The following is a 72,089-nucleotide window of genomic DNA, read 5'->3' as shown; positions in this document are numbered from 1 at the left end:
ACTCCCAAGGGTTGTTCTCTGACCCCTGTAATACGCATGCACTCACATACATAAGTGAGTGAATAAACAAATAAGTCTAATTTTTTTAACTTCACATAGGTGCTAGAGAGATGTCTCAGTGAATAAAGGTATCTGCTGCCAACCTGACAATCTAAGTTCCAGCCCCAAGACCTACTCCGTAGAAGTCAAGAACCAACTCAGCCCCTCGTCCTTTGACCTCCAACATGTCCCTCCACATGCACACACAAAATCATTAAATAAAAAGCAGTTTTCAACATTCGAATAGTGTTGTTAGAGAGTGATTACCTAGCATGCATGTGGTTGTGGTTTTGATCCCAGCAACACGTACGGTGGTACACGTCTGTAATCCCAGCAAGAGGAGCAGAACTTCAAGGTCAACCTTGGCTACTTGGATAGTCTGAGGCCGGACTGGATCACTTGAAACCTTGTCAAAAAAAATTCATATAGTATTGAAAGACAGATTCATTTCTATGTCTTTTTTTTTTGCTTGTTTGTTTTGGTTTTGGTTTTTTCGAGACAGGGTTTCTCTGTAGCTTTGGAACCTGTCCTGGAACTAGCTCTTGTAGACCAGGCTGCCCTTGAACTCACAGAGATCCGCCTGCCTCTGCCTCCCGAGTGCTGGGATTAAAAGCATGAGCCACCACAGCTAAAACCATCATTTTCCCCTGGCCTGGTACCCTTTATAAAGAATAAACAATGCTGGTTATGGGAAACAATATAAAGAAAGTATCTGTCTTTAGGTTTTCTACCCTTTCCTTTCAGCATCACTGTTTTAGCATCGTTTAGCCAGCCCCAAGGTCCTATGGTCACACATGCATTGTCAGTATACTTAGTCAGCTCAGGGTCCTCCAGATCAATTATGTCATTGTGTAATCTATGGGCCAATTATGTCACTACATAATCTATGTGCAAACGATAAACCCCTTTAAAAGTGAGCTCTGCCCCTCAACTCCCCTCTCTTTCCTCCTCCTCTTCCCCCTTCCCCTCTTCCTCTCCCCCTCCGTTTTCCCCTTCTCCTCTCCCTCTCTCCTCACCAAGGCAGGACTCCATGAAACACCCCCTTTTCACAGCCTATCAGTAAACTTCAGTCCTGGGTTTGCTGTATGGTGTAGTTCGTCCTCGCTGCGACTAAACTGCAACAACCACCCTCCTCGGTTTTGCTCTTTTCTTCTGAGAATGGAACCTCTTGCGGGCTTCTGTGATTCACAGGATCTACCCCAAACCATGTGATTGAAGATACTAAACGCTCCTCATTTCACAGAGTTTTTGCGGGCCAGGAATTTGGAGGTTGTTGCTTCTGCCTGGGACTAAAACGTCTGCTAGAATCTGAGATCACAGTGGTACACCCTTATGATCCCAATACACAGGGTCTGGAGTAAGGGGATTACTTCAAGTCTGAGGTGAGTCTTGGTTTTATAATGAGTTCAAAGCTAGCTTGAGTTACATAGCAAGACCCTGCCTCAATTGTTTAATTAAAATTATACATCTATAATTTTATTTTTATATATAATATAATATAATATATGTGTGTGTGCGCACACATGTTGGAGTTAAAAATCATCTGATGGCTTCCTTGGGGCTGGAAAATTCACTTTCAACATGGGCTATTAATATATTGGTCGCTTACATAGAAAATGCATAGGTCACTCACACATGAATTGTACACATAATGCTGGTTGTAAGTGGCCTCAGTTACATCACCAGAAGAAACTCTCCATGGAGCTGTGTGTGTCTCCATATAACATGGCACCTCTCTTCCCCAGAAGGTCTGAGACTAAGGCCTTTCTAGAGTGAGGAACACAGTGTCTTCTATGACCTAGCCATGGAAGTCACTCCCAAAATGCCTTCTTGTTTGCACAATAACACAATTATTGCATGTTATTATGTTATATATGGGAAGAAGACACTACAGAGAGTGGCTATGAGGAATCAGAAACTAGGGGAGCAATCATGGAAGTGACCATTGACCCCAACTAATTGAGTCCATCTACCCTAGCCCGATGACTTTGTCCCAGCTCTTCTCTCTAGAAGGCATCCTTCCAAGCTAAGCAATTTTTGTGAATATATTGTCTTCTCTTTAATCTTTGCTGAGTGTAGCTTTGCTAACCTGATAAGTTGGTTCTTACCCATAGGTTCAGAGCATTTTGCAGGGGAGACAGTAACACATTCCCTTCCATCACAGAAAACCCAATGATTTAACCAAGCACAAACTCTGGAAGAGAAAATAAACACGGGGAATACTGCAAACATGTGGGGGGGGAGGGCGGGGGAATGTCCTGCCTGGGAAAATCTCACTACGTCAGCATATACCTACTTTAGCAACTCCTGAGACTGGATTTCTGGAAGAGAAAATGGGGCAATGGGATAATTCTAATCACGGCAAGTTTTCTCCCCAGCTCTCTGTATCCCATGCACATTTGTGTCTCTATAGAGCCTGACAGAGAATAAACATCCTGGAAATAGCCGTGGGACATAAGGGGAAAAGTCCTGACCGACCTGATTCCTGGCTACATGATGATGCGCACACCTGCTTTCCGGAAACTCAGGAGGGGCAGCTTTGTAAGAAATGGAGGAGAGATGGGGTTGTCCCGTGCAGGAAATGGAGGAGAGATGGGGTTGTCCCGTACAGGAAACGGAAGTGCAGCACAGTTACTATAAAAGGAAAAGAGTTCGGAGCAGAACTCTGGAGGGGGAGGGGAGGACAGGGATCAATGCCTTCATTTTCGTTCTATCTTTGCAATTAAAAATAAAGGAATTGCAAACAGTAAGTGTAGCCACTAACAATAATAATTCCATTGATTGAGCATCTACATAACTTGGGCCATGCATTATCAAACGTATTTTAGCAAGTCTGCAGGAAAGAGAAATTAGGACTCTCCTTCAAACAAAATAACATGAGGCAAGCGGTAAGATAGAGAAGATGACCAGAGATTCAAACCCAGCTTCACAGCACAAAACTTCCCCTCTACTCTGAACTAATCGTTCACCTTTAGTTATACAGCATAATGGGTAGAGCACATTGGCTATCTCAGCACTAAGGATGCTGACCAAAGACGAGTGTGACTTTGAGCCAGCCTGGGCTACATAGTGACCAGACTTTGTCTCAAAAAAATAATAATAAATAAAATAAACTTAGGTTCATTAGCTGTTACCATGGAAACTGTAGATTGCTTTTTGTAAGATAGCGGTTCTCGACATTCCAAAGGCTGCGACCCTTTAATACAGTTCCTCATGGAACTGTCATGTTGTGGTGACCCTTAACCATAAAATTTATTTTGTTGCTACTTCATAACTGCAATTTTGCTACTATTATGAACTAGTGGTGCAATCACGCAGTACTTAGATGAATTGTGATGTAAATATCTGTGCTGTCCAGTGATCTTGGGTGACCCCTGTGTAGAGGTTGTTTAGCTCCCAAAAAGTTGCAGCCCACAGGTTGACAACCACGGATGTGAGGACTGCATGAGTCCCTGTGCATAAACATCACCATATTGGCTCAATGCAACTGCTGCTTTGATCCAAGGTCTGATCTGCCATAGCCAGGGACTTTGTATGATTCATCCCTGACCACATAAATTTTTTGGGACGCTTGGAAAACACATTACTGGGTTAAGGCTCACCGCAACACTGAAGTCTGTGAATTGAAATGTATAAAATTTGATTTCAACAAGAAAGTAGGGGAAAGAAAAATAAAGTACACTACTTAAATATGTAAATTAAATTTCTTTCTCTGAGTATGTACACACACTCAAAGTCACCTATTTTTGATTCTATAGTAATCTCCATGTTTGTATGAGAACTCAAAACTCTAACAAAGAATTTTAATAACCAAGATGGTAAGAAGAAGACATTCGCTCCAAGCACATCACCAATCCACTTGCAACTATTCAATTTTCAGTAAGACACAGTCACCTTTTATATTTTGAAACTTCATAATGGGGTGATAGTGGCGCACACCTTTACTCCCCGCACTTGGAAGGCAGAGGAAGGCAGATCTCTGTGAGTTTGCGGCCAGCCTGGTCTACAGAGTGAGTTCCAGGGCAGTCAGGGCTACACAGAGCAAAAGAATGAGAAGAAAGAAGAGGAAGGAAGGAAGGAAGGAAGGAAGGAAGGAAGGAAGGAAGGAAGGAAGGAAGGAAAAACTCAGAATGAACTTTTGAAAGCATTTTGATTCTTTGCATGAAATGGAGAATTTGTCTCAAATGTCAACATATTTAGAATTTTAGTATCTTCTACGAATCAATTTTTGAGAAGATGTAAAGAAAACCTACATGTTGGTTATTTTATCGCAATGCTTCTCGGTTCTGATCCTGCATTTAAATCAGCTGGGGGGATTCTTGGTTAAGACACCAGATTCTGGATCTCTCTGGGGAGTTCTGAGTCAGCGGATCTAGGGAGGAAGCTAAAAGAGTCAGGTGAAGGTGAAAGAATGGTCCATGGAATGTACCTGGAGAACCACCTTAGTAAGACTGACTGTGTCTCCAGACTAGCTATGGCAACAAGAGACAACATCGCACGAATTAAAAAGTTGTACTGTTGTGTAGTAGTTTCTGCTGTGGTTAAAAATCACCCTCCTTGGAGTGAAGGGAGCTTATTAAGACATGGGATGTTAGAAAGAAAACAAAGATGTTAAAGAGGAAATAAAACATTCCATCCTACAAGGAAGTTTGTTAAGACACAGGATAGATTAGAGTAAGGGGAAGTCAAATACTCTACTTCCTGGGGGGAAGCTATTTAAGCTTAGGAAGCCAACAACTCAGAGATTCAGGAAGTACCTGAAATTGAGATTCACTAGACCCTTCCATGCCTAACTGTATAAAAGCAATAAAGACTGATGGAAACCACTGTCAGACACTGAACTGCTAGAAGTGTTCTTCTAGGTTCTAGGTGCCTAGAAAGAATATTCTTTGACCTGTTGAGATGTGTGTAGGTTGTACGGTATGCTCCAGGTTTCCAACTGTCACGAACTGCCACTCATGCTGGGATGGACTTTCGGTAATTCACCTGTCTTTGAGTCATTTCTGTTCCTGTAAGTAGCTCCTCCCCCATATTCCTATAAGTAACCCCACAACCTAGCTCACCAAGTGGGGCCATACTTTGATTTGTCATTGGCTCCCCACATAGAGCGAGCAGGTATTTGCTCATACCTCCTCATGAGTACTGTCACACCACATGCACACAGCAGCATAAGACTGTACACCGGTTCTGAGGGGTGAGTAGGAACTCTAAGGAAAGAGTGATTCCATGGGCAGAGGGAATCATAAAGGTGGTGAGAGAGGCTGCCTCTCAGTGAGTAGATGGAAGAAGACCAAAAGTGTCTCACTGGGAAATATCTATTTTGCTTCACTTACTGACCAAGCCACTCTAAAGATGCCTCTTCCTCTGGCCAGCTATGACTGAAATGTATGAGAAGGTAAAAATGGGGTCAAGGAGATCAGAGATCCCTGAAATGTAGTCCAAAGGATCTGTGGATTTTGATAACTGTCAGCAAAGGTTCTGCAGAGAAAAGGGAATGGTTTCGACTTAGTAGGTGTTTTAATACAAATTCAAAGGCATCAACACACACACTTGACAGACAGACAGAAGATTGCAGTTGATGCCAAATGCTAAGACTGGGTTGCAGTGATGAAAGCCTTGGGAGGAAGACACAGCCAAAGCCAGAGAGGGAGACAAGCGGAAAGCAGGTGGAAACCTGGTGACTTTACTTGCAATGAAGGTCAATGCCAAGGGAGGGTGGGGTGCATCAAACTTCACTGAGGCTTTAGAGCTGGGACCAGAGGTGGAATGGAACACATTGCACTTGGTTAGACCATGCTCGAGTATTTCCCTGACAGCACAGAATCAGAGGGCACTGATTTGGGGGCGGAAAGAGTCAAGCTCGGCAGTTCTTAAACTTTCCCTAATCTTCCAGGGTCAGGATTCCAATTCTGAATCCTATTTGTGTCCAAACCCACTTGAACTCTCTAAGAAGTGATTTCCTGTTTTAAAGAAGGGGGGGGGGAATGTGTATTTTTCAAGTTATTCAAAAGGTTTAAATACTTCTTAGACATCAAACAACTCTTAAGAAATAATATTTTGATGATTTAAGTAAAATTAATCAAAAACACATGGATTGAATTTCCTTTCAAATAAGCACAGCGTTTAGAAAGCAGGGGTAAGCGTGCCTCTGGAACTGAACTTGCTCTTTTGTCGAACCCAAAATGGCTGAAAACCTTTCAGACATTCGTAACACAACTAGACATGCCCTGCCTTGGCTGTTGTGCTGTTGAATTCCAGAAACTTTCCTGCCGCTTCACCTCTACGGACAATGAATCATGACGTGGCTTTCTTTCAGACTGCTTTGACAGGTGTATCTGCACAATAAGGTAATGCAGTTGAACCCATCACGGGCTCTGGTGAGCGTTCCAGTAGGCATCCAAGAATGCCCGCTGTCTGCAGCCGCCTGCGATAGTGGCTTTCATATTTGATGAGAGAGTGTTCTCAGCAAATCCTCTTCCTCCCAGAAGAACTACGGAGATGTTGGCTAGCTTGTCAGCCATAATGCGGTTAGCATCCTGGCCACCCAGCTACAAGCAGTCTCTGTCCCTGCCCTTTTTCCGTCCCTCCCTTCCCGGGCCACCCTACACACACACACACACACACACACACACACACACACACACACACACACGGCGGGGGCGGGGGGGGGAGGTGAAGCTTCACGGCATCTCTGTCACTCTACCTTGTACTCTCCGACTTTCCTTCTACACAAACCCCTTCACCCTCATTTAAACCACAGCATCCCGTATTGTATTTTATCTTCCTCTACTCAAAATCTCCACCTCCCTGATTCTTTCACTACGCTGGTTCAAATCCAGCTCACCCTTTGCAAAACATAAGGAGCAATGGTCTACCCATTAGATAAACAAGTCCATATTTTCTTCATACCCTAGGAGTCGAAGGACAGCGCCCTTGTTTTTGGAGGAAGGAGCGTTCTCCTCTGGAATCTTGGATGTCAGTAGCCAAAGCCAGCATTGATTTCTCACTTGTTATTGTCGGGTTTTGTTTTTCTGTTTTTTTTTTTGTTGTTGTTTTTTTTGTTTTCCCATTACACTACAGAGTCTCCTGGACACACCTGCTTTTTACAAGTAACTGCATGACTCTCAGGTGACTGTCCTTTCTTTAAAACACAAAGGGACTGGTTCCCAGACTGATTGCTCATTCTGTGTTCTCAATTTTCTGCAAAATGGCCCCGTCTAAACTGTTTGTGGTCATTCTTCCTTGAGAACACAATGGGCAGGAGAGGTACCGGTGCTCAGAAGAGTAGTCCCATCATGTTAATACCGCATTTCATAGTTCTCTGTTGCTGGTTATGAAAGAACAGATTTCACCCCCACCACCAGGCTTGGATTCTGAAATGATCTGTAGCCAGGGAAAGCTTTTTGTCTCCCAGGGAACATTTGTCAGTACCTCAAAACATTTTTGGCTTTCACAACTGGGGCACAGCACGGGCATCTAATAAGTAGAGGCCAGGAGGGCTGCTGAGCACCCAGAAATGGACAGGGCAGCTCCCCAGGACAGAGACTTGGCTAACCCAAATGGCTGTAGAACCAGGTTTGAGGAGGGGCAATAGAATTGATTCATTCAAGGATTTCAGTCCATCTGTAGGTTGGAGTTGAATAGTCCTGGGGTCTTGAAGCCTCCAGCCAGCAACTGCAGGGTCGCATTGTCAGCCTGACCATCTTGAGGTCTGGATATGGGAAATAAGCCTTTCAGCTTCTGTAGCCTTGCAACGTTATAGACACAGCCCACAGTAGAGCCGTCAGCCAGAGGTGTTCGTGAGCACGCTATGTTACAGACAGATCTGTACTCGTTGGGAAACAAGATGTGCCTCACCCATTCCTGGGATCAACAAAAGCCACTTGGACTTGGTGGAGCACTTGCGAAGATGAATGCGGTGTCTGTGCCCTGGAGCCATCCAAGAACAACTAGACAGACATCTGTAGGGATTCTCTGCGAAGTGAAAAATGGCCACATGGTTTCTTTTGTTGTTGTTGTTTTTGTTGTTCTGCCAAGTGAAAAGCAAACTCTGTTTTAAATATTTCAAAAAAGAAAGGGGGAAAAAAACCTTCTCCGCCATGTCTTACTTTCACCAAAATGTTATCCTATTAGCCTGGGTGCTGTCCCGGACGTGTCAAAAGCTACTTTTTCTGTGTTATTTCTACTTTGCACACATTCCTTTCATTTAAGTCGGTATGACTGGCTTGTAGTAAGTTATTGGAAAGGTTTTGGATTTGCAGACTGATAGTAAATTCATTTTTAAAAAATCAGCTTTTCCGGTTCCGGGAAATCTAATTAAATGTTGTGAAAACGTGTTCTGGTTCATCATACAATGGATAACGCTGAAGAACAAATATTGGGTTTCTGTTGTTCCATAAACTCTTTGAAGTCTAAAAAAATGTGAGGAAAATAATACCTCCCGGAAGCAAGACGATCAAGAAGGAAGGAAATAAGGAATGGCAAATGCCCCTCATGACCGCCCCAGATTCTCCATATCGCAAAAGCACAGATCCAGTCAAAGGAAGACTTCCTACACAGACCCAGGTGGTAGAGTTCTGTCGGGTGGCAAATTCTACATTCGAAGGGTTTTTTTTCTCTGTGAGCCTCTACCAAAGTCCTCAAGTGGGACATCACGTGGGGGCGAATCCCTGAACCCTCTCCAGGCCCCTCCCCGGCTCCCACCTCTTCACACTGGTAAATGTGAATCCCACCACAAGATGGCGGTGGCAGTTTATTCTTCCTGCCAGTGCCTGCCTACCTTGCAAGGCTCAGTAGTGGTGCCATAGGGAGCTCCTTGGGGGAACTTTGGGGTTGTAGTACCCCTAAAACATACCCTGAAATAGAAGGTATTTATTATGCAAATATGGGTGCCAGAGAAGTTACCAGACCAGAGTATGGTTTAGAAATGGGTTGCGTAACTGAAATTACAAGTCCTTGGGTAAATTTTTATAGGCAATATTGCCATTGACGCGGACTTTACAAACTATTCCATGCACTGCAGCATTCCGAGGCCTGTCGCGGTCCTGCCTCCCTCTCCTCAGCCGGGGAGGCCTTTAGAACAGGCCCGCTCAGAAGAAGGAAAATCCCACGAGACATATTTACCTCTCCCTGTCCTTTATGACTGCAATTTTGGTAGAAAAGAAAAGAAAAGAAAAGAAAAGAAAAGAAAAGAAAAGAAAAGAAAAGAAAAGAAAAGAAAAGAAACCAGCTACTCCTCTACCCACGTAAGCTCATGGGAGCACTCTTCAGTAAGTCCGAATCTCTCACCCTTATTTCTACTTGAAGAATCAATTATCAATTATCACTGGCTTTTTTCGGGAGGAGCAAGAAAAATGAGTTTTATAGTTAAGAAGATACACAAACCTCATCCCTGCACAGAAACAGGGCATGTGCTGGCTCACTAATACAGTCTGGTCTCTATAGTGCCTCCAAATAAATTACTACTCTGCTGTGTTAAATAATGTCCTTCTTTCAGGTGCCAAACAGATCTGGTGAACATGGTGGACCTCCAGTACAGAGTCCTCAACTAAGTAACATCCTAGGACATCCTATCTAGCCTTTATCGTGATACCACTTGATCTAGCTGTGGTTGTGTGATTTGTGTGCTTGCTCGAGTTTGCTTGCTTGGATATCTGCAGTAGGCAGTCACAGAAGCTGGCAAGGGGTCTGGTTCTAGCTGAGGAAGCACTGCGAAGATAGAGCAAAAGGAACAAAAGTGAAATACTAAGTAACCTTTAGAAGAACCATATAAGCAAATATTTCCAACTTAAGTACATAAAAAGTCACATTGAAGGGCAGAACAATAAGCTTAGAAAGAAAAGATGATGGAGGCCAGCGTGGTCTACAAAGTGAGTTCCAGGACAGTCAAGGGTGTTACACAGAGAAACCCTGTCTGAAAAGGAAGGAAGGAAGGAAGGAAGGAAGGAAGGAAGGAAGGAAGGAAGGAAGAAAGAAAGAAAGAAAGAAAGAAAGAAAGAAAGAAAGAAAGAAAGAAAGAAGAAAGGGTGGAAAAATCCTGTTCAACAGAATGAGTTCAGCCAGGGTTATGTACAGAGAAACCCTGTCTTGAAAATCCAGAAGGAAAAAAAGGACTTAGTTGCAAATATAACACTCTCCCTTGTTTGCTTCGTTGTATAGGAGTCCATACGTAGGAAGGAGACCCTAGGGAAGCGTGGCTAGGTTTGAACAAAAGAAAGGAACTCCAGAACAAGCCACACAAGTTCAAGCTAAGTGGCTTTTCACTTTAGGATCCTAATAGGAAGAGTGAAGTAAATTCTTTACTCAGTAGTGGCCCCAGCTTCAAGTTTCCTCGGTGATGTTTCTCTCTTATCCATTTGTTAGGAAGGAAGAGATGGAGGGAGGGAGGAAAAGATGGAGGGAGGGAGGGAGGGAGGGAGGGAGGGAGGGAGGGAGGGAGGGAGGGAGGGAGGGAGGGAGGGAGGGAGGTTAGAAAAATCTTGTGAAGGTCTATACACATATAAATACGATTACCCTTTTATTTGTTTTACTTTTCTTTCTCCCTACCCCATGTACTAGCTGATTTTGATTTGTGTGTGTGTGTGTGTGTGTGCCTGGTATTAGCTGTATTCAGCTTGTAATCATGGTGAGGAATGGCTAATGGCTGAGTAAAAACTGGGTGGATAAATAACAAAAACAAGCAACCAGGATTTTTCGTCTTTAGTTAGTTTGTTTAAGGATTTGTTTAATTTTATTTTATTGTATGAATGTTTTGCCTACATATATGAATACAAACTACATGACTGTGTGACACCCTCAGTGGCCAGAAGAGGGTATGGTATCCTCTGGAACTGAGTTATAAGTGGTCGTAAGCCACCCGTTGACTATGGGGTCCTCTGCAGGAGCTGTATGTTCTTAACCACTTAGCCATCTCTCCAGCCCCTTTCTTGTTTTCTTAGCTTGAAAGATCTTCTAAGGTGTTGGGTAAAGAATTGGCTGTTGTTTTGCTCTTTTTTTTGGTTTGTTTGTTTGTTTGTTTGTTTGTTTGAGCTGTGCTAGGCAAGCATTCTACCACACAGCCACATTCAATTGACAAAGTTAAGTTTTATTATTTATCCGTAGATGAAGAGGATAAGGTATTTGTGTCATAATGAGAAAGTGGGAAAGACAAACATAACGAAATGATTAGCGAATCTGTGCTGGAGTTGATCTGAAAGTGGCATTTGTCCGATTACATCTTTGCAGTTCGAATGGGCATGAGTATACGGGCAGTGCAAACTGGACTTGGGAGATTATTTTAGAAAGGAAGAAACCATGTCTAAGACATACTAATGTGGAGCAGGGAAAGCTCCCAAGACTTCAAGGCTAGACAAAGAACTACAGTCAACTAAAGAATGCAGAAAGCAGGAGAAAGTCTTACCCAGGGAAGAGTACACCAACCGGCTATCATTCAGCATCAAATGGTCAGCCCTGAAGATTGCATACAGGTGACAGTATGCTGACTGGGCAGGTTATGTTTATAGATCTAGGAATCTATGTACAGGTGCATGCATATATGTGTAACAACAATTAAAAAAGCAACCATAAATTTTGAAAGAGAGCAAGGGAGGAATCGAGGGGAGGATTTGGAGGCTGGAGAGCAAAGGGGGGAATTGCTGTAACTATATTATAATTCCAAACATATTTTTTTTTAATTTTTGAAAAGTGAAACAAAGAGGACTCGAAGCTGGGAGGGGATAGGAAGGTGAGGGGTGGATCTGAGAGGACTTAGAGGGAAATCAATCAAAATACATGGTATGAGATTCTCCAAGACTCGTTGAGATTATTATATTAAAACCACCTTCACAGTATCTCCAAAGCAATTATTTGAGCAATTCAGGAACGCCATAAGTGACAGTTTAAAAATCAGTCACAACACCCTGCTCATTCTCATTCTGACCATCTCCTGTTACTCAAGCAACACGCAGATAACTCCCATGTTACCCCAAACTGTGCAGATGTTTGTATAAATGAGATGATGAGCAAAATGCTTCATGCTGCTCTTCCCATTCCTCTCCCAGAGGAAACCACCTTGAAACTCTGTGGTATTATTTTCTAATAGCCCCTTCGTGCATTCCAGATGTATATATGCACACACTCTCTAAAGAAAAATTACCCCTAGCCGGAAGAACATCTAGGTGAAAAATCCAAAATTTGAGATTTATTGTTGAGAGACTGGTATTTAAAAACTGATTTCAACGTAAATAAAATAATAATTTAAAAATCTGAAATTCATACATACGAGACTCACGCAATACGAAAAGCACATTCCTGTATGAATTCCTACTCCCGAAAATGTAAGTCTTGTTACTTTTATTTTAGTATGCTGGCCTTTTATGCAGTTTGAAAAATCGCATTCCATTGATTAAAGGGTTGGGAATAAGGGAAGTAGAGAATGAGCCAGAAACCTGGACACACAGAGTGAAGTGTGGCCAGAGGTGGGACACAGGTCGGATGGGTAGTGGCCAGGAAACAAAGAAGGGAATGTAAAGCCATAAACCAGTCATCAGCATGTTCAGCAAGTAGAGAATTTGGTGAAAATTTCTGTAGGAGAAGGGTGTGTTGAAGATCCAGACTGTGTTGCTCTCACAAGTGGATGGGGATAACTCAAACATCAGAGGTCTAGAAGACAGTCATTCAGATGGAGGACAGGTAGTGGATGCTTGGGGCCATTCTACACGTGTCACAATTGCTCCATCTCAACAGTCAACTAGACGTAGTGAAGAAGAGGGCCTCTGGAGGGACACCGGAGCTGGAAATGCCAGAACATGACTCAATCCCATGTAGACATGTGGGTGACATCAAGCAGTACAGATGAGTGCTCCACGGAAGGAAAGATATGAGTAGTGATTTATAACAAAACATACAATTAAGAGAGGATCAGATCTGGCAAACATATGACCACTGCAACAAGGCCTAGCTGCCCTCTAGTGGAATCCAGGTCATTTTCCCAGCCTTCGACAAGAAGCACATTGAGCCTGTTTTCACGTGGGCATCCCAGAAAGACTGTAGGATTTCGAGGAGAAATACATCCTAAGGCAAATCGCTCATTTCCCATCATGTTTCCTCCATAATGGAATCTCTGAAGACAGACTTGCTTTTAAACAGAACAAACTAATAACTATAGTTTTATTTTTAAATATCAATATACAATACTTTTTTATCACTCAAATACCCAAAGTTTCTTTAAAAAAAAAAAAAACAAGTTTGCTTGTTTGGTTTTTATTTGTTTGTTCTATTTCTTAAACTTATTTACTGGCTAAACTTACCTGACATGAACACATTTGATGGTAAAATTTCACCTGGATTTTCATGAAGATGTTTGTATTCTTCATTAATCACCATTAGTGTGATTATCTTATGCTTCGTTGCAAAAACATCTATTGACTATCTTATCGATGGTAGTCCCAAGCACCACAAAAAGAGTACCATATAGCACAATAATTGCACCTTATTGCCTTTTTTAAAAATCTAAAATAGAAAGTTAAATTTAAACTTTCATATCTTAAAATGCTAAGACTCAAGTGTCCCTAAATGTTTAGATAAAGAAAGTGGCAAAAAGCATCCTAATTTATAATTTTGTTTGGTTGGTTGGTTGGCTTTTTTTTTTTTTTTTTTTTTTTTTTTTTTTTTTTTTTTTTTTTTTGAGATAGGGTTTCTCTGTAGCTTTGGAGACTGTCCTGGAACTAGCTCTTATAAGCCAGGCTGGCCACAAACTCACAGAGATCCGCCTTTCTCTGCTTCCCAAGTGCTGGGATTAAAGGCATGTACCACCACTGCCCGGTTTAACTAACTTTTTAATTCTTAATCAGAGGGATGTCCAAAAAAAATGGCACATATTACTGTGCAGCAAATACTTTTTAATGCAGTCTCAAATTATCTAAGATTCAACTGAAGGACACGAAGATTCTTAACAAAAAGGCATGGACAAATTCTCCAGACTTCTCCAATTCAGCCATCAGGAAAGATATCCTTATAATGTAGGGGGGAGCAAAATGCACAAATTCACACAGGTCATGCATGTATTCACATGTGTGTGCATGTGTCATGTCTATGAATCAGGAGTAGGCTGTTGATGCCGTCCAGCTCTCTGCTTTGAAGTCTCATGAAATACACAATGCAGGGGAGTTGAGAAGACTCTGTCTCTCGTGTCTGCTTTCCTTCTTCAAATAAACTGTTTAAAACTGAGACTAGAAAAATGGAGATGAAACCTCTGTGTCATGATTCTGCATTTTAAAGTACACAAAAAGCCATAATCAGCATTTTCTCTACAAAGCTATACCAAGAAGAAGACATTGTGTGTGCCGAAAGGAAAATCCAACACTCTCATTCCTTGGGCTCCTCTGATATTTGCGTGGCACGGGGCCAGAAGCAAGTCAGGGCAGAAAGAGAATCAAAATTTTCTATTTTATCTGGTATACTAAAAACAGACTAAACTGCAACATCCTTTCCCAAGAAGCAGTACCTTGAATTAATTTAGAGTTAAGCGTTCTGACACAATGTTTATTCTGTTGTTCAGTGAATACTTGCGTGTGACTGCTAGACACCAGACCCTATCCTAAATGTAGTGAGCAAGGCCAGGTCCTCTGACTCCTGAAGAAGCCAGAGAGCATTGTCCATGTTGTACAAGGACGGAACTACGCATGAGTAAGAACAGAGGTGGCCTCAAACCCATTGTGCTTCTCTACCTATCAACCCCTGGCACCCTCCACTCTGCATTCTCAATGGATAAGACCTAGGACGGTTGCAGAGTTGAGCAAAGGAACATTGCAGAGCCAGCCAGAACGCAAACAACATGCCCAAAGCGAGAGGAGCAACACAGTGGCCCTGAAGACGACAAAGGGGTGAATGTGAGGAACAGTGAGATCCCAACTCCAACTCTAGATTACTTTAAGATCTTTTAACATGATATTAATACTCATTTATGATTAGTATGTGACTATGGTCTTCCTCCAGGACTTACCTGAGAATAAGTGTTTGAAAGGGTCTTTTCCTAAATAACAGGAAGTTACCCCAAGCACAACACACCTTGGTTTTACAGTGACTCCGTTTTCTTGCCAAGAACCTCAGATCACTTTGTGAAGGGCCTAGAATTCCAAGGAGCGGTAGCTGCATGGGAAGTGTTTCTAGGGCCTCTTGGAATCTCCTGAAGAAAGATAAAGGCAACCGGAGGGGTCACCAAAGGCCACAGACACATTGTGTAAGGTCTGTCTTTATGCATATTTTATAGACACGGATAGTAAAAACTGGAGATGTTACAGTTCTGTTAGCTTTTGGCTCCCGAGAGACTGAGACTGGCCAAAAATGCAGGTAAACAAAATACCAGCTGAAAACTCCTCTGCAGGAGCGCTTCAGAATATTGCACCTGGGTTTTGGCTCCAAGCCACCACAAACAGAGCATGTGGGCTTGCTGGCATTGAAACAAGAAAATCCGTGGGAGATATCAGGGGAGTCGATGGCTTAGAGAGTTGATAATGGGATATGTTTTGCCTCTTATCTTCTGGCTCACATTAAACCCAGGTGGAAAGTGACTAAAAATGGCCACCTTATTGTGGCCTCTGGGCTGGGTAGTTTCCACTCAGGTCCTGGTAAACAAGAACCCACCTCCCTTCAACAAAAAGCCCAAAAGAGAAACTTGGACCAAAGATCTAACAGATCTGCCAAGAATTCAGTGGGCCAGAAAAAAAAAGAAAGAAAACGAAAAAAAAAAAAGAAAGAAAGAAAAAGAGGGAAGGGGAAAGTATAACAATAATAATAATTAATGAAAGGAAAAAATAAAAAGTAGAAAATAAAGTTCTCACTATCAGATGTTTAGAAACTGGTGCAAAGACTATTCCCATGGTAATTTCACTCAGGGCCATTTTTATAGAAGCTGTCAGGTAAAGTTTCAAAGCCAGTTACTGGTTTTCTAGATTATAACATGGAGGGGATCATCTTAGCGGCAAATTTCTCAGGCAGAAGGAGGTGAGACTGTGCTGGATTTAATCAATACTTCCCAAATCCACCGAGGCCTCATGGTCGCCTTGCCCCAGAGCTTGTCCTTCACTTTCAATGGTCTAACAGACAACTGTCCTAGCTCATGATTTCCCAGTCTCAACAACAATGCCATTTGGAGATGGGTAAGTCTTTGTGCCCACTCTGTGCATCGTTGAGCATCACGTCTGCCCTGCCCACTAGACACCTGTGGCATTCCTTTCTTCCTCCAACCATAACTACCCACAATGTCTCCAGGCATTGCCAAATAGCCAGCTGGGAGGGTTCAAAACTGCCCCAAAGTTGGAAGTGTCGCTATCAGACGAGAACCAAATTAGACAATGACAAGACCATGAGCTGGAGAGGGCACATTTAGGTATAGATCCTCTTCATGCTTCTGCCCATGTGACACAGACAAGCTATTGCCCACTTACTTAGAACCTCAATGGTCATGTCTGTGTCACTACTAACCTCTTGAAGTACTGAGAGGGTTAGATGAGTTACAGCAAGTCAGGCAGTAGGTTTGCATTTTCTTTTTGCTTTCTTGCTGCTTTAGGACAACATAAAAAGTCTTTAAATCATTTGAAATCTTCTCTTCTCTACTTTCTGTTAAATTCTAATTCCTTTTCTAGCATGCCTTCTTGGCACAGTCGCTTAACTAAAATCAAAAGACTTGAGATGCACCTTGAGTTTGTACTAACTAGCTAAATATACTTGGACAAGTTATTTAGCTCCCCCCCCCACCCAGTCCTTTTTATTTTTGATTCTCTAATGCTAAATCAGCATGATCATCTTGGTATCTACAAAACTGAGTGATGTTATATTACTCCCCAGCTCAGAAGCCTGACCTGGCCCGCTACTGCCTGTGAGTCATGGAAAACGTGGGATTGCAGACTCCCTTTGCTTTATTCAGTCAAGTTCGTATCTTATTAAATTGATTCTCAGACATGCCTGTGCACTAAGATGTCTTGTGAAGATTTGCAAAACAAACAGAGGCTCAAGGTATCACCTCCAAAGACTTTCTGTTAATACGTTCAAGGCAGGCCTCTAAAAAACAGCTGCCATCTCTAAAAACAAAATAAGCAAAATCAACTTTTCTGATGATGCTATTATGTAGTTGGGATGGAGATTCAGTGTTGACTGAGGTTTTCTGTCCCACCTGGTTTGCACAGTCGTTAAGTCCCAAAGAAATCACACAGAGGTCTATATAAGTTATAAACTGATTGGCCCATTAGCTCAGACTTATTAACTCTTATAACTTATATAGCCCATTATTAGCCATTATTCTTATCAGTGTTAGCCACATGGCTCAGAACCTTTTTCAGCAAGGCAGTCACATCTTGCTTGTTCTGTGGCGGGGTCCCAACTGCAAAAAGAGCTTCCTTCTTCCGAGAATACTCCTGTTCTCATTGACCTGCCTCTACTTCCTGTCTGGTTGTCCAGCCTATACTTCCTGCCCGGGTACTGGCCAATCAGAATTTATTTAAAATATAGTTGACAGAATACAGACCATTCTCCCACACCAATTCAGTCTTAAATTTAGACTCTTTGACCCATGTAGAGCAGCTACTGACCATCCCTAACTCAAGGCTGACTTCCCTCTCCTCTAAAACCTACCTGCATTGCATCCATAACTATTCTCAGCTCATCAGTAAATTTTTTCCCATTCAAAACTAGCTCCCATTAGAAAGCCTTTCCTCTCTTCTTGTACCTAAACAAATTCTCAGTACATTCATGAAAATGCAATTTATGTCAACACAAGAATAATCAAAAGTGTACAACATTGTCCTTTCATATCCAGCCTATGAACTTCTTTTGCTTTCTTCCTTTTGCTTTGTTGGTTTTGGAGTGTGTTTTGGTTTGTTGTTGTTGTTGTTTTGTTTTGTTTTGTTTTCAGGGGTGCCTCTTACTTTTCTGGGTTTGATTTTTTTTTTTTTTGAGACAAGATGTCACTTTGTAATCTGAGATGACTTGGAACTCATGACAATCCTGCTACCTCCAGCCCCCTAAGTGCTGAAATTTTAGGCATGGGCCACCATGCCCCAGTTAAACATATATTTATCAAGCCATTGAGTCAAAGATGTATAAATAAAAGCAACTGGAGAAATGTTACATGATTGGCTGGTTCACAATCAGAAATTCTCACTAATCAAGTCTTTGCCTCAAGAAAAAGTGGGAAAGAAAACATCATAATATGTTTGCTGAGAGCCCAGTTGCTTGGGTCAACATCTCAGTTCTATCCTGTATTAGCTATGTGACTTGGAATGACTGATTTAATGATCCCGTGCTCCTATTTCTTCATCTGCTAAATAGAAATAATACTATATTTTATCATAATATTTTTGAGAAATGACTATTATTAAGGCCTAAGATATAATAAATGTTTGATAATTATTATCTGTCTCTGTAGTTCTTGCTGTTGTCACTTCAAATATATGTTGTAAAAAGCCAAGTGCACACAGTGACAGAGAGTGCAAAGCTGATAGTTGGACATTAGAACATCACAGGGAGCGTTCCAAAAGAAAACAAGAGATGATGACATGTCTTGGTGAGTAAAGGTCCTTGCCTCTAAGCCTGATGACCTGAGTTTGATTCCTAGGACCCACACAGTTGGAAGGGGAGAATGAACTCCCACAGGACATCCTTAGAACTCCACACATGCCCTATGACATACATGTGCTCACACATACACACACAGATACATGCACAAAAGTGATTTTTTTAAGTTTCTAAGGCTTACACTTCAGACCAACTGCGTCAGAACTCCTGGAGATACAATTCAGGTGTTGGTATTTTCCTCAAGGCCTCCAAGTGACTCAGATGTGTAGTCTTCACTGATGACGACTGCATTGAAATGCCTAAGAAAGAGTACATCAGAGACAGGTGGGGGAAGAAGGCATGTTATCTAAAGAAGCACGAGTCTAAAAGGAAGCCATACAGGGAATGATCTTGGAAATAAAAAATACGTTTTTGATAAATGGCTATATGGCAATAAAACATAACAGTTCCTTTTTCTGATGAATTTAGCATTATCATCTGTTTACCAATCTAATAACAAAATGCTATGGGAAAGGGAAGGAAATTTAGCATTATGGAAAAGTGACTATAAAGTCATTTGCATCATATCCAGCAAGAAAAGTAAAGCTTTGGAGAAATATAAAGATAGCCAACACCAAGAATTTAAGGCTAAAGAAAGAGATATATAGTAGGATATAGTTTTATCTATCTTCTACTGTTTTACCGGAATACCTAAAACTGAGTATTTTGTAATAAAAGCAGATTTGTTTAGTTCACAGTTTTAAAGTCTCAAGGTCTAAGATCAGTCATCCCTTTCTGCAGGCTTTGGTAAGGACTCTCTTGGTTAAATTCCAGCATGGAGAAGAATTCATAGAGAGAGGGCATAGGAGAAAGAAAGAAAGAAAGAAAGAAAGAAAGAAAGAAAGAAAGAAAGAAAGAAAGAAAGAAAGAAAGGAAGGAAGGAAGGAAGGAAGGAAGGAAGGAAGGAAGGAAGGAAGAAAGAAAGAAAGAAAGACAGTCAAGACAGATAGATAGAAACCATGCAGGAGTCAGTCCTGTAATAGGAGCTTACTCTAATGAGAACCAGGAGAGCAGTGTTAACTTTCTAGGGTTCCTCTGCAACAGTTGCCATCCACTGGGCCTTGCTTCTTAAAGATCCCACCATGTCAACATGGCTACACTCAGGGCCAAGATTCCAACACATGGCCTTTTGGGAAGCATGCTCAGAACATATACAAATCATAACATGTTGAAAAGATTTTCAAAATTAAGAAACTGAATGACTATTCAATAAAGAGTACAGAGAAACCAAGAGATAGTTACTTACAGTTGAAATTTTTATTTTTTAAGGGTGTCTTACATTTTTATTTTATTTATTTATTTATTTATTAAAGATTTCTGTCTCTTCCCCACCGCCGCCTCCCCTTTCCCTCCCCCTCCCCCAATCAAGTCCCCCTCCCTCGTCAGCCCAAAAAGCAATCAGGGTTCTCTGCCCTGTGGGAAGTCCAAGGACCACCCACCTCCATCCAGGTCTAGTAAGGTGAGCATCCACGAAACTGCCTAGGCTCCCACGAAACCAATAGGTCCAGTAGAATCAAAAACCCGTTGCCATTGTTCTTGTTAGGATTAATTTCACAGAGATTAAGTATCTTGTTTCACTAAGGAAACAAGGAAGCCAAATGACTTAAAGTCCAGTAGATTCTACTGAACCCTTGTTTCATCAAGAAAACTCAAGCTACAATTGAAAAACAGAGCACTAAATGACCTGCGTGCCATTACATAAATCCAAAGGAACATGCATTTCCTATCCTCACTCGTACCATTGGACTTAGCAGAACTTCTTTGCTAGCATTCAGTACCCAACACTTTTCGTGAAAAATAAGAAGAATCACCACCAACAGGCATCAGTATCCAGTTCATTGGGATGTCAGTTTCTAGAACATGAGATTTTTTTTTTGCCACGGTTGTTTTCTGCAACTCTGCCTTCCACCTTAGCTTCAAAGCATTTGTAGCCTTCCTTTAGTGACTACGAAACAATTAGCTCAACATACTGGAAGGAGTTTTCAGTTGGCTTCTCAGCCCCGACAGGCCTGTTAAACAGATCAGAACAGAGCTGCGAGAGAGAACCCGCCACTTGAGCCTTGATGTCTCACCGTGTTTTCCTTCGGGTTTGCTATTATGGGCCTACGGAACAATGCAAGACCACCACATAGAGGAGAGGGAGGCTTGAATCCTAACAGCTGTGCTCTCAGTGCACCCTGTGAAATTCTGCACAGCTCTGGATCATGACTGGAGTGGCACCTGTGCTAAACAGGTTTCCTCTGATCCCCCCAGAAAGCCTTCTGTTTTACCCAGGCCCTGCACCGTGTTTGTTGTCCTTAAGCCGGTTCTCTGCCTCGGAATGTAGACAGTCATTCAACTGCTCCGTTTCATCCCCTCTAAAGCAGTCCAGAGAGTTCACAGGAGGTATATCAATGAGTCAGTTCATTCCTGCCTCACCCAACCATTCCCTCTGTGACGCGCTGGGCAAGATAACTTTCATGGAGATGAAAAGGAGTAGCCTTTGTCTACAATGCCGCAAGGCTTTTTGTGAAGTCAAACCTTCCATGGTATGGAAGACACAGGGGGAGAACTGAGGCACATGATCATTCCATTTCTGCAGGGCCTATTTCACAAGGAAAAGACACACAACTGCCCTGCCTGCCTGCCCCAAAGGAAATGGTTACCAAATTGAAGCCATCACTTACACTAAAAAATTTCTGTGGTTTCTGCTTTTAAAAAAGTTCGAAAAATGTCCTTCTTGGATGCTGCAGGAAGCATGACTAAGACAACTCTTCAGAGGGCCACAATAGGGAAAGGAAATGTCAGAAACAAATTTTCAGGTTCAATTATTCATCTCATAAATAAATTTTGAAGATGGGTTTGCCTTAAGAAAGCAGAGAAGTACAGTGTTTAGCAATTATGCAAACCCTGAACACTTGGCTCCTTGAACGCATTTCTGTTGGTCTTGGAATGCTCTCTGCATCCAAGTAGCTGACAATGTTTCTTATTATTATTATTAATAACCCAAGACTTTAAGGAAGGTATGAGCTCTCTTTGCGTGAGTGAAGAGGCTCTGGCTCAATTCCATTTTTTCCAGCTCCACTATGAAGCAAGGGCTACTGATTTTTCTTACACATGACTCTTAGGTGGCTTCTAATAATAATTTGTTATTCAATTCAGGGTGAACTTAAAGTCCTTTAAGAAGCTTTCTTAGAGGACTGTTGGAATAAAAGAAACACAGTTGAGCTCTGGGCGGGCGACAATTGTAATAATTGTTCTCTCGGCAGACCTGGCCACTGGAGAATGGCTACAAAGCAGCTGGCTGTTGTTCTGCATCCATCATTATCAGAGGAAGCATTCATACCTGGAGACTCCTAGTGAAGTTTCTGGTCCTTACTGTCTCACTGCTCTGTGGGAAGCCTGTCAGGCCTGCCAAGCTGAGACTCCGCCCTCTAGGGGTTTACAGTTTTAGACAGTGTACCAACTTGAAATGCTATATGTGTAGCGTTAGGAAAGGCCCCACAGAGTTCCAGAAAAAAAAAAAAACATACCTTATCTTCAAAGAAGATTCAGTAGAATTGGAAAGGCATGATGAATGCTAGAACAGCAATCAGCAAGGGCTGGGGGGAAAAAAAAAAAAGCAGAGAAAAGTTCCAAGGATATGGGGGTGCCTTTAACTAGATTTTAAAAGGTTGCTGAGATTTGAATAGAAGGAAGGCATCTAAGAAGCAGGATAAGATGTGAAGGTAGAGAAGAGCACATCACTCATGTAGGACTCCTTTTTCTTTTGGTCTTATTGGGTACATCAGTACGGACAAGGCCAAAATTATTTGAAAGAATTTCAGCTCATCTGCATAAACTGTCAATAGAAGTAGAAAAACTACGGTGCCACAGAGTGAGTAAATGGATAGAAATGGGTAGAAAAAGTCTCTCTCTGAAAGCAAAAAGAATGTGGGAATGGTTATAATTATAATCTGGTCTATTAACAGACTACCACAGGAATATATAGAATCCTGGGGCAAGAAGAATCCCAGGAAGCCATGATTTCTTTCCCTCTGCTAGGTGGCCACAGACAGGGACAGAAAAAGAAATGGGGGAGACTGAGACTTGGGTGCCACACTGTAAGAGTGCAGATATTCCAAGGTGACCCACAAATTTCTCATCTTTGCCTTGGAGCCGTCACTGAATTTCCCATTGACTTCCTTCCACGACCCTACACTAAACTTCCTCTTCGGCTTCTAGTGAAATCTATTCATGTTCAAAGACTTCTTCAGTTGACTGTCTCGGTTGCAAACATAGTCAGTCATGAAGCAAGCTTGCACTTCAGGGAGCCTGACTCTCCCTCATTCAAGTAGGCCGCCAGTTGTCAGTCACACCTCTCCCACCAAGAAATATTCTGCTGGGAAAGTGCTTAGAGTTTATAATGAGATTCCTCCTTCCCCAAGCCATCTCCCTTTGTCATACACAGAACATTTTGGGGGCGTTTTTTGAGACAGGGTTTCTCTGTGCAACAGTCCTGGCTGTCCTGGAACTCACTCTGTAGACCAGGCTGGCCTAGAACTCACAGAGATCCACTTGTCCCTCCCAAGTGCTGGGATTAAAGGCGTGCACCACCACGGCCCGGCCATACACAGAACATTTATGTTCACAGTCAGAACCTACGAATGGAGAAGAAACTTGGTTCAGTGTTGATACTGTGATTTTACAGATGATTCTGTGGCAACCGATTAGGGGTATTGACCAAGATCAATTCATTTTTATTGGTTGTACTGGCAACTTCTTCCCCTACTGCCTTTGTTCCTATCTTGCCTTGTGTGTTTTAGACAATTATCTCATGAGTTTGCCTCAATTTTTGTAAGGTTAGCTATTATTTGACCCACTTGAGTCTAAATTTCTTAAAATTAGCAATGACATTGCTTCTTTTATCTTTCTCCCAATTCATTGTCTTAATTCGTTTGTCAGTGAATGTTACTAGTGGATGGACAACTACGTAGGCAGGAAGCTTGCTGGGGATTCTCTGCTTCAATGCTGTAGTTGTAGATTACAGGAATACTTAGAAAGGGAATAGGAGTGAGAAATCTTTGGGTCAGAGAATGAAGTCAAAGGAAAACACATCAAGGAAGAGAATAAAAGTAAATAAGACTAATATGGAGAAAAGGGGCCCTTTGAAGAGGAAACAAAAGCATATGGCAGACTGGGGAGGGAAAGCTGAGCCGTTCCAACGGACGCACATAGGGAAAGATTCCTGGTCCAAGTGTTTTCAGCTGGAACCAGAAAAAGGAAACACAACTAGCAATGGAGCGTGAATTTATTAGATTGATGTTAACAAAATGTTACTAATGTGTGACTGTTCTTCACCTGTGGAAAGAACATGATTGAGCCAGAGAGTTCCCTTGATGATCACTCAATTAGAGAAAGATGATAGGAAATAACCCTGAATACGGGATTCGCTTACTTTATTGTTTTGTTTTGCCAAGTAGCTTTAAGTAAACTAAAACGTAAGCAAGTACTAAAGTTAGCAATAAAACATGACAAAAATCAACCGATTTATGTCTTTACATATTTAATATATGTGTACATATACTTAGATACATACTTTATATTAACTGTGAATGCACATTTTAATTTTGACAATCCCAGTAATTATCAACTATGTGGCCATTGGAAGGATAAAGCAACTATTTCCTTTAGCTTGTTTATATGAATCCCACAGTCTGCCACATATACACACATTGTGAGACAGGAGGCAAAGAGAAGGATTGAGGATTTCTGTTTCATAACTCTGTGTCTTCCAAGAAATGACAAATGGATTTGAACAAATATATTAATGTTTCGGTCTTTGTTTATTTCTTGTAGAAAGAGAAGGAGGAACCGAAACTTGACAGCTGTGAATAGAAACTACCTCATGGATGAGGATTTTATGGCGAGCTCTGGGCCTGAGTTAAAGACGCTAATGCTGAATTCCCCCACCAGGATCAAAACCCCTACAAAACTCTTCCAGCCGCGGTGTTTATGGCTCCAGGTTTCATTTCAGAAAATGAGAATGTGCTCCAGGATTGTGGTCCTAGCTCCCCTTCTTGCCTGCTGTAAGCGCAACCACAGTCTGTTCTTTTAATGCAATGGAAATGCTCGGTTGGCGTTGTTTTCCACAACCATGGAAACACCTGCTTCCAAATTAATTTATAATCTATTTTACACCTATGGCTGGGCGCCACATTCTAGCTTGTTTTTTTTAAGAGTTTTGGTAAAGCATATAAGAAAATTTATAATGTCTGTTGTTTTTCTTTTTGTTCCCTGTGACATAATGTTGGCTTTTAAACATTCCATTTTAGGTCCAGCTTTTTAAGATGCTAATAATATGTAAAGATATGTGGTATATTGGAATATATGTGAAGTCTTTTTTTCTGAGCCTTTCAAAGCATATCCCAACACAGATATTGTACACCACACATACTTTTCTTACATCTTGTTCCCAATGTCTCCTTTTATTTGGCCAGACTAAACCATGCAGTTAAAGTATCTTTTGAGCATCTTTAAATAAGAAGTCTGAGGGTGCCCACAACTTCATAACTTCAAATGTGAATGACTCACTTCTGTGAAAAGATTTATCAGCCCTCCCTCAGGTTTTGTAGTGATGGGAGCTAGGGTTTAATGCATCCCAGATGACCGTGTGAAGGGGGGATTATGAAAATCAACTTAACTACTGTTTCCTTGGCTTTGTTTGTTCTGTTTATCAAGTTCACAGGCACAGAACTCTGCAATTTAAAAAAATATATTCAAGCTGGTTTCAACACTATCATTAGTTTTAGGTTGGTAATGTAAATTTCAAAATACTTTATGAAAGCAACCACCTCTTCTTACAGCAAACAGCAAAGAAACACAAAACTGTTTAGTGATTGAAATGTCTCGTCTCACTGTAAGCAGATAAATGACTCCACCATTGTTCCTATGGTCCTCCAACACCTGTTGTTGTCCAAGGATGCTGTGACTGTGTCACTAGAACAAAATCATGCCAAATCATTGGAACTTGAGAGAGGAAAAAGAAGAGGAAATTATGGGAAAGGAAGTATTAGCTCCCAAGAGCAAAGACTAGAGTCACCAAGTTAGGAGAAATACTATCAGCCGTCCCACTTCCAAAACTGAAGGTGAACCATACAGAACTCCTGAGCATCAAGGTTAAAGCTGACCATTTGTTCCTTCCCACTATTGAACAATGGTCTATGTAGGCCAAGGATACAAATACTTGCTGTCTCTTAGGGCAGTAGTTCTCAACCTTCTTATTGCTATGACCCTTTAATACAGTTCCTCATTCTGTGGTTACCCCCAACCATAAAATTATTTTCATTACTACTTCACAACTGTAATTTTGCTACTGTTATGAATCATAATGTAAATACCTGTCTTTTCCAATAGTCTTAGATGACCCCTATGAAAGGATCATTCTATCCCCAAAGGGGTCACGACCCACATGTTGAGAACCCTTGTCTTGGGTTTTCTTTTGGTGTTTTTACAATCCATGGAGCTTTGGTTACAGTAGCTGTCATCATCTGTGAGTATTTCAATTTCCTACAAGTCAATAAGTAGGACCAAAAAAATAATAAACTGGTTTTATAAATCTGTGTCTTATTGGCAACATTAAACATCATTGTTTTTTTCTTTATTAAATTTCTGTACAATGGAATACACATTGGTTCTTACCAGAAATCATTAATATTTAAAGTTTTGTAATGTAATATGAAAGTCATTTAAAGTTTAAAGTCTCAAGGATTATACTTCTGCTCTTACACCACCCTTGTTTATCAGACCAGCCTGCAAGTTCACACAAGAGTGTCAGCAGAAGGTGTCTTCACAGCTCACAGGCTAGGACTCATAACTCGGTCTCTGCATCCTACAACACTCTTGCTTCACGCGTCTATCTTAGTGATCTTGTACATGAAAAAGAAAAGGAATCAAATGCAGAGGAAGCAAATAACAGACATCTGGGCAGCCAGAAAGGGATTAGTAATGTTACCTTATAAAATAATGAGAAGTGGTTGCCTAATTGGTAAGCCATGCCCTCAGACGATAGCGTTAGTCATCTATTTATTCCTTTGTGTATTATGTTTGTTTATTGGTGTTTTCTCTATCTAAAGAGCCTGCATTCCTTGCTGCACTACTGTACCTGCTAATTTGTGCAACCTCCATATTGGCTCTCTAACCACAGATGACTAGCAATTTCCCAAGTATTTGCTGGAACTGCTTTGGGATATTACCAGAAAGAGAATGAAATTGTGGGAACAGAAAGACACTCACTGTTGATAACTTACAGTCTTCATTAATCACCAAAACACAACCTGAAAGTATTTATAAATAATAAATTCTTTTCCTTAACTCTCTCTCTCTCTCATGTTAACTAACCCTAGGGACAAATACTCCTCCTCCAGTCCTATATCCTCTTTCTTCTCCCAAGGAATGGAGTCTCTAAACTTGAGACACTGGGTGTATAGAGATGCTTATACACACATACACATACACACACAAATAAGATCTTACACACACACACACACAGACAAACATGTGTGAGGCTGCCCTTGGTGACAAGAAGAAGGCATCAGATCTCCTGGAGCTGGAGTTACATGGAGCTATATGAGCTATCTGACATGGTGAGAGCAAAACCCCAGTCCTCTGTAATTACATCAAAAACCAGAAAGCCTACTTCTTCAATGAATGTCCCCACAGCTATCACAGTCACACTAATGCGTCTCAAATCTCCCTTTCCAGTCTCAATATCGTATAAGAATTTGTTGGTTTGGATTTCCCAGAAAATGCCACTGGGTGTGCTTAAGTTCCATACTTTCATGACACCATCTCCTTTTCCACCCCTTGCTCTAACTATTTATCACCGTGGCATCGCTCTTCAACACCCCAACTCATTATTCCACTCCCTCGCCCCCCACACACACTTTTTTCACAGAATTTCTCACGAATGTGCTCAATATTTAATATAAAACTTCAGTGGGTCTCTGAAGTGGACTTTCTCTTTTTTCTCCCTGAGAGTATTTCCCATCAGACTCTTGACCTCTTCTACCCTCCTCTTCCTGTGAAGTTGAAAGGTTTTCCCATTTGTATTTTTATTATGTTCCTCTCCCCCAACACACACATTTAATAGACACTCCAGGAGGTCAGGAGGTGGCCCAATGGTTTGGTTCAATTAGTGGGTACACTTGGCACTCAATCAGCTTTTCTCAAGCAGATAAAAGTATACATGGGCAAACGAAAGAATTGTCCATAATGCTGGGGTAGGGAATGCTCAACCAGAAAAATATAAACATATATTTGAATCTGCTCTCACACCTACTGTGTACTTCTGATCAGTTACAAGTTCTTATGGTTTGTCCTTTCAGCATTTCTTCTCCACCAAATCCTTACCCCAAAAAAACTCAGATATGTCTTTTTAAAACAAAATTCTCCAGGCTTCCTCCACTGTACCTACCTCTTCCTGAAGAATCTTTCTAAAAATCCTAGCTTTCATCACTCTACAAGGTTTAAAACTCTACTTTTTCCAGAACCCTGCATCATCCAACCACAGACACACAAGTACATTCTGCTTTTCCTGCAGCCTTCTAATGTCTAGTCACTGCTCACCATGCCTTTTCATAGGCTTCAGCTGAGTGGACTGGCTCCTCATTTGCAGAGTTCTCTCCACCGTTTTTGTCTTTACTTAGGATGTCGCTTCGATGTTGCTATCTCCCCTTCTCTCCATTTACTCCAACTGTAGGAGGAGGCCGCTTGTTTGTTCCCAGCCACTTAGCCCTAAAATAATCACACAAAAACTGTATTATTTAAATCACTGCTTGGCACATTAGCTCTAGCTTCTTATTGGCTAACTCTTACATATTAATTTAACCCATTTCAATTGATCTGTGTATCACCATGTGGCAATGGCTTACCTGCAAAGTTTCGGCACGTCTGATTCCACCCTTCTTTCTCCCAGCATTCAGCTTAGCTTTCCCTGCCTACTTAAGTTCTGCCTTGCAATAGGTCCAAAGCAGTTTCTTTATTTATTAATGGTAAACACAACACACAGAGTGGACTCCCACATCACCTCCCCTTTTTTGTTTAAGTAAAAAGAAAGGTTTTAACTTTAACATAGTGAAATTACATATAACAAAACAGTTGCCAAGTGAGAATTACAGTTACAATATTTATGTCTTCTTTATATTTTATCATAACTAAGGAAAACTATAAATTCTTCAACTCCATCAAAGACTCCAAAAAGATATAGTATTACCTAAGCAAACAGGAGTGCATTGCAAGCAACTTTCAAAATTCTAGAACTGACAGAGACATCTTGCTACATGGACAGTCACCCAAAGTTCCTCTATAAATCATTGGGGAATCCATCTTCAGCCTACTGGCCCACAGTATCCAGCAGACTTTTCCATGAAGCAGGATATTTCACAGACACTCCACCTAAATTGGCGGTTTGTCAGTTACTTTCTTCTGTGTCCTGCAGAATGTCTGACAGACTCTTTCATGTATCAGGAACCCCAAAGGGCCATCTTACTTTTAGGCAAGTTCAGCAGTCATTTTTCTGCAGGTCCTGCATGTCCAGTTTATCAAGCAGTCCGGGAAAGAGCAGTTTCTTGCCCAAATGGCTAACTAATTCTATAAGGAGCCTCTTCAAATGCCCATCTTTCTCTTGAAGTAGCTTGTGCTGCCAGGAGCAGATGTGTCTTTTTGTCATGAAAAGTCCTAAGTTATTAAAACATTTTAAATGCCATATTCTGAAGGTCTCTGAAAGATTTGAAGAATACCTACTTAACTGAAATATATCTCTGTACATCTAGAAAATCTAACTAACATGACTACAAGCTTGACTATTATATATGAGTATCTATTAACTTATATTTCTTAATTATACATTACATTTTTTAAAAGAGCTACACAAATACAATACCTTAATCAAGATCTGAAATACATATACATATAGCAAAACTGACCTTAAATTTGTATCAACAAACCAAGATCCATACCAAAGCAAATTATTCATATCTATATCATAGCCCCCTTTAAATATAAACAAACATTTATAGACAATATTTGGGAATATAGATGTAGTTTTCCCCATAGTACTTCCTGCTGATTGTTGGATATAGTAATTTTTGGCTGTGTTCACAGCGACCTTCGGGGCATCTTGTTCCATCAAACCACACCACCACATCATCCAACCCTACATATTTTCTTGCGATGTAAAGACCCAGTTCTGTTCTGATGAGCTCTTTGAAGCCTTCATCAATAAACCCAGCCACATATCCTGCTAATCATTCCTTCACTGTGTTGGCAATTTCATCAATTCACCTTGACTCTTCTACACGCCAAGAAGGTAGCACACGTGAAACTGTATTTTTCTCATGAATATTCTTAGATCAGTGTCCCACATAGATGTGAGTCCAAAAGCCAAATATATGCCTGAAAGTATCTTTCAAAGAAAGTTGGCTAATATCAGTTCTTCCCTCTTTTGGAGTTATACTCTTTCTGATCCATTATGAGTTTCATGTTTTTCTCTGTCTTCTTACCCCTCAACTCTGAATTTATTATTCTTCTAGTGCTGGCTCTTTGCCTTTGTCTCTCATTCCTTCCAATAGTAGCCATGAACTGGAAGAGCCCCCATTCTTGGAACTGTGGAAGGAAGGAGAACTTTTATGCTTTCAAAGGCAGAGAAGGAGCCCTGAAAGTAACAGGCTAACACTGTTGCCATCACAGCTTCCCTCTAATTAAATCTTAGTAGATCACTGCGACGGTATATTACTTGTTCCTCTTGGAGGACTTCTCCTCAGATCCCCAACCTTTCCTACTGTTTTGTCTCCTATGATGTTGGAAGACTTACCTTGATAGCAAACATCACTGTGGGGTAGACTAAGCTAGACAGTGACCTAAAGCATCAATTATGTATGTTCTCTGTCTGTAGCCCAACACAACTGCCCCACCTCTGATCCCCATCCATCAAAAAATACATTGGATGGACATACTGAGAAGCACATAAGATGGACTTATAGAGAAGCATATAGGATGAACATATGGTTTTCCCTTCTCAATGCACAGCCCTCTGCCTAAGAACAACAACCTAAGCACCCAGTTGTTCTCTCAGCGTTATCAGACACCACCTCATCTGCTGGTAAATAAGCTATGGCATGACACAAGAGCAGCTCAGTACTGTGAAACATTGCACAGCCCAATCCCAGGAAATATCCACAGATGAAAGCATCCACAACAGACCAGAGGAGCACAAAGACAGTTGACTCTATGAACAGGACAATGGAAAATACAAAAGCTGCTTCCAGAAAATGTCCACCATAACTGAAGGAGACCTTAGGAAAAGGTTTGGTCTGCTAATATAGATGGCAAAGTACATAATTTAACATCAGAAGTCAGTTCCACATTTGGGCCTATGACCTCCCCATGCTTATAATTCCAGCCATGAGTTCCCGCCTATGGAGTGGATCTCATATCCAATCAGAGAGTAATTGAGTAACCCCACAACAGTCATGCCACTGCTGCAAAGAAGGATGCACTTTGCCCAACAGGTTGGTTTTTAGGAGTCACAGCTAAGTAAGAAAATGGATGCCTTCTCTCTTCCAACAGCATGCTACCTTTTTTGTTTGTTTGTTTGTTTTGTTTTGTTTTGTTTTGTTTTTTTGTTTTTCGAGACAGGGTTTCTCTGTGGCTTTGGAGACGTGCTACCGTTTGATACTTAGAAAGCCAACCAGCAGGGAAGAAGCATTCCATTCAACTCTAGCATCTCTACATCTTACAACCAAGGTATGTACATCTTCAGCAGAGGATCTTTTCAAAAATTTTTCTTTGTTGTTGGGAATATCATACAGGTATACAGTGAAATATTTTCATATATCTATATCCATATCTCCCCTCCAACTCCTCCCAAATTCCTCCACCCAACTTCAGGTCCTTTTTGTTTTTATTTATTATGATGATTATTATCATTATCATTTTGAATAACCCACTAAGTTCTGTTAGTGTTGTTTCGTGTGTGTGTGTGTGTGTGTGTGTGTGTGTGCGTGTGTGTGTGAAGTCAACCATTAGAGCAAAGGAAACCTATCAGTTGCCCTGGTTTTGTTGTTGTTGTTGTTCTTAAAATAAAATATAAGATAAACTTTAACTTTGAGTTAAGCAAAGAATTTTGTCTTATAACATTGAAAGCACAGTAATGAAATTTTTAAAAATATATGACAGTGATTCATGATTTTTTTTAGAAATCTCTGATACAGACATTTAAGAGTTTGAAAGAAGTGGCAGACTTGCAAAAAATAATACAAATCATATTTATGGAAAATACATCCAGTATATATACAGCATTCCCAAATGTAATCATAGAACACAAGTTTGGAAGTAGAAATTTTTCTATTTTTTTTAAATTATAATTACATCATTTCTCCCTTCCCTTTCTTCCATCCAAATCCTCCCATATTCCCCTCCTTGTCTGGTCTATTTCAAGTACATGGACTCTTTAAATAATATTTTCATTAATTCTTTGATAATTTTATGCAACATATTTTTATCACAGTCAAACTCTTCCCAGATTCTCCCAAATCCACACTCTCCACCCTCACCTCCCTACCCACCCAACTTTGATTTGTCATGGTCACCATCATGGTTGTTTCCTTCTTCTCTTCCTCCTCCTCATTTTTCCTCCCATCAAGTCCAGTTTGTGTTGCCCAACTACTCTTGAGAGAAGGGCCTACCCTAGAGTCTGGTCAATCTAACATGGGTACACCATTAACGAAAGTTAACTTTTTTCTCTCTCAGCAGCTATTAAATGACAATAGCTCCTCAGCGAATGGTGGGGTTTCATGCCCTCCTCCACATGTGGGGACTTTGTCTGGCTTGGGCTAGTTGATCTTGTGCATACTGTCATGATTGCTGTGAGTTCATATGTGCAACTGCTCTGTTGTATTCAAGAAACAGCATCTCCTTCAGATTATCCACAACCCTGGCTCTTATAATCTTACCAGCCTCTCTTCCTTGAAACCCTGAGTCTTGGCAGTGGGGGAGTGATATATATACACATTGTATGTGTGTGTATCCAATTTCAGACTGAGCACTCCACAGTCTCTTATTCAGTTCTTGCCGACCAGTTAAGGGTCTCTGTATTGATTACTGTATACTGCAAGGAGAAGTCTCTCTAATGAGGTTTAAGAGATACACTGATTTATGGGCATTGAGTCATTAGAATTCATTTTCAACCGTGTCCACTTAGCAGGATAACAGGAGATTCTCCCCTAGAACCTCCAACCTCTTATGCCACAGGTTCTTGGACTCATTAATAGCCTCGTGTTTGAGCTCTAGCTCAAGTAGTAGGCCTGGGATCCAATCCAAAAGTCGCTGGTTACACCCTTAACATTAGTGCCACTATTATACCAGTGAGCGTATCCTGCGGTTAGTCATTCCTATAGATCACTGCTTTTACAACTGTGTAAGATTGACAATTGCTTTTCCCCCCTCTAGTAGTGTGTGCACAGCACCCTCCTGCACTGTGAAAGCTATGAAGAATGGAGCTTCTGGGTAAAGACCAGCTTGGTTTCTCAGTACTTTATAACTCAAGTACATAGTGTGTTCAACAGCGGAGTCTTAGCATCAAGTTCTAGAAGTTAATCAAGAGTATTGGCAAGAGCTTGTAATGTTTGGGGTGAGGGTCTATGAAATTCCACTGGCCAACAAGTCAAAAAGAGGTAGCCCCTTCCTGGTACTGGGTATTTTATTTTCTAGGCTGTGATGTCTGGTTGGGGTACTCTTCTGTCTTTGTAAGGTAATTCCATTAAAGCTCTTTTTATATATGTATATGCATATATTTTAGGATGCTTCTGCAGTAGGAGGTTTCCTTTATGGCATTTTCATTTTTAACATTTTACTTATTTTTATATGCATTGGTGTTTTGGCTGCATGTGTGTCAGTGTGAGGGTACAAGATTCCCTAGAACTGGAGTTACAGAAAGGTGCATCATTAGGAACAAAATGACACTGTTTGTGTGGCGCCTGTGTTATATTCCTTGGCTCTGTAACTGAGAAAACGAAGGTGTCGTGGAAAATAAAATAACCTTAGCTATCTCAAAATGGTCAAGTAGAATTTATAAACACCCGGATGGTGTGCACACAGGGCCTGGAACATAGCAGGAATATCATTGAGAGTTTGCTCAGTACCAGGCTGTCCAACCGTGCTTTCCCTTCCTTAAGGAGGCTCCACATCTTCCAGTGATTTATTCATTCAGAAACACTCTTAAAGGGGCTGCGGAGAGAGCTCAGTCGTTAAAGTCACTGCCTCGCAAGCATGAGGACCAGAGTTCAAATCTCAGCTCAACTGATGGATGTCCATCTCTTGCCATATCATTCGACGGGCAGAGACAGACGAAACTCTAGCACTCGTGGCCAGGCTGCACAGCTGAGCTAATGAGCTTCAGGTTTAGTCAACAGCAGTGGCTGGATGATGGCTCAGCAGCGAAGAGCATTCTCTAGGTGTTCATCCGGAGTAGCTGGGTTCCATTGGTGGCTCACAATCATCTATAACTCCAGTCCCATGAGGCCCCAAAGTCCTTTTCTCGCTTTCTTATATATGCACACGGTACACTGGTATACATGAAGACAAAACACCTATACATATAAAAATAATAAATATAAAAAGTTCATTTTCCATCACAGTTGATATGAAGTTTTAAAAGGTCAAAATGCAATTGGATTCCATTTAAATAAAGGATGCCTAATAACATAGAATCCTGCTTTTTATTTTTTTTATTTTTGTTTTAAGAAATAAGTAAAGTAAAGAGCAATAGAGAAAGACACCCAACATCCACTTCTGGCCTCTATATACAGGCACTCCCAAGTACATGCATACCCGGACATACACACACACACACACACACACACACGCCTGAGAGAGCTCTAAACAGAATCTGCTGTCACGGGACGTAGTTGATGTTGACTTTGTGTCAAGGATAACCAAGAGACAGAAATAAAAATAGGTGTCCTGAGGAAAAAAAGTGATGCCTGAGAGAGCCCACTTGAAAATGGATTGCTAAAATAAACGTCTTCATCCACAGAAAGAAAATCTGGTAAGTTCCAGGGGGAATAATATCAGCATTTGCCATTCCAAACCGTGCCAAATTCCATCGTAAATCAAAGTAGGAAACTGCTGTAAGAAAAATTTTACTACTGAGATTTGTCACAGTTGTATGTTTATCTTCCACACACACAAGTTCATTTTCCATCACAGTTAATACGAAGTTTTAAAAAGTCAAAATGCAACTGGATTCCACAAATAAAGGACGCCTAATAACATAGAATCCTGCTTTTTTATTTTTTTATTTTTATTTTAAGACAGGGTCTCACTGTGTATCCCTGCTGGCCTGGAACTCACTATGTAGATCAGGCTAACCTCAAATTCAGAGATTCACCTGCCCCTGCCTCCCATGTGCTGGGATTAAGGATGTGCGCCACCACACCTGGCTCCACATTTTGCAATATATCAACTTTTAGAACATAACATACCCACAAAATTATAATAAATGCCCGTTTCTTAAACCTTGTCATGAAAGATGTATAGTCTAAATAATATATTCTTTGGTTACGCACTTTCAGGGGCTGTTTCCTCAGTTGATAAGCATTTCTTGAGCATTTATTTATCATTTAACATGTAGCTCTCTTTTATCTGAAGCAATAAGGATCAAGACAAGATGGTATGCCACGTGGACGCTACAAATTATTGTGGGGAAAACACAAAGAAACATAAACTGCATCACAAGAGTGCTCAGTGAAAGAACAGCCCATCCTTCCTCGGGAAGGAAAGTGATAAGATGAAGCATATCAAGGAAAAAATGGTCTTCATTATGGAAGTGGGGAAGGGGAGATAAAGGAAGGGTCTCGAGGTGAGGAGAAAGGCTGTGAAATGCCATCTTCTAAGCAGGACGTGGACATGGGGACTGCGAACTCACAACAGCTGTGATACTGGCTCTGGGGCCACAGAAGCCAGGCCCTCCTGAAGTCAGTTGCAGGAGAGGAAAGGACCTACGGGCTCCACCACACACTGCCAATCTGTTAGTGAATGACAGACCCCAGGGCAACAAGAAGCACCCTTATCAAATTGTGTACCAGCCTCTCGTGAACCCATCGGCTCTGATTGGCCTTTCCAAGCTCACAGGGTCTGGCCTGATTAATCTCTGTGGAACCCTAAACCAAACCAAAACTAGTAAACAGGAGAGAAACTGGGGGGGGGGCGCTGGTAAAGGAGACAAAAGAAAGCGAAAGAGTGAGTGGGGAGACAGACCAAGGTACATAGCGTGCGTGTGTGAACGTGGAGAAGAGCAAAATTTACTCGTACATTCGATACTTTAAAAGAAAAATAGTTCTTACGACTTGCAAAATAATATTTTAAGGCTAATGCCAGAAGAACTGAGAAATAAAAAGAGATCCCATTATGGCAAAAAATTAAAGATGGAATCACATATAGATATTAGTTATATAATGCCTACCCTAGAGGTGAGGGTCCCATTAAATTAGACAACATTTGCAGTAAGGGATAAGAAGAGATGTGACTGTGCCCTTGCCTAGCACACACGAGCACATATTTACCCACAGCATGCACACACACACACACACACACACACACACACACACGAGCGTGCATGCACACACACACACCAAAAAAAAATCTTAATAAAGAATAAGAAAATACATTCTTATTTGCCATCCAATAGATCCTTTGGAACATAGTGGGTACTCAATAAAAATTTCTGGCATCAAAGAATATCAAAGAACAGACAAGTCCCAAAAGACAGTAGATTTTTCTACATTGAACTCAGAGCTGATTCTTTGTGGGACACCCTGAAGACTCTTCAAGCAACAGTGACATTGTTAAGTTTGGATTTGGGGCATGCTTTTTTAACAGATCCACAGAAGATGAACCAGGGAAAAGGAAGAATAAAAGCAAGGAACTAGCTGGAAATAACTGCATGTTACAATGATCCTGTGTCTATAATGACTAGAAGTTGGGGAGGGCACAGTGAGGAGAACCATCCAGGAAACAGAAGAGAGGGTCCGACGTAAGTACACACATGATGGCAGCAAAGTTAATAGGGTAACCTAGAAGAACTCCCAGATTTCTGCCACTGCCCCCACTAGAAGAACAAGTTGCCTTGTAACAGTATAAGAAGTATCAAGTATCTTCAATAAAATTGTTTATTAAACACAAGTTCACATGTTTTTACAACAAAAATCCTGGGCCAGATACATGGGGGAAGGTTTGGATTATTTTCTTATTAATTTATTCATTCAAAGAGCATTCAGTAAATTCCAGGTCTAAGTCAATACTATATTGAATGATCGTTGAGAACGTAATTATGGGAGGGGGTGTCATCTCTCCTTTCATGGAGGTGATATCTTCGTAAAGGAGATAAGTTATCCATGGTACCACAAACACATAGTAACGGAGTACTTAAACACTGTACAAAGGATGCTCTTTGTCTTAAAGGTTATAGGAAGGAATCATAGAAATGTTTTAAGAACCCAAAGGCAGGTATAACCAAATGGTATATACCCTTGACAAAGATCACTCTACCTGTAGAGGGTCCACTTGAAGGCCATTACAGGGTCCATGCAATAGGCAATTGGACCTTAGATTCCAAATAACCATCTGTTCCCATTCTTGTAGGTCAATGCCTGGTGTTGTAACAATTATTAAATACTTTCACAATAAATCCATACTGCAGTGTTGGTAATGGAAGTAGATTAAAGAACTTTCTAACAGATAAGATGGATATCCTGCTAGGGTGCCATAGGCTTTACATCTAGACATCAGCTTCTTATGATTGTTGACAAGCAGACGGTACAAGATGACATAAAAGGACTAGAGCCCAGCCCCTTGGCCACGGCACAAGTTAGTCCCCCATTGGTGCCCTCTCTTGTTTCTGTTTCACCCACACAAACCCTGGCACTTGGCCACCTCCATCTCCAGAAACAGTACCACTTAACCTCTTGGTTTACAAAGGAGGAAAATTAGTCATTAGAAAGTACATAACATTCCCAGACGAGTTTCAGTCCACCCTGAAACAAATTGTCAAATGTTTATTTCTTCGCGTAGAAAGGCCAAAGATGTATGCAGTGATGCGTTTAACACATCTCTGACCAAAACGACCAAGCATAATCCTGTTGTCCTGTGCAGAATCTTTGCCTGTCTCCTCCACTCCAGTGTGTGTGCCTCTTGCCAAGGCCTCCAGAAGCAAGCAGACCAGATGAAGATCACCAATTTGTTGTTTATTTCCACTCAGCTCAGATAAAAGACTCACTTGATAGGGGTATAATTAAACCTTTGTTCTAAATGAGCTTATAGGATTATCTGCAGGTTTTAGTTCTCCATGCCATCTTTGTCCCCAAGTGCCAAATATAATCCTATGTTGGCTGCAAGCAGGATCTGACGAGAAAAGGAAATGTGAAATATGAGCAAAGCAAAAATCAATAACCGGTCAATGTATTCATACTGAGCATTTTTTAAAAAAAATTATTATTCTACTTTCCATGTTGTATCCACAGAAGGCATACACTCAATGAAAATGACAACATGACTCCTAAGAAGCCTGGGATCTCCACCAACTAGATCCTGAACAGAAGTTTTGATGGGTCCTGAGAAGAGGTAGAGTTTGGGCAGCAGCCAGAAGTATGGACATCGAGCCAGCAATGATGGGTAAGATGAGAGAGCGGAGTTCAAGAATGAACAAAAGCCAGGAGTGCAAACAGAAAACTTCTGGAGAGCTTGAGGGGTTTGAAGGATGTGGAAGGGTTTCATTTGTAAGTGTGTTCTGTTGGTAGAATGCAGCCGTACCATCTGCTTACCTGGAATGTTTAGAAATAAAGAAAGTCATAAAATAAAAAGGTCAAATTCTGAAGGGAGGAAAGAGTGAACTTTCTTTTGAAACTCAAATCTAGGAAAGGAGTATCTCAGAGATGAATAAGCCAGGGATATGTTCATCTGTGGATCCCGCAAACTACACAGCTCTTGGGCATCCCTAAGTAGGTGCACAAGTAACAACAGAAAACATATCAGGAGACTGGAGGATCGATCATGTGGGCACGGGAGCAGAACATAGGAACCTATAGCATGAGAGAGGCTTCATGGCCCACTGAGGGGACATCTCGGGACATTTTGAACTTGTCCATTTGGGGGTTCAAGGCTTTCCCTCAACAAAAGGCACTGAGGGGACCATGTGAGTCTCATCAAGCTTGTGCAGGGGACTTGGTTCACTGCAGTATCACAGTGCTTGGCCCTGCTTCGGGTCTGTTTGCTTTACAGTCCTACTTTAGGGTCACTAGACTGGGAACTACTTACTTCTCCATCTCCTACCTCTCTTGGGATTGCAAACTCGGGAAAATCTTTAATGTGGGAAGGTTTTGTTTTTGTTTTTACAAAAGTAAGATGGATAATAATGACCACCTTGTATGGAGTGTCCATCTATAAGTGTTATGTTTTGTTTATTTCACATGTTAAAAAGAAATGTGCTCAACAACTCGTCAGAATAATTGTCCTCAGAGTTAAAAGACAGAATTTAGATCCTAATTTCACGTGTAATCTACTGAGTTCTTCTGCTTACTTCAGAGGAGTTACCAAAGCAGTTAGTAGGACCTCAGCTGGAAAACCCAGGGAAGGGGGTGGAGGGAATGAAAGATGGCCAAGGTGGCTAAGCGGAAAGTGTGGGGCAAGAACGAATCTCCAGGCAAGAGAGGCTATGAGGTGAACTGGCAGTTTTTGAGCATCTGCAATATAAAAACTCCAGTGTAGGTGAGCTTGTGAAGGGGCTGGTGGGCTTTCAGAAGATAGGGAGGAATGGACACACGCAGACACTCAGACAAAGAGAGTTGGTGAGTGTCCCAGGGCTGGGTTCCAACACGATAGGCATACTTGGCTTGACAAACCGGAAAGTGCCTGAAAGAAGAGAGCTGGATGGAGATGAAAGAAAAGAAACAGACACACCCACCTGCTGGAAACCAGAAAGGGACCAACAGCGACAGCAGCTGATACCCCGCATTTTCAAACGGGCACAAAGGAGTGACAGATTGGCAGCAACTGTTTTCAAAAGAAAGTCTATGATCACAAGATCCAGGACATATCTGGATCTCCACCACATGTCACTGGGGCCAGCACAAATAAAAGCCTCTGCCCCCAGGGGCTCTGTTAAGTCAAGGGAGTTTATCTCTGAGAATTCTTTGTTTTTCATGCATTCTTGTGGTCTAGCACAGCCATTTCCAAAGCAGGGTTTTCATGTCTCCCACTTTCCTGGACGAGGGAGATTAGTCAGAGAGCCACTGACCAAAGTAAAAATGACGCTCCCAGAAACAGGCCCTGGGCAGATTCGTGGCAGGAGCCAACACTTAGCTCTGGCACCTCCAGCTCACCTCACCTCTCTTCTTAGTGCCAGCATCCTCTCCTCTTCCTCCAGCAGTGTCTACTCTACACTCTAAGGAATGGTGTTCTCAGAGAGTTCTCTTAGAGCTGTTTCAGTGATTCTAGACCACCGTTGAGAGAAGAATCATCCCAGGTCACCACCTCTCACCCAGAGACTCTGTCTAAATTGGAGTGTGGGGTTTCGTTCATGAGTGTTGTTAATGAAACTTTGGCTAGTTATATTACATGGATGGAGAGGCTCCATCAAAGGAACAACTAACTGCACCTGGAGTGTGTGTGTGTGTGTATCGCTGAAGTATCATTGACCATGGCTTAGGAGTTAATGAAGACCGTGGCTGGCAAGATAGAAAACTAAAGCTTCATATCGCACAGAGTGGGATGTTGACTTAAGAATAAGTACTTGGAAAGGCAGAAGATCGTGCCCCCTATTCAACGTCTTTCACTTGAAAGCAGAAAGCAACTTGGCTCATCTGGGTAGCAAATAAAAGTTTTATGTCATTCCACTGACCCTGTAGCTTTAAAAGAACTCATTGTCGCAGCCATTGGGAGTTATGATTTTGAAATACAGCTAATCACACAAAGGGTTGTTTAAAGCACATTTAAAAGTGAAACTGTTCAAAGTCATTCACCTCATAAACAATTAGGAATCAAGTCAAGATCTACCGAAGGCGATTATTTTCCCCCTTGTAAGACTGACCCTGGAGCCCCACTCCCGTCCTCTGAGCCCTGTAGTTCTCAAGGTACCAAGACGACAGAGCTCTGCTCTGGTTGCCAGAATAAATCCACTGCATCATCTAAATGTGTACAAGCTGTCCACAGAAAAACACCGTTATGCCAAAAATATATTAATTTAAATATATTCTCAATTTTTCAGAATCATGGCCAAAACCAAATACAGCTACCTCATAATAGTTAACCATACTTCTTTATTATGTTTTTTCTTTTACTAATTTTATTTAGAGCTTTGAATGCTTTTACACAATTGTAATTACCTTGAAAGCCTAGCCCTTACCTATGTGCACCACTCTTCACATGGAAACACTAGTAAAGTAGCAAATGTACACCCCACAAATGACATTTGACCTCAGCTTCTCCATTTTAAATGTTCATTCCCATCACTGCTACAATTTTTAAAAATCCTATGGATTTTCATACAGCCCTTGATCCTAAGATAGACCTACACACACACAAACACACACACACACTTCAGTAGGCTCCATTAGAACAGTTAGTTTCCTGGCTTCTCACAATCTTTTGACTAAATCTGGGAGAATTACTTCACATTGACCATTAGCCCCCTTTTAACTTACTGGAGGAAAGAAAAGGCTGCAGGGAAAACCTCATAACTCCAAAGACCACACTTTTGATCCTACCTAGCATCGATATAAGTACCATGTTCCAAATCTGGAAATTCTGGATATTTTCAAAAACAAAATGTTTTTGAGGCAGGACCTTATCTATACCAGGCTAGCCTTGAGCACTCTGTGGAGCCTAAGACCACCTTGAACTTCTGATTATCCTGACTCTGCCTCCCAAGTGATGGGAATCACAGGGATATCCACCACACCTGCTTTCTGTTGCGCTAGGGACTGAACCACAGCTTTGTACATTGCTAGGAAAGCGCTCCACTAACTGAGCTACATCTCCAGCCTTTTCACAAAAAACTTTCTCAAGATCAAGTACATGATGAGCAGAGCGAAGCAACTCAAAAAGTTACTATTTTATAAAACCTCCATACGTTCTTTAGTTTATGCAGCAGGCAGACAGGGTTAGTTGACACAAAGCAAAACTGCTGAGAATGTCACTTTAAAAATGACCCTCTGGTGAAGCTCATTTCCAGTACATGCACTTGCTGTGCTAAGATTCACCCCCTTGCTTTTTAGAAAGACTGTAGATAAGGTGGGTACCATGGTCCATGCCTAGAAGTGGATCTCTGTGAGTTCCAGACCATCCTGGTCTACAGTGTGGTGTTCTAGACCAGCCAGGGCTACATAGTGAAAGACATAAGGAAAAAATTGCAAACATAATAATAGATCATGCTGAGAATGAAATTTTACAAATTCAAGGAGCTAGAGTTCTAGTTGGAGAAGCCAGGAAAGAGAACCAAAGACAATGACTTCCCCGGACCAGTGGTTCTCAACCTTCCTAATGCTGTGACCCTTCATTACAGTTTCACATGTAGTGGTGACTCCCAACCATAAAACTATTTTCATTGCTACTTCATAACTGTAATTTTGCTACTGTTATGAATCATAATGTAAATTTTTGGAGAAAGAGGTTTGTCAAAGGGGTCATGACCTACAGGTTGAGAGCTACTGCCCTAGTAAGAGCAGTAAGGGCCTCTTGCTTCTTTTCACAGACATCAGGAAACCTGCGTAGACACAAACCTTTAAAAGATATTCGCGTTCTTAGACAACTCTTACGTTTGCCTTTTCAAATTCTTTATGGCCTCTCCCTGCTCAGAGTATCACCAAGAAATCTTTAGTGTCTCTTTGAATTGAATCAGGGTTCGTTCATTCATTCAACAAATATTTATTCATTACTTTCTATGTGCCAGAATGGTGTAAAAGAATCAACAGTGCAGTAATCAAACAGAATTGACCTCACCCTCATCTTCAATTGGTTGGGAAAGAGTTTGTTAATGGAATCAATAGGTTAACTATTTTTTATAATTAGAATGTTAAACATTTTGTCTTCTTGAAAGTAAAATTAATCTCTCGAGAGTAACTTACTTAAAACATTGAAAATTGATTAAACCGTGACCCAAAAATTCTTGTCTCAGGACATTTTCTCCAAGAAGAGAAAGCATTCACCTGAGGAAAGATTACAGAAATGAGTTTTAGTAGGCATACTGACATATTGAATATAAACAATAAGACATTGTATAATTATTCTTTCTAGTCCTCCAGCCCTTGCTGGAACAAGAACTAAGACACCATGAAATAAGTCACAACCCTCATTAGCCGGAAGTACATTTTGCGAGGGGCCACTTACTGGAAGCTGCCTTCGTGAGTCCAGATGTGTGAGTGTGATCATTTTTCTTTTAATCAGTACCCAGTCTATTAGAAGGAACACAGCGTAACAGTTAATGGGGATCTGGCCGGTGTTTCTGGAGTTCACAGTTAACAGTTTCTCACCATAGCTCCTGTGCTTTAGCCTGCTCTGTATAAAAAGATAAAAGAGATAGGTGTGTAGGAGATAGATAAGGAAGTAGGTAGATTGACTAGGCCTGCCACATCAAATTATTGTGACTTGTATTTGACTGCACAGCACTTGGGAGCTGGAAGCAGGTAGATCTCTATAAGTTGAGGCCAGCCTGGTCTACATAGTGAGCTCCAGGCCAGTCAATATTGAGTTCCAGGCCAGCCAGGGCTACACAGTAAATCGTTGTCTTAAAAAAAAAATCTAGCCAGACACAGTGGCTCACACCTTTGATCCCAGCACTTGGGAGGCAGAGGCAAGTAGATTGCTGTGGGTTCAAGGCCAACCTGTTCTACACAGTGAGTTCTAGGATAACCAGGACTACATAATGAGACCCTTTCTTGAAAGAAAAAAAAAAACAAAACCACAAACAAATAAATAAAATAAACTAGTATGAACTGTCACAGCAAAAAACGGCAGGAAAACAAAGTGACTAAAGACAATGTGTATTCTGCATGGCTCCAGAGGAAGAAAAAAGAATCAACAACTAAGGAAATTCAAATAGCATATGGACTTTCCAACTTTATATGCACCATAATTAAGTTGTCTTAAATAAATATATACTTATGTAAAGTGTAGGGCATAGAGACTTTGCTGTACTAGCTTTGTAACTTTTCTATGACTCTAAATCTACCCTAAAATTAAGAAAGTATGTAGTTTAGGGGCTGGCAGATGGTATTGGGCACAGGTGCATACTACCAAGCCTGATGACCTGAGTTCCATCCCTGGGATGCTATTGTACAGGAAAAGGTCTCTGACCTCCACATATGCCCCCACACACCAATAAATAATAGATAGATAGGTGTAAGGTTAAATATATTTTTAAGTAAAATTTACAAAATTTGGGGCTGGAGCGATGACTTAGCAGTTAACAGCACTGGCTGCTCTTCTAGAGAGCCCAAGTTCAAATCCCAGCATCTGCATGGAGATTCACAAACATCTGGAAGTCTAGTTTCAGGGGATCCAGTGTCTTCCTCTGGGCATCTATGGCCTCTATGGGCATCAGGTGTGCAAGGTAAAAACAGCCATACACAAAAGCTAAAATAATTTTTTTAATTAGAAAACTCTTAAGTATTTCTCTAGTGTTCTCTAGTTTAAAAAGGGAGTAAGCAAAGGACCAATGAATGCATCCATGCTACCTGCTTGCTCCTGCTTATGCCCAGCTAGCTTTCTTCAGGCTTACGCAGTTCAGGACCCCAACCCAAACCATGGTGCTGCCCACACTCAGGGTAGATCTTCCTATCTCAATTATCAGAATATTTTCAAAAATTAAAAATTCCCAACAGATGAACTCACAGATAAACCTGATCTAAATGATTCCCCTCAAAGATTCACATCCCAGATGGTTCTCAGTTGTATCAAATTAGCCATTGAAGAGAGTCAGAAAACATTACCACAATAGAAGAATATATGGCCCACAATAGGCATTCAGCTAAAAGAGAAACGCATGCTACAGTAACTATAGTAAAAAGCTAATAAAACCTACAAAAAATATTAATTTCTTCATCCCCATGATTTCTATTTTTGTGGTTGCTTTAAAGTTTCTATACTGGCACAATACTTAAGAATCTGTAACTCTAACTATTACTATTTGAACATTATTGTTTTCCTTGTATAGGGAAAAGGGTAGTATGTCAAAGACTATAAACTTACCCCGTAAGTTCCCATTTAAATTGCCTTAATTTCTGGACCATGATTTTGTTTTACAGCAGCAAGTGCACAGCTGTGCTTCATATTTTTCATGGCTTTACGTTGTCTACAGGACAAAGTCTAACTGGGACGTACACAACTTAAACCTTCCTAGATTCATCACTTACCTGCTGCAAATGCTACGCTATTCTGCTATTCATGTCTGCCTTGTGCCTGTTCCTAGAATATGTACCTGCTCATTCTACTTGCAATAAAAAAAATTTCCACCATTGGATATCTCTTTTATGTTGTTATGAGCAAGTTGGTTTCCATGGAAGAAATTAATCACTGATCCCTCCATTCTCTTATAGAATCTGAACATAAGTATTCTTAAAAAAAATTATAGTTTTCTGAGAAAAAGTAATAAACATGTGGCCTATTCATCTGTAGTCACCAGAGCCTTTGAAGAAACAGAATTGGTAGAATGAATCTATGATTATAAAAATGAGATTTATTAGAGGGACTTGCAGGTTGGGGTGTGATTATTCCAACAATTGCTATCTCTTGACAAGCATCCAATAGTTGTTCAATCTACCAGTCCAAGAATCCAATAGTTATTCAGTCCCAGAGGCTGGGTGTCTAACATGATCTTCAGTACACTTCAGAAATCCAAAGAAGTAGGCTCTAATGCCAGTGAAGGAATGAGCTTGCCAGCAAGAGCGAGGGCAAGTAGGTAAAGAGCAAGTGCCTCCTTCATCCATGACCTTCATGCAGGCTGCCACCAGAAGGTGTGGCCCATATTTATGGCAAGACTCCTCACTGCCTATGATTCTATCAACAAAAATCCCTCACAAGTTTATCCAGTAGCTTGAACTTTGGTTAATTCCAGGTGTAATCAAGTTGATGACCAAGAATAGCCATCATGTCATCTTCAGTTTTGCTCTTTAAATTAGACTAACTAGCCAGGTGGTAGTGGTGCATGCCTTTAATCCCAGCACTCGGGAGGCAGAGACAGGCAAATCTCTGTAAATTCTAGTCCGGTCTGGTCTACAGAGTGATACAGAGTGAGATACACAGAGAAACCCTATATCAAAAAAAAAAAAAAAGAAAGGAAAGAAGAAAGAAAAAGAAAACAGAAAAAAACTTAGACTAAGTAGTTTGAAGTGACTTTTTCCCAGAAGCACAATAACCTCAATTAAACTAGTTAAACTAGTAGATCCACACAGAATATATTCCTACCAAATCCTGTTGGTCATTAATTAAAGTATTTATATACTGTATTGCTCTACAGTTAAAGTTTCTGACAAAATTTTTCCTAGGAGATGTAACACACACATCTGCTTACCGGAGATAGAGGTCCCACAACAAATCAAAATACAGATAACCACCAACGCCCACTCTGGTCAATCAATGAGTTTTATTGGAGTTACTTACAGGAGCAGATTTGATTCAAAGACAGCTGCATCACCAAGGCCCATCCCAGCTTGGGTGACAGCTCCCAAAGCTGGGAACCTGGATGGTGCACACTGTACAGCCTGCAGGCAGCTCAGCAGATTGGAGAGTGTCCTTTCCAGGACCCTCAGTGGGTCTGAGTCTGCTTCTTCCGTGTAGCTGGTCTGGTCTGAGTCTTGTCTGCAACTTATCTTGTCTGAGAGGGACTCTCAGCTTTTATTGCTTACTCTGGCAGGGAGGGAACTACTGAATCTGGTCTGTTTCTGGGACTTCCTGAAGGTGTTTTGAGTTGTTTACCTTCCTGCTTACTGAGTTTCCCCACAGGATTGAATGTTGCAGTCTCAGAGGAAACTTTTACACAACAGAGTTTCTTGACGTAGTCTGTCACGTCTTTACATGCAGCCTTAATTAGACACTCTTATCATAAAGTACATGATCATATTTCTTTTATCTCTCTTGAGTTGGAAGAGTTGGTATCAGTGACGTCATGTGATGAAGTGAATAGCCACGCATTTGTTAAGAGCATGGTCTACATCCACTCTTTCAAATATGCTAATTCTTAGTGTTTATTTCTTTCCAGTTTAATTCTTCAGTGTTCTCTTTTCTAACTAAAACCTGGCCCATATTACTTATCTTTAAGAAATCCTTAACAAATAGTTCCTTTTGTAGAAATAATTGAATCTTCTCAAAGATTGCTAAAAATTGACCATGAAAATGCATATTTTTCTTTTAAAAATAAATATACTGAGTACAAATATTCAAATAATACCAAAAATTAGAAAAACAAATCCCTTCTTAACCCCCACAATATGTCAGTTTATTGCATAATATATAAGGCACCTTCTCATGTCTATATATTCTAAATATCTCATGTATATTAAACATGTACTTTTTCTTATTTTAAATACATAGATTGATATTTCAACAGTTCTGCTTTTAAATGATAAAAATAGCCTTATGCATTTAGTTCGTCTCCTTTATTTTTCCTACGTCAAATAAGCCTACTTTGGATAGAGAAGTTTTAATAAGAGGCAGAATATTAAGTATAGAACATATTTTTTAAGGCCCAAATTTCACCTCTGACTTCAGACATATTTTGTTCTTCAAATAAATCTATTTAGAATGAGAAATTTTAATAAGAAGTGCTGGGAGCCGATTCGAGTGGCTGCCATTACAAGATGGCGCTTGGCCCCGCGGCCTCGCTTGGTAAACAATTCCATATTAGGCAATGCAGTGGAACCCTGCCTCTGGCATGCGCAGTGGTGATGATGTGCTTAGGGCCAATCCCGTGGCCAGGAGCATCGGCAGGCGCGCATTGGCCAATCCAGGCACAACTTACCCCCTATATAAGCAGCCGCTGCTTGGCGCCCCTCGCTTCCACTCTCCTTTCAACCAAGAGGCTCCAATAAAGCGTGATTTGCAGAAGAATCCTCGACTCGTGGTCGTCCTTCCCTGCTGGTCATGGAGTGCGCCACAAAGAAGCTATTGGGGGAGGTTTGGTGGGAAGGATTCAAGTTTGGGAGTGACTAGGGCAAAATAGTGGGACTTCACCTTGAGAAAGAAAAAAACAACACAGAATTTAACTATAAACTTAAGTTTAATCTTGTTTCATCTTATTTCCGCATCTTTACTACTACAGGTTCAACGCCCCGTGTTAGCCCTGTTCACCCCCTTGCACCAGATCCTTTTCCCGGATAATTTTCCTAAACTCAGAAAACTGTGACGAAGCCAGCATGTTAGACTCAATGGCAGACTCTGCTAAGCTGTGAAATCTGCTCTCCACCACCAGTTGAATTTGGGTACATCTATTTGTGCAGGGTGCTAGACAAAACCATGCTTCTAAAAGCCAGAATCAGACTATGCCCAGCATCCTCTTAAAAACCAAGCCAGCACAGAAGGCGGTGTCATGTGCCGTTGGTGCACTCATTCAGGAACTTCTCTGCAGGCTGTGGCTCCTACCTCCAAACCCAAAGCGCACGCAAGTACACAAGATCCATGGGATCTTTCCCTAGATTATGCAAAAATGGAAATCAACGCTGAGGAAGCCCAGCCAGTTTTCACAGAGGAAGCCTCCCCGAGTCTTTTGGGAGGAGAGCGCTGCAGATTTCACCTCCTAGGACACACGCTGGTCAGACTACAAAAGTAGGACGCATTCAAGCAGCTCCCCTCCCGTGGAAATGACCCCTGAAGGACAAAGGCCTGGCGCTGAAGGCAACTGAAGAAACCGGTACGTGCTCAGCCTCTGTTTAATAGAAGAACGACAAAATCTGCATCCCCCGCAGTCTGAGTGGAAACACAGGGTGTCCGAACACAGACCCGGAAATGTAGTCACCCCATTAGCGTTCAAGTTCTGTTCGCTAACTCTGACCCCGGACAGGTATACTCAATCCCAACAGCTGCACCAGTCACAATCCAAAGGGTCTGATCGGAAGCAGGGCCAACCAAAAAGGAGGAGTGGGGAAGAATGTGTGGAAACTGAACCGTTAGCAACGTGGCATCTACTCGGATCCCTTAAAGACCAGTTAACAGATCGATCAATGCTGCTTACTTCAGGCCTGGGGCAGCTTCTGTTGATGGAGATTTCATGTAGCCTCAGAGGTAAAGAGGCAGTGCCATCAGAGGAACAGACAGGCTGGCTACCAACGTCATTATGCGGGATTCTTACCTTCTTTAGCTTTGATTTCAGCTCACATATATGAATAGCCATGCCGCCGGAAGCAGGGTTTCCTAATACCAAGGTTAAAAAAATAAATGCATCAAAATGAAGTAGAGATGCAGACCAAGATGACCCTCTCTGTCTTGATAATTTATTTATTTCTATTTTATGTGCATTGATGTTTTGCCTGCATGTACATCTGTGTGAGGGTGTCAGATCTCCTGGAATTGGAGTTACAGACAGTTGTGAGCTGCCATGAGGGTGCTGGGAAACGAACCTGGGTCCTCGGGAAGAGCATCCAGTGCTCTTAACCACTGAACCATCATCTCTCCAGCCCCTCACTTGCTGTTGAACTTTGAATCCTCATCATAGCCTAAGGATGATGGATGGTGCTGGGTTAGTGAACCTGCAACTGAATCTCCCATGAGCACCTGTCGCAGCCTTTCTTTCTGTCATTTTCAGCCTATTCCAATGCTACTCTTTCTGAAATTCCCCAGTTCGTTCTCTCACTTGCCTCCGCTCCCATGTATCCATTTCCACCAGCAGCATGTAAGCTCTTATTGTTCACCTGCCTGAGCCCTCCCCCAGCTCCAGCGCCCACCCCACCCCCCACCATCCCGCCAGATTGTACTAGTCTATCAAGATGAAAACAACACTATGAAGCTCGGAACAAACTTCTCCTGTCAGAGGCACACAGGAGCCTCTGTTGCGCGATCCGCACTCGCCCCGCGTGCAAGAGAGATTCAACTCACAGATAGGAGATCCAGACTGTAGATCACAAGGGAGGCTGACTTCTGCCCTTCTTTTGAGTGCAAGAATACTTATCTCCTGATTTCCGAGTTCTTCTCAAATTGCAGCTAGACCTGGGGAGATGTAAATATGTAACTAAAACCCAAGAACGTATTTCCAGGTTATCCTTTCTCAAATGCCAGCACTTTTCGGTTGCCTTATCAGGGGCAGGTTCAACCCCTTATTCATAAAGGGCCAATAACGAGAAAGGGCAGCTCGGTATTAAGGGAAGACCACAAGAGTTGCCACCATATACCAATCCTTTTGTTCTGACATACTATGTGGGACTGGGCTGTGGGCAGCATTTCTGCATGTCTCTTTCTTGTGGCCCGGGGCTACTCCTTCATTCATAGCACTGCAGGAGAAATTGACCTGAAACTGCACCAAAGCAGACACAGGGAATTTTAACAATCGTTGGTTGTGTTGAAAAATTTTTCCAACAGCCGTGACTGGACTAGGCACCCTACCTACTGATGGGTAACTTGCGGCTTGTTAAAGCTTTCTAGAGGCAAAAAGGGATCACAATGAAAGCTGAACACTGTTAAGGCATTGTAGGAGCCACATTCTTCAAACATCTGTAGCTGCTTCCCATAACACAATGCAATTTCTGCCATTAAGAATGATAAGAAGCATGACAGACTCTCTGAGTATGCCTATTATCATTCTTGAAACATTTGTCTAAGCTTGCCAGTAGCTTGGGCTGAAAAATTAAAGTTGCCATCTTAAAACATATCTCAAAATATCCTTTTTCCAGAAAATGTGCAAAAGGGTTGGAAATAAATTGATTCGTTTTCCTTTTTAATTTCCGTTTTAGGTCATGTGTATTTCGCCTGCAAGTATGTCTGTGCTACATGTGCCTGCCCAATGCCTTCAGAAACCACAAGAGGGCATTAGATCCCCCGAGAAGGAGTGCGAGGAATCAAAAGAGGAGTTCTCTGGGAGGGAAGCCAGTGCTCTCAACCTCTGAGTCTTCTCCCCAGCTCCAAATGAACTTGTTTTCTATCTGTACGACGTTACTCCTTGTCTTGCTTCCCCCTATAGCTGTTACCTAGAAGCCAAGCTTGGCACCTTTAATGAACTCCACCTGTGGAGGACAAGTCAACCCCTTTCCTAAGATGGCCCTAGCAGGACAAGGCACACGGTGGTCCTAATCCCAACATTCTTCCTGCACTCAGCAATAGGTCAGTATCCCCCACTAAAACACCTCTGTCCTGTCTCCTTTGTTCTCCTCACTGCAAAGCAGATCTGGCATTCAGTCTGAAACTTGCTATGCAAGCTAAGAACCCTAAAATTGTGTCAACTCCCTACCAGCCTTCTTCCTTTCCTCTTCCTTCATAGACCCTGCATGTTGACAGAAATCCTAAAAGATGAGCTTTTCTACATTTTTTCAGAATACCTAGAAAATCTCTATTGGGGAGATCTGCCTGCCATCTTGGACTGGAATTGGTGATTGCCTGAGTTGCTTATTTACATATGGGGAGAAAAAAAACTGTCTGGGTATGTACCAAAGCATTAACCATTATCTCTGTGTGGTAAAGGAACACAGGATCTCAATTGTCTCCTTTACACACTATATTTCCCAAATATTCTTCAGTGAAAAAATTACTTTCATGCTCAAAAATGAAGAGGTTTTGTTGTTGTTGTTTTTACATTTTGTTTAAAACTTTACCAAAACATATCATTTGCCTTGCTCTGTGTTTCTCCTTTAGTATGATGTTTCTTCTCTTTTCCAGACCCAGTCTGGTGAGAAAGGACCTTTTTTTCTATAAAGAGAGCTAAAATATGAAGATGAAATTTTGAGAGAAAATACATTTTGAAGGTTTTTAAATGTTTTATAGCATGAACAGCCTGGTTTTGACACCGTGTACTTTACAACATAGGAATAAGAAAGAAAGTGATTTTTTTGCTGATAATACATCTTTAATCATATGGTACTATCAGAATTATAATATTATCAACATCCTTAGTCATCAGAGAAATGCAAATCAAAACAACTCTGATATTCCATCTGACACCTGTAAGAATGGCCAAGATCAAAAACACTCATGACAACTTATGCTGGAGAGGTTGTGGGGTAAAGGGAACACTCCTCCATTGTTGGTGGGAGTGCAAGCTGGTACAGCCCCTTTGGATATCGGTATGGCAATTTCTCAGAAAATTTGGAAACAGCCTTCCTCAAGACCCAGCAATACCACTTTTGGGTATATACCCAAAGGATGTTCAATCATACCACAAGGACATGTGCTCAACAATGTTCATAGCAGCATTGTTTGTCATAGCCAGAACCTGGAAACAACCTAAATGCCCCTTGACCAAACAATGGATAAGGAAAATGTGGTTCATAATGGAGCACTACACAGCAGAAAAAAATAATGACATCTTGAGATTTGCAGGCAAATGGAAAGATCTAGAAAACATCATACTGAGTAAGGTAACTCAGACCCAGAAAGACAAATATCATATGTACTCATTCATAAGTGGCTTTTAGACATAAAGCAAAGAAAACCAGCCTATAATTCACAATCCCAGAGAACCTAGACAATAATGAGGACTCTAAGAGAGACATACATGGATCTAATCTACACCGGAAATAGAAAAAGGCAAGATCTTCTGAGTAAATTAGGAGCATGGGGACCATGGGAGACGGTAGAACAAGAGGGGCGAGAAAGGGAGGGAAGCAGAGAAAAAAATGTATAGCTCAATAAAATCAATAAAACAAATTAAAAAGAGTTATAGAACTAAAATTTAAGTTAAGTATAGTTTTTATAATTAAATTTAAATAATGCAGTTAAAACCGAGTTGGAAAAATATAATTCACAACCACAAATATGACTTGAAATGGAGAATTGTATGGGGAGAATCTTAGACACAAAGCCAGATGTCCTTCAGCTGTGGATAAGTTTTAGCACACTCTACCCCCTGCCTTGCTTTGGTTACAAGGCCTGGGTCCCTATGCATTGACGGGGCAGACCTGTCTTCCCCGTCTCACTCACTGTGTCTATCCAGAATGCACTGTGTGCTGTGTTGGAGAGTTTGTAAGCCACTTTCCTCTTCTACAGCTAGAAGTATCAAAGCCAGTGCTTCATATTTGCATTTTTAGTGATTAATCTACATGTCTCTGACCCTGATTTCTTCACTATAAAAATATTCCCACATGTGAATTTAGTAACTAGGGTTTACTTTCAATAATTAGAACATAAAGAAAAAGCCTACAGTAAGCTACCACGTCAAACATATTAATTCAGCTACACTCAAAAAGGTAGTTAATAGCAAGTATTAGAGAAATTGGAACACTCATACCTTGCCAGTGTGTATGCTGTCAATATAGAAAACAACATGTTTTTTGTTTGAAAAAAAATTTCAAAATACTGGTCCAAAATTGTTTTGACAATTCCTCAAAAAATTCCACATAGAATTTCCAAATGATTCAGAAATTACATTCATGTGTTCAAACCTAAGAGAAAAAAATTATTCAAAGATATGTAATTAAATGTGTATGATAACATTATTCATAATTGCTATAAGGCAGTAGAAATAACCCAAATGTCCACTAACAATGTTATAAATCCATACAATGAGGAGCCAGAGAGATGGCTCAGCAGTTAAAAACACTGGCTGGCTGCTCTTCCAGAGATCCTACGCTCAGTTCCCAGCAACCACATGGTGACTCACAACCGTCTGTAATGAGATCTAGTGCCCTCTTCTGGCACAAAGTCATACATGCAGCTAAAGCACTCACATAATAAACCCATACAGTGATATATATATATATATATTTTTAGCAGAAAAAAATTAAAAGGCCCCCTCCTTGACAAAGTAAGCAATAAGAGCTGAGAGCCCCTCTCAGACCTTGGGAAACTGATCGGCAATGAAGATTCTCAGAGGAGACAAGCTGCAAAGAAGACAAGAGATCAGCCCAGCTGCCTGGAAGAAACCGAAACCAGCTGAGCTGCCAGGAAGGTTTAGACCAGCTGAAACACCTGAAAGGGACGCTCTCCACCCTCTTGAGCTGCCTGAAGGCTGGACAGTGTGCTCCAGGTTTCCACCTTTGTGAGCACCCATGCTGGGGTGGGCCTTGGTGATGCAGCTGTCTCTGAGTCATTTCTCCTCCAGTAAGTAACCCCTCACCCATAGTCCTGTTAGTAACCCCAATGAAACTTCATAAGTTCACCAAGCTGGACTTTGGTGATATCTTCCTTTGGTCTGTGGTGGGCTCCCTATCTGGGGTGAGTGGACATGTGTGTTGTGTTTCCCAAGAAAAGTTTTATCACACAACATTTACCCATCAATCATTCCCCCGGTGACTTTCCTATCAACTGTCATTCAATCATATTCAATAAATCTTACACCAAATAATACTGTTCGGTGTGTGGTTGCACGTCAGAGACCTCTGGGAATATATCTATCAATTCTACTGACCTTAATCCCTCTCCAGGTATTAGATTTTAGGTGGCCTCAAGAGACTGAGATTAATCTACATAACACAACAGGTTCCAAACAGTCTGACAACCTGAGAAAGTGTTCAGGCTTCTTTCGTTCCGTTAATAAGTAAGTTGTGGATCTCAAGTTGTTACTTTCCCTTAATGTTGGTGCTTCCGAAATACAAAGGGAGAGTGCATTTTCCCCGGTGTTGGGTTCTGAAACATTCTCATTCGTTTGTTGGCTAATTCACGTCAAACTGCTTCGTGACTTTAATGGTAATTGGTTGTATCTCGGTGCAATGGGCTGTTTCCAAAATCATAAAGCAAACCTAAGCTTTGGTACCTATACTGGACTTGCAATTTAGGGTATTAAAAAATGTTTACCCTCGGAAAGCTCCTTAAATCCAAATCCTAAACAGAAACTGCCCCCTCTCCCATTGTTGCTTATATTAGGAAATGACGCTGCCACCTACTCTCTCCGTCATGCTGGAAACACAACAACAAGCCAAGTCGCCTCTTTTTCCTCTGTCCTCAACCCAAAAGAACCTGCTGATTCTACCTCTTCATGGGCTCTTGAAGGCAGCCCTTTTCATCGGTACCCAGTACCTCTGCATCCCACCTCCACAGATCAGGTGCGAAGGGCATTTCAAATGCAATGTGACATCACCACTTCCATTCTCACAGGATCTCCTCTGGAAAACCCAAAGCATCTGTCATGTTTGCAAGAGCTTATACAATGTGGACCATGAGCTTCTCCGTTTACCCAGGTTCTATGTTTCTCAAACTCAGCATGTTGGTCATTAATACTTCTTGGGGTTCTTTGAATGAGTCCTCTCTTACCTCCTAGGCTTCATAAATCTTCTATCATCTCATCCAAACACACCACCATTAGACACTTCTCATAACTGACAGCCCTTTACACACATAACTTTTAAATGTCACTTAAAGAGGGCTCCTCCATCTTCACCGCTATTCACTGTACTTACTTCTCTTTTATACTATTAAGGCCCCAACTAAGTTTCCCTTCTTTCTCTTTCCTCACAATGTATCTCAACTGCAAAGATAGAAAAAATTATAAATATTATCTTACTTTTTTTTAAAGAATATACTAGTAACTATAGACCTGTTTATTTACCCTAGCAAACCAAATTAAAATCCATTTTAAAAGGAAAGGGCTTCTCAATATAAAAGTGTTAGTTTATGTAGGGGGTTATTGATTAATTGATTTAAAAGCTAGAGTAAAGTCAGTTTGGTGACTCAGCAGGCAAGACAGCTTGGCCTCAAGCCTAATGTTAAGCTTGAGTTCAATCCTTGGCATCAATGTGGTGAGAGGAGAAACTGATTCCTGCGAGTTAACCTCTGACCTCTACACATACGCTGTAGTAGCATGTGCACTCACAATAATAAATAAAATGAAAACTGGAATGCTTCCTAAAATTACCTCAGCTTTGTTATACGTTTTCTGGAACAACCTCAAAAATGGTGATGATAATATATATACATGTGCTGCAAGAAACAGTTAAGGAAAATAGTGATGGCATAGTCCATGTTTTCTGGCATGCAAGATGTACTCAATACAAGATAATTATTATTAAAGATCAAAATAACTAATTGGTGTATGGAGGGGGATTGGGAAATGGGGAGAGCTTTACTCAAGACGCTCAAGCTGTGATGGTAGCAACCACAAATTTTGTAAGACTACATAATATATGAAGTTATGCACTAGGAAGAACGTTCTAACTTCTAAAATCTGAAGGGTTCTTGGAAGGCAAGTTGACAATTAAACTGTACTGGCAGGATAATCAGCCTGTGCTAGAGGCTCGCTCTGTCAAAACCTGGGTCTCCATCCAGGATCCATGAAACCATACGCTATCCATGCATGGATTTCTGTGTCTATAACTCTTTCAGAACAAATGCAACGTTTCCATTTAAGTGTGTAAGTGTACTATTTTCTGTGCTCTTCTGAGAAGATGGTCCATATATTGCAAAGCTGTTCAAAGGGACCACAAACATGAAAAAAAAAAAGTTAAGAATCACTGCCTAACAGTTTCTTCGGGAAATCTGGTGCCTTGGCAAAAATGGAAATGTTGACAGTGTGATGGTTGTGTCATCTGGCTGGCCAAAACAATGTTTTCTGTTAAAGCAAAGATTAGAAGTCTCGAGGCCAAAATGATCTCAACTAAATGGTTCTTCTACTCTGTGTTTCCATCTGTCCAGCGTGTGAGCCATTAGCACATGCTTCCTGTTGATGATTTTCATACCCTATTTGCAAGGAAATTGCACCGAGACAAGTTGAAAAGAATTACTTAGCTCATGTATTGGAAAACCAAATAAACATTCTTCTAATGTATACTCTTTTATATTGCTACACCGGTGACTATGGGATTTAGTGCATATTGACCAATACTGCCTCTCACTCATTCATTCATCCACCAGTTTTTTATATAAACACATATGTATATATATATACATATATATATATTCCCATTCTAGTTCAAAAACTAGCAAAGCTCACCATGTGTTGAAATAATTTATTTCAACACTTAATGCATCATCAGCCTGTATTTCCACATGTTGTGTCATCACCATTTGACCTCAAGCCATTGTTAAATATTTAATAGTTCTGTTGAATAAACAATACAAAGTATTCTTTACTTTTTCAATGTGACATTTACATGAAAAAAATAAACCAATACATGCTCCAAAAAGTATAAGGTATATTCAGTCCTTGCCCTTTTGATGGATGAAAAATGAAATACAAGGGAAGGGAGAGTCCAGGGAGGATCAATGAATCAGGGGGAGCAACCACAACGGAAAAGATGTCATAACTCACCAATAAAGAATGAAGGCAGACAGTAACTGCCACCCAAATGTTAGCATAATGGAAACTGCATGTTTCCACCTCTCAAAAGCATAATGATGGATCGTTCTGCATAGGAATCGACTTACATAAAAAAAAATGATAATATTCAACAAACCACTAGCCAAGAAGGGATCTTGCTTAACACTCACTGAGTGTAAATCCCCTGGTGAAAGGGTTTTTTTTTTTTTTTGTCTCTTGAAAAGAGTGACTATGGTATAAAAGAAACACCAGCGAGTACATGTAAGAGATTTGGACGAGTTAGCATAGCTCTTCTGGAAAGTGTGTTCAATACATTCTCTGTGACAGCCACAGATAATCATCCTTTGGAAGGATGAAGACAAGGGGTCAGCCTGCACAAGGAAATGTTTAAAACTCACTCAGTTCCTCTGGGATGCAGAAGTAAATATTGAACAAAAAAGCATCCTATCTCGGCATATGCTTTCCATTGAAAAACAAAACACAATGTGGGTTCCCTACACCATAGTTGAGAGAAGCGGCTTTAATGCAAAGAAAAGATATACTATGTTCATAGTTTTTAAAGATGTGTTACTGTGAACAGGCTAACTCTCCACAATTAACCTATCACAGTCATAACCCCATCAAGATTTTGTAGAAATAAGCAAACAGAGTCTACGAATTGTCTATAAAAACAACTAGATTACCTAGTGATCTTGAAAAGAAAGAACAAAGCAGTAGACATTACATTCTCTGATTTCATTGCTTCTCCTAAAGCTGGTAATCACAACAGTTTGACACCGGCTTAGGATCAACAAATAGATCAATAGAACAGATCACAGACCAGATATAGAGCTCCCTGATGAGGCCATGTGACCCTTTTTATTTGTTTAACAAAATGCAAAAGCGATGCAAAACAAAATTTCCCTCTACGGAAGGTTGACTGTCTATTCTGCCACTATAACCAAACACTTTATCTTAGGTCATTTATCAGCAATAAGAATGTGTTGATCGCTGTTCTGAAGTGTTTTGGATTCTAAGATCAAGGCACCAGCAAATTCAGTATCAGAGAAGGCTCCTCCCTGCTTTCAGGACGAGGGACAAACTCCTTCCCTTAAGCACCTTGATAAAAACTGTAGTACCACCCATAAGAGCATAGCCCTCATGGCCTCACCTCCCAAGTGCCTTACCTCTCAGTATCACTTTAGGAGTTAAGTTCCGGAATATGTTACATAACACAATAGATGTCCAGAGTTAGTCTACCTACCTACAAATCAACTCTGACTCTATTCTAAACGATACTTCCTTCTTGAATAAAGTATTCCTCAGATCAAAGATAAGATTCATGCCAATATTTTTAATGGAGGTGACAACATGACAGGTGACCAAGTAACAATGGCATCAACTACTAATTCCAATACTGAATAGCTAAACCCTTAGAAAAGAGCTAATTATTTCAGTATGCAGTCCGTTGCCTGCTACTTGATGGAAAACCAAAGTGAGATATCAGAAATTAAAATATAGTAACATAACTATAATAAATTAAGTCACTTTTAGCCCATGAATAATCCAAGAAGGAGGCTCTTTCTTTGGCGACTGCATTGTTTTGAACCTAAGGTGGGGAAAGGGACCAGCAAGTACAGGTTTGTCCTCTGTGCTTTCCATGATGTAGAATGTGTAAGTGGCATTAGGACAGAAAGTACTATAGTTCACACACTGGCATGTTCAGTCACACCTAAATATATGAGTCCTTTGTATTATCAAAGCGACCTGAAACACTTAGAACTTTCTATTAATCCCACACAATAGTTCTATCCTGGGGCACAATTTGAATGGTTTGCCTTGATGACTTAATTATGTTGAACGGAACATGTTGATGGCGACTAGTTTAAGTGCCTATGTGTCCCGTATCTTAGCTGCTTTCTCAAAACTCAAAACAGTTTTAAAATTGAAGGGGAAAACAAAGCTATACAAATATTACACAGAAAGAAAAAGTATTCCCCAAAAGAAAGAGTGGACTGTGGTTGATTGGGACGATATAAAACAACCAATTAATCATTACCTTAGCGCTATATTTAAAGACATATTTAATGATAATTTTTTAAACCTGATCACTTTGGGGTTTGCCTATTCTGTATAAATACTGCCAGGCTGGGACCACATTTCTTAACCTATTAGGATTACAATAATTCAGCCAATGTAGAACTACTGCTCTACCCTACCCACTCAAATATTCATTCTAGTCTACGAAACTGTACCGTTTCAAAAACTGCCGATGCACCAACTGTTTTTATACTTAGAAGGACAAAATCTGATTAAAAAAAAAAAAGTTTGACTTTTAAAACACAAAAGTAAATCTGCCAGGTTATGGCTTCCAAATTCTCTAGATGCAATCTCATCTCCCTCCTTCTATGTTGTTTTTTAGGGACTGAAATTAAAGCAGGTCATTCCGCTATGAGTTTAACAGCTGTCTTAGGAGCTGGCTTAAATCATTTGTTAAACACTAATATTTTCAATTTATAAACTTCAGGAGGAAGATAGCTTTTGAAGCTGGAAAAACAGTCAGAGAACAGTAGTCTTTTTTGTGTGCTGCCCAGAAATTCAGTCACAGAGTGGTCCCATTGGATTTCTCATCATTTACATTTACTTTTGGCAAAGCAGAAAGGAAAAAAAATAAGTCAAAAACAACATGAAGGTGTACAACAAAACTGAGAGATGGCTTTTTTAAAAAAAAAAATTTTTAAACGTGCCTTTGACATTTAGATATCAACCAAGCCAATATTTAACATCTATAAAAGACAAAACAGTAAAGAAGCTGCAGCTGTTCTCTGTGACGTCACTGAACAGGTGTGTGGTGCCCATCACACCACAAAAACTGGATGGATCTCTTGGGGATGCCCACAGTAAAGCCCGGACAGAACAAGGGACTCATCTCCTCAGATCTGGCCAGAAAACAACCGGGAATAACAAGAGTCCTGGTGACCAACCTGGGCAAATTCGGTGCAGACATTCTCCCAAACAGATCAATACTATCCAAGGTGCAGCTGAAAAACAGGATGGGTTTGTACCGCTATGCAAACACTGGAGCTGCTTATGCGCAAGACCAAAAGCAATGGGAGCTTGTGTTTTCCACAGTGTGTTTGCCAGTGACCTCAACCCTGACCTGCAGGGCCACCCTCTCTGGGGCTAGAAGTAATCTTGGATTAGGTCTTCTGGCCACAAGGGAAACCTATGGAGTGGTGGCGTTTTTTGACAAGGAGAGCTACTGTATCTGTATTGGCTGAGGCCAGACAATTACACGATGCCAAAATGACTCATCAGTGCAGCCCAGTTAGGAAAGTGGGTGACCGGAGTATTCAATAGAACAAGAAGAAAAAGATAAACAGGAGTGGTGGTACACACCTGTCATCCTAGCACTGAGAAGGTGGAGACAGGAGTTCAAGGTTATGCTCAGCTACATAGCAAGTTTGAGGCCAACCTAGATTACGTGAGGCCCTGTCTAAAAAGGCAAACAAAGAAAACTTACCTTTTCCCGTTCAATTTGAAATGTGGGTATGTCTTTGATTAAATTAATTTAAGTAGTTTTATGGCACACACATTTATATTTATATGTGTGTGTGTGTTTGCTTAATTTTTGTGGCTAAACCAAATACTTTTATCCAGATAAATATGTTTTTAACTCCCTCATATGGTTTGTTTTCTAATTTCCATTTAGCTTGATAAACAATATCACCCTCCAAAAAGGTAACATTCCTCGATACTTGTATGATCCTTTTATATCAGATTGTGTGTTTACATAAATGAATGGTTAATTCTAATAAGTGCATGCAAGGTTTATCAGTGTTTTCACTGATTAATATTTTATAGGGGGAATTATAATCCTTAAAGCAATATTTCCAAAAACAGCAGAGGAAATAAACTGAATTAAAATGTGGTCCTTGTTGTGTGACAAAACTTTCCATGGGGAGATGCCACACACATCTCTACTCACTCCAGTTAGGGATCCCATAACAGAACAAAGGAGAGATAGCACCCATGTCCAACCTGGTAAATCAATGAGTTTTATTGGGGTTACTTAGAGGAGTATGGGTGAGGAGCATAAATGATTCAAAGACAGATGCATCACCATTGCCCATTCACAAAAATTCACAGAAACTGGGAAACCTGGAGCACACTGACAGGGTAGAGAGTGTCCTTTCCAAGTGACTATGGTCTAAACCTCTTCTAGGCAGCTCTGCAAAATTCTGCATCTCCCAGGCAGTTGCTTTAATCTCAGAGTCATTCTTCATTCTTCTTTGTAGTTCCGGCAGGGAGGAGCCTAGTAAATCTGGTCAGTTTCAGGGACTTCCTGAAGCTTTTTTGAGTTGGTTGCCTTAAGCATAAGGAGCTTCCTTTGGGATAGAATGTTTCCATCCTCACTGTTACACAGCAGTCCTGTATTCATCTAGGCAAACTGACCTCATCTAGGACTCCAAAGAGATGACTCAGGGGTTAAGAAGGTTCAGTGCTTACACAGCTCTCAGAGATTACCTCGGTTCAGTGCCCAGCACCCATTATGATCCATCTTCTGGACTCCTTGGAATCCGCACTCACAGGTGTATAGGTAAAATTATTTTAAAAAAATAATCTTTTTATAAAATCATCTACAAGTGGGCAGAAGTATAATTTGAACATCTTACAAGGTCCCAATATTGGAAAGTTTGAGAAAGTCCCCTCAACATACAAGGTTGGCTGATGACTCAAGACCAAAAGATGTGTTTAAACTGGAAACAAATATAAAAGTCTGTAATTATGTTTCAATATTAAAGACATTTTTAGTGCCCATTGGTAGCCATAAGATTCAGTCCTCTACCACCTAAGATCTCTGCATTTAGATTGCGTAACTTATTTTCCAACTCCAGATATACACTTTGATAAAAGTCTAGCTAAAACAGAAACTAGGTCTTTTGCTGGCAGAAAAAAAAAAATGTATGGGATGGAGAGGGGACAAGTTACAGTAATTGTTAGTTTTCCTTTAGATAGGATTTCTCTGGAATAGGGGTGGGGGCATTTGAGGGGGGGACAAACTTTCCGTCTAGCGCATCACATTATAAGCATCTTTGAGAAAAGAAGGAATAATTCAACTTTGAAATTCTGCCATTAAGTGGCGGCTTCTGCAAGGGGGACAGTTTGCTATTAATTGTTAATGTCGCCTACCATTAGAGGGCACTAAACAACTCCACATTAATGCGTTGGAGGAAAGAGAAAAGGAGGCGAGGAAAGGGGAGGGAGAGTATGGGCAGAGTCCGGGGAGAGGGAGGGGAGACAGAAGCCGGGAAGGGCTGGGAAAGAGAGAAGAGGGAAGTGGGAGGAGGGAGAAACGGCCAGAAGAGGAAAGAGACAGACAAACAGGCAGACAGATAGAAACAGACAAAATGAATCTGGAAAGATTAAGAAGAATGTGAAGCCCCAGAGCCGTCTAAAGTGAGCAAAAAGCTCGGGCCACCCACTCCCCTCCCCTCTCATGACTGTAATTATAAAGCGAAAAGCGGCGGCGAGGTCACTCGTTTTTACCAGCCTGCTGCACCGAATGCGCGCGGTGCAGGTGCGGCGGCCGCGGGGCTTTGTGATTCATGCCCACTTTCAAAGGGGGGCTTGGGCCCGTCTGAGAGGCACCCAAACAACTGTCTTCTAATATTAGCACGGCTGTATTTCGGGATCTATTATAGTCTGTCCAGACAGATCCCATTGTAATGGGATCTTTTATTAAAAGATTAGCACTATCTCCTGCAGTTGGTGGAAAAAAATCTGTTATCACTGAGTTATTTGCAGTTGTGGAGGGGGTGGGAGGAGGGTGATGGAAGATGGGGGTGGGAGGATGAGAGGAGGACCTGAGGAGGGTCGGAGGGGGGGGGGAGTGTAGGGCGGGGGTAGAGAAGAAGGGCGAATTTGAAATCCGTAGAACAAATCCCAATGATCTGGAAATGTCCAAGAATTTTTGTCTGCATAGTTCGCCTGTTTGTTGTCCTTCGGGCTTCAGAAGCGAAAAGAATAGGAATTAAAAAGGCAGCTTTGAAATAAACAATATAGCATTTTCCGTGAAGTAATCGTTTTATATAAAAGGAAATATCGCCTCCTCAGTTTCATTCAGCCGTGCCAGAAAATGTTATAAATGAGAAGACCCGCCAACTTTCGGCGAAGAATGCCAGGCATTGCACTCAATAAACTGAAGCTGCAGAAGTTCATTATCATGGTGCAATCGTTTTTTTTTTTTTTAATATGAGAGAGAGAGAGAGAGAGAGAGAGAGAGAGAGAGAGAGAGAGAGAGAGAGAGAGAGAGAGAGAGAGAGAGAGAGAGACACGGGACAGAAGCTGGGGCGTCTCAGAGCGGGGGGAGGAGGGGGGCAGACCGCCTACGTCGGCGCCCCCGCTCGGGGCTGCGACTCCAGACGCGGCGAAGTGAAAGGGGAGAAAAGAAAGGGAGAGGGCGAGACTGCCGGGGGGCGGCCGGCTCCGAGGTGTTAAACATTTTTGTTTGCCTCTGACTTGTGGAGAGCCAGGGCCGCGTCTCCGCAGCGCTCCTCCTGGGTGGAAGGTGTCGGGGGGTCGGGGTCCTTAGCAACCACTCCAAACTGGGGGGACTTGGAGGCGGGGGAGGAGCGGGCACGGTGGCCGCAAAGTAAGACACGCAAGAGACCCCGGGACACAAAACGTCGCCGGGACCCCGCGCCAAGGCTCCACGGGGAGGATCCTGAAACTGTCCCCCGGGGCATTTCAGAAGCTCCGGGATCCTGCGGCCTTTGAAGAAGTCTCTCTGGAGCCCTGGAGCAAAGGTGCCGGGGACCAACTCCCGGGGTCCCCCCTAGCTCCGCTGGGCGCCTCCTCCAGCGCCCTCCTCACTCACACGCGCACACGCACACACGCGCGCACACACACACTCGCACGCCACCCCGGGCGCGCCGGCTCTGAGCGGCGGCGTGCAGGACTGGTGGGTGTTCTCCACCCCCGAAGCGTCGCCCCCAGCCCCCCCTCCCCGTCCCTACCCCTCCCGCTTCTACGCAAATAAGAACTCGGCGATTCCCCTCCTGCCTCTTTGATTTCGGGCACCTCCGACAGATAATTGGGAAGGGTTTCCAGAAGGTGGGAAATGTCACCTGATTCACACTGAACTTTTAAAAGCTCCCCACCCCCAAAGAGTCGGCACACCCTCGGTCGCAGCCGCCCTCCCACAGCCCCACACACTGGGAGACCGCCCACCTCAAACCTTAAGACCCCCGTCTAGATTTAAAGCGCGGCTGCGCCCGGCTTCTGACGTCCATTGAATCGCGCGGGCGGCCGGTGGCGAGCGCGGGGCTGCGCCAGGATCGCTGCGCCCTCCGCCGCTCGCCTCTGCGACGCGCGCCGCTCGCCCAAGCCACCCGCCGCCGCGCTCCTCGCCCTGCGCCTGCCCCAGGATGGTCTGCGCCAGGCACCAGCCCGGCGGGCTCTGCCTCCTGCTGCTGCTACTCTGCCAGTTCATGGAGGACCGCAGCGCCCAGGGTGAGTGGAGGGGGGATGCGCCCGGAGGCTCGGCTGGGGCAGGGGGTTCTACTTTTCCGTCGTCTCGACTTGGTCTGTTCTGACCGACGCTGCTCTCGGAAGACGTTGGAACCACTCGGCTACTCCGGGAGAAGGGGGAAAGGACTGAAGCAGTGACACTTGAGGATAGAGAACAGAGTTTAGAGCCGGATTATCCTCCAAAAGGAAAGGGCCTGCGTGGGGGAGCTGGAATCTCACTAGTTAGGGCTAGATGCTCCAAGTTCTGGCCATAATGACTTTAGATGTTATCTCCCCTGGTTGGCTCGGGAGAAGGGCAAGCATCCGTCGCCTGGAGATTACAGTCGACCTCTTAGCAATCTAACCTATCTTCCTTCCATATCTTTTGGTGACTTAAAAAAAAAAATGACTTGGGTGGGGGATGGGTGATACCGAATTTTCTTGGGTGGCTGGGGGACGTGGTTTCAGAAACTTTGCCCAAACTTGGAAATGTGGGTACTGAGATTTTTAAAGGGAGGTAGTGTTGGTGGATGCTCCTTCCACCCCTCTCCCTAAGCCCCGCGAAAAAGGAGAAGAAAAGGGACACGTCAAGTTATTAGCCCCGAAGTGGTTTAAGGACTTTGCAGTTTTCTCCACTTTGCCTCGTTCATCCTGATAACTTTCTGTGGAACGATAAGCAGTCCACGAGCGATTTAAATTCTGACGTGAATTAAAGAGCACATTTCTTTAAGTTTAGCTTCTAAAATTCTAAAAATGGATTTGTTTTATTACAATTAGTCTCCGGGCAGGATTTTTTTTTAAATAGTGGTGATCGTGCAGCTTGCGCTCCAGTTGCTCGACTCCCTTCGGTGATTCATGAGAAGTCTTCTTGTCCAAAGTCCGAACGCATAGGAAGGGTTAGGGGAGGAAACTATTAGCAAAGAGTTCTTGGTAGACATGAGGTAGGTATATGTGACCCGGTGGACACCTCCCCCTCGCCCTAACACTGCTGCTTTGCCTGTTAGAGCGGCAAGGTTTTGTGTGTTGTAAGCTGCCCTCCCGGGCACTGGCCCTAGCCGTCTGCCCGACACTAGGCTGGGCAGCCCGCCTTTCTGATAGGGGCGCTGCCTGGGTGCCCGGACGTGGGCGCCAGGGAAAGCAGCCCTCGGAGATTTCGAAAGATCGTGGTGGCTGCGGGCGTGCTCCGGGCTGGCCGATTGCAAAACGGGCCCGTCGGGCGGGCTGCGCCTCGAGGCCGCACAGGGCAGATCCAGGCTGGGCCCGGCTGCTTTTTTGCTTTCATTTTTTCACAAGTGTCTTTGGCTTGATCTGTTTCTGAAAATTCATATTCATTCTCCCTACCCCCTCCCTCCCTCGCTCCCTCCCTTTCCTCCCTTCCACGTCTCCTCTCTCTACTTTCTTAACCCCTGTCACAAATAATTCTCTTACCGCCTACATGAAACCAACATGTAAAAACATCCGTCGCATCCTGTTTTTGTCAGGTTCTTTAATCTGTTCTTCCAGTCGCTGCAGGTTATGAAATGGGACGAATAAAAGTAAACAGTCTAGTAAAAGTCAATGCAAGCTGCACGTGTTGTGTCTGGGTCACTGGTAACCGACATTGATATGGCTAGCGCGCTGCGGCAGCGGCTCTAACCCACCTCCCACCTCGGTGATGGGTCTTTCCCCTCTCTCCCTTTGGAGATCTCTCTCTCTCTCTCTCTCTCTCTCTCTCTCTCTCTCTCTCTCTCTCTCTCTCTCTCTCTCTCCCTCTCTCTCCCTCCCCCCCCCCCCCGCCTCTCATTGATCAGTTGGTCCCCAGACCCACCAGGCCCCTTTGCCGGGCTCTAGCAGCCTTCCGTCCCCTACCCCACTGCTCACTCTTTCACCTCCTGATCCCTGTCTCTTCACAGCTGGGAATTGCTGGCTCCGCCAAGCAAAGAACGGCCGCTGCCAGGTCCTGTATAAGACAGAACTGAGCAAAGAAGAGTGCTGCAGTACCGGCCGTCTGAGCACCTCGTGGACCGAGGAGGATGTGAACGACAATACTCTCTTTAAGTGGATGATCTTCAACGGGGGCGCCCCCAACTGCATCCCCTGTAAAGGTGGGCCTCCTCTTCCCTAGGCGGCAGGCCCTCAGTAGAGGGCGTCTTGCCCTCAGTGTTCCCACTGCTTGGCTGGGGCTGAGGACTGGCAGAATTTTGTTCGGTTTCTCCACGTCCCCCCCCCCCACACACCCCGTGGAGTTAGCTAGGTGGAATCCAGCCCGCGCTGTAGGCAAAACAAGGTCGGAAGAGGTCGGTCCCAGGCTTCTTAGCTGAGTGTGGTAGTGAAAGCGGCCAACCAGTGTGGTCTTTGAGAGAATTCGGATCCAGGACGTGGCCTGAGATCCCCAACCCCCATCCCTTCCAGTCTTCCAGTAGACAGCCTGGGGCCCTCCATCTCAGATGCATGATTGTGCAAGGCATTTGAGACCACTACTCTACCCCCACACACACACACCCCACCCCACCCCTGTCTGATCCGCCAACTGCCTGGCCTTGGTTTGAATCCCTGCCTCTTTCCAACTTCTAGAAACGTGTGAGAATGTGGATTGCGGACCTGGAAAAAAATGCCGCATGAACAAGAAGAATAAACCCCGCTGCGTCTGTGCCCCGGACTGTTCCAACATCACCTGGAAGGGTCCAGTGTGTGGGCTGGACGGGAAAACGTACCGCAACGAATGTGCACTCCTCAAGGCCAGATGTAAAGAGCAGCCGGAGCTGGAAGTTCAGTATCAGGGCAAATGTAAAAGTAGGTCCCACCCTTCAGTATCTTATACATTCATAGACCCTTGAAGACTCAAGACAGCTTCCATAAAGAGCCCGGGAATCAGAATAATGGTACCAAATAAAGGGGCTCCTTTCTAACTCCAAAAGGGTAATGAAGGAGCCAGCCTGGAGTCACAGATCCTCTGGGAAACAGCCGGGCTCCCCAAATGCCTGTTAAAATCTGGATGCCTCGCGTTATGATGTTATGACCTAAGGACCAGAAGGTGCCTATTGAAATGTCCCCCTCTTTTTTTTTTTTTTTTTTTTCTCCAGAGACTTGCAGGGATGTTTTCTGTCCGGGCAGCTCAACCTGTGTGGTGGATCAGACCAATAATGCCTACTGTGTGACCTGTAATCGGATTTGCCCAGAGCCCTCCTCCTCTGAGCAGTACCTGTGTGGGAACGATGGAGTGACTTACTCTAGCGCCTGCCACCTGAGAAAGGCCACCTGTCTGCTGGGCAGATCGATTGGATTAGCCTATGAGGGAAAATGTATCAGTAGGTATTCTGGATTGAAGAAAGAAAAGAGACGGGAGAGGAAAAAAAATCTGTTCTAGTTGTGTGGAGCTCTTCAATGAGTAAATCCAAGTCCTCAGCTTGGGTGAAACTGTTTAACCAAAACATTTCTCCTCAAGCGCCATTGTCTTCTAGATGCGTTGATGCACCGGCTAGAAGCAGAAAACAGTTTTTTCTATCTTAGAAAACTTAGAACTCACACAATTTTACACATTTTTTAAAGTGCCAGACTTGCTGGAAGGGAAAAATAATTACTTAACAGTTCCTAAAACCTGTTATCAGATTCCAGTAATTGATGGAATCTGATTTTTTTAATCCCACTTATAGGAAGTAATCAGATGCATATTTAACTCAAGGATATTGTGAAATTCTTTTCCAGAGAATATTGTATTTAATGCAGTTCTCTGTTCTAGTTGTGTGGGGGTTCTTTAGTAAGTAAATCCAAGTCCTCAGCTTGGGTGAAACTGTTTAACCAAAACATTTCTCCTCAAGCGCCATTGTCTTCTTGATGCATTGATGGACCAGCTAGAAGCAGAAAACGGTGTGTGTGTGTGTGTGTGTGTGTGTGTGTGTGTGTGTGTGAGTGATTGTAATAGAGCACCTTCATTACCCCCTTTAGTAAGTGATAATATGTATAATATGTGCATCTCCAAGCAGGGTATGGAGGAAAGGGAAAAGGGGAAGAAATGGACCCTTCAGTTTGTTCATCACAGGTGTATTTTATCCTAGAAGCAAAGTCCTGTGAAGACATCCAGTGTGGCAGTGGGAAAAAATGCCTGTGGGATTTCAAGGTTGGCCGAGGCCGTTGCTCCCTCTGTGATGAGCTCTGCCCTGAGAGTAAGTCGGATGAGCCAGTCTGCGCCAGTGACAATGCCACGTACGCCAGCGAGTGCGCCATGAAAGAAGCCGCCTGCTCCTCCGGTGTGTTGCTCGAGGTGAAGCACTCCGGATCTTGCAACTGTAAGTGTGATTTCTAACCTTGCTGCCATGTTAAGGCATTTCCAGGCAACCCTGGGGAATGGACACAGACCTTGCTGGGTAAACCTGTTTCTGGTAAAGCTAGGTAGCTGCTAAATCGCCAGCATTTTGTTGGTCCTCAGCCCAATTCTCTGCAGTGTTTCCTGGGTTTTTAGGATTGACCTGATGGCCTACCATCGGGTGGCCTCTGAAAACCACTCTCCAGCTGTTTGATGCTCCTTCTTTCCTCCTAGTATTTTGCTTTGCTGTTGCCTCATTAACACTGGAATCTAAACTAACTGCTTCAAAAGTTTGTGGGGTTTTTTTTCCAAAGACAGCTTTATATTATCACACCTGGGCTGCGGCTTATCGCGGTCGCCGCTACTAACTCTGAATTAAGGAGAAAAGCAGTTATACCTAGAACACAAGAGCGCTTTTTATCTGATTTCAGGAATCTGCCTGTAAAACCTGAGCCATTGATTCTCCAGAACTTTCTGCAATTTTGACTTCATAGATTATGGTGGTTTGTTTGTGTGTGTTTAAGTAAACTTTGTTGCGTAACTGCAGATGCCAACAAAACGCATCACACTGCAAGTCATGTAAAAAAAAATGCAACGCTGTAATGCAGCTGTATCAGAGGGCTTTGAAAACGTACACTGAGCTGCTTCTGCGCTGTTGTTATCCGTGTTTAAACAACAGCTCCCCCTGTATTCCCCCATCTAGCCATCTCGGAAGATACGGAGGAAGAGGAGGAGGAGGAAGACCAGGACTACAGCTTTCCTATCTCTTCCATTCTAGAGTGGTAAACGCTCCACCAGTGTTCAGGGTTGACATAGCCTTTGGGCAAAACAGAACACAACAAGAGAAAGGGGGAAAAAAGGAAAAAAAAATATAGATAAGAAAATAAGAAAAAATATATTGTTCATAATGTAAATAAGTGTATGCTTATTTATTTGGGGGGAAAACTATACATGAAAGGACCTTTGTCCTAAAGCTCTCTCCCGGGCCACATTGTTACTCACTGGGCATGGAGAGATTGTCATTTTGTGGTCTACTGGATGAGGCCTATAGTTGAGACTCGTAGACGTTTATTTATACTGTGTCATGTTTTATAATTTATACATAAAATGTCTGGTTGACTGTACACCTTGTTTTTGAAGAAATTTATTCGTGAAAGGAAGAGCGGTTGTTATTTATTGTGAGGTCTCTTGCTTGTAAAGTAAAGCCGTTCCCCCCCCCTTGTAAACCATTGAAGTCCATTCCTAATGACCCACTCACTCATCTGTCTCCCTTCATTTCACTGCTGTTCGATTCTTTCCCACCTCTTAACAAATTTGCATGTCAGTTTCTGTCATGTTTATTTATTGGATTCTCAGCTGCCTACTCTGTACATACCTGATCCTTCGGGTTCTGTTTACAAGGAATCTTGACTGACCAAAAGGCACCGTAACTCTGCCTCAGATTACAAGGTACAGAGGATATACGTCTCGGAAGGAACGTCTGCTTCCGTGCCCTTGTTCTGGTGAAAACATTGTGAGAGAGGATGAGAGGCTTTAAGAATCGAGAAATGTACTTTTATGATGTTGCAGATCCAAAGACATAGTGACGTGGGGTGTCAGGAGACGAAAGGAAGGTGATCGTTACCCTTCCAACCTGTCATTCGCTGTTTCCTTTGAGGTAGTCGGCTGTACCTTCTCAATTAGTTCTTTTTCAACCAATGTGTCATTAAAAGTTCCATCAAAGCTTTATCAGTTCAAGTTTCTTGCTTTTCATAATACTTTTTTCTGATGCAATTTTATATTTTCAAACATGGCAAGTTAAATATAAATTCATTTAAATATATAGTTTTGTACTTTTCTACCATGTAAATGTGCAATGTATATAAAAGTTATAATGTGTATTTGTAAATAAATGATGAGTGAAAAAATAAAAAAAAATTAAAAAGCCAATGGTCTCAGCTTCTGTCAATGAAAAGTAACTTATTTTGGCTTTTGAGTAAAAAAAAATGCACATGATATAGGGATATAGTTAGCACTGATCAAGTGCTGAGAGCAATAGCTGCTGTAAAGTGGGGTAAAATACAAATCACCCAGTGCTGAAAAGGTGGCTCAGAGGTTAAGAGCGTGCAGTCCATCCACTTCCAGAGGACCCAAGCTGGGTTTCCTGTAGCTCCAATGAATCTGGTGCCCTCTTCTGGCCTCGGAGGGCACCTACACTCATGTGCGTGTGCACGCACACCTTTTTAAAAAGTAAAAAAAAAAACTAAATTACAAATTGGGGTTAGAGAGATGGCTCCACAGTTAAGAGCACTCACAGATGAGCCAGGGTTGGTTCCCCAAACCCTATATGTCTTACAATCGTCTGCTAACTTCAGTTCTATAAAATCCATCACCAGGCATGTCCATGACATACACACATGCAAGGAAACATACATAAATCAATTTTTACAATTACCTTATTTGTGTGGATTTAATTATGCCTAAAGTTACAGGTGGTTGTGAGCTGCCTTATGAATGCTGTGAACCAAACCCTGGTGTTCTGGTAGAGTAGTAAGTGCTCTTAACTGCTGAGCCATCTCTCCAGCCTTAAATATACACAGACACACACACACACACACACACACATATGAGGACACAAATTGGTGGAGTATGAAAATTAAGAAGATCAGAGATCCAACACTTCTTACAGGACAGGCATGTATCAACAGCCACTGTGGATGTGACTTCCTCCCTGAAGTACATCTACACTATGTATACTATACTGTGTGTATACTATGTGTAAACTGTATATACTATGTGTATACCATCAGTATCCCTATGAACACCTTCTCATTACTGGTCCTAACTGTCTTGTCACAGCCATCAGCCCACTGTAGCTCACCGAACTCATTGAAGTAAAGCGCGTTTCCTAGTGTTTAAGAGGAACATTTGCTAGAGAATTTCCTCAGCAGTTAAAAGCACTTGCTGCTCTTCCAGAGGACCAGAGTACAATTCCCAGCACTCACATCAGGCAGCACACAGCTGCCTATTACTCTAGCTCCAAGGGATCTGATGGTCTTTCTGGCCTCAGTGCGCACCTGCATGTATGTGTGCACACTCAGACACACAGACATACACAAAAATAAAATTAAAAAGGCAATGCCGTGCATCCCAAGGAAAAGTGGAAACAGACTGATACTTGACAAGCACAGTCAAAACTCCAGTTACAGGTACTGGAATGGGCAGTATAGTAATGGGACATTGGTAAGATGGGAGTGGAGATGACTTCCACCGTGATGTCTGTGATCCAAGGTGGGAGAAAAACCTGTCGACACATGG

General features: G+C 42.0%; 1 protein-coding gene and 1 long non-coding RNA gene across 5 annotated transcripts; one reads left to right on the top strand and one right to left on the bottom strand.

The window, feature by feature from the left end:
* Positions 1–36,863: 36,863 nt before the first annotated feature.
* Positions 36,864–53,218, bottom strand: LOC126507977 (uncharacterized). Of its 2 annotated transcripts, none has more exons than XR_007593677.1 (7): positions 53,057–53,218; positions 49,720–49,830; positions 48,977–49,038; positions 47,651–47,862; positions 43,024–43,191; positions 42,762–42,842; positions 36,864–38,043 (listed from the first exon to the last, which is right to left on the bottom strand). It is a non-coding gene; the product is annotated as an uncharacterized lncRNA (long non-coding RNA). The 2 variants fall into 2 exon arrangements; XR_007593676.1 differs by having other exon boundaries at positions 43,024–43,088.
* Positions 53,219–64,066: 10,848 nt separating this feature from the next.
* Positions 64,067–70,721, top strand: Fst (follistatin). 3 transcript variants are annotated; one of them, XM_050152816.1, is made up of 6 exons: positions 64,067–64,513; positions 66,403–66,594; positions 67,064–67,282; positions 67,573–67,797; positions 68,548–68,775; positions 69,496–70,721. In XM_050152816.1, the coding sequence occupies exons 1-6, from the start codon at positions 64,429–64,431 to the stop codon at positions 69,576–69,578; spliced, it is 1,032 nt and encodes a 343-aa protein (XP_050008773.1). In that variant the 5' UTR covers positions 64,067–64,428; the 3' UTR covers positions 69,579–70,721. The 3 variants fall into 3 exon arrangements, with proteins under 3 accessions (XP_050008773.1, XP_050008774.1, XP_050008772.1); XM_050152817.1 differs by lacking the exon at positions 69,496–70,721 and adding an exon at positions 69,224–69,489 and having other exon boundaries at positions 64,070–64,513; positions 68,545–68,775; XM_050152815.1 differs by having other exon boundaries at positions 64,073–64,513; positions 68,545–68,775.
* Positions 70,722–72,089: the final 1,368 nt, after the last annotated feature.

This window comes from Alexandromys fortis, unplaced genomic scaffold (assembly GCF_014885135.2).
Source record: "Alexandromys fortis isolate MF-2015 unplaced genomic scaffold, M_Fortis_MF-2015_v1.1 scaffold_73, whole genome shotgun sequence".
In the NCBI taxonomy this organism is placed as follows: domain Eukaryota; kingdom Metazoa; phylum Chordata; class Mammalia; order Rodentia; family Cricetidae; genus Alexandromys; species Alexandromys fortis.
This window is presented reverse-complemented; position numbering and strand designations above follow the sequence as displayed.

Coding starts and splice junctions, on each gene's coding strand:
- Fst (XM_050152815.1), top strand. CDS start 64,429: ATGGTCTGCGCCAGGCACCAGCCCGGCGGGCTCTGCCTCCTGCTGCTG. Junction 64,514..66,402: donor GGAGGACCGCAGCGCCCAGG/GTGAGTGGAGGG, acceptor GTCTCTTCACAG/CTGGGAATTGCTGGCTCCGC. Junction 67,283..67,572: donor GTATCAGGGCAAATGTAAAA/GTAGGTCCCACC, acceptor TTTTTTCTCCAG/AGACTTGCAGGGATGTTTTC.